This window comes from Nerophis ophidion, linkage group LG09, assembly GCF_033978795.1.
Source record: "Nerophis ophidion isolate RoL-2023_Sa linkage group LG09, RoL_Noph_v1.0, whole genome shotgun sequence".
NCBI lineage: Eukaryota > Metazoa > Chordata > Actinopteri > Syngnathiformes > Syngnathidae > Nerophis > Nerophis ophidion.
Genome location: NC_084619.1, coordinates 52,183,254 through 52,255,342, shown reverse-complemented (window position 1 = coordinate 52,255,342; position 72,089 = coordinate 52,183,254). Strand labels below are relative to the sequence as shown.

Sequence of the window (72,089 nt, the reverse complement as noted above, 5' to 3'; positions counted from 1 at the left end):
AATTTCGCAGTAAGTTGCGAAATCCCCAATGGTATGACAATGGTAAGTGAAAAGCCTGATTAAAAAGGTGTGTCTTTTGCCTTTACAAAAAAATAATTTGAGCACTCTCTGCAGTCCTAAGGTTCTCTGGCAAGCTGTTCCACAGGTGGGTCTTTGATCTGGTAGTTGGTAAAGCGAAAAGGCCAGTTCGAGAGGACTTCAGGATCCGCAAGGGTTGATACAGTAAAAGCAGGCCATTCAGACATTTACAAACTAATAATAGAACTTTAAAATCTATAAAGCTAAATAATAATCATTTAGCAAATGTAGCACAACGCACACACATTAACAACGGCAGAGAACTGACGAGGAAAGAGCAGACGGAGGGAGGGAAAGGGAATGGGGCGGTGTAGCGTCCCAGATGAGTTAGTGCTGCAAGGGATTTGTTCTGTTGTATTCATGTTGTGTTACGTGCGGATGTTCTTCCGAAATGTGTTTGTCCTTCTAGTTTGGTGTGGGTTAACAGTGTGGCGCATATTTGTCACAGTGTTAAAGTTGTTTATACGGCCACACTCAGTGTGACCTGTATGCCTGTTGACCAAGTATGCCTTGATTGACAATCAATCCACTACCTCTCTCTCTCTTGCTCTCAGTCTCTGCCCCTCCCTCACAAATGCTGCTGAATGTGCACACCTTCACAATTTGTTTTGTTTTTAACCCCTTCTTAACTCGGACGTACATTGAAAATACACGCAATCCTGACTCAAAATGCCGGACATTTGAGGCATTTAAAAACCCAACCCGGACAGCCCGGACAGTCCCGGAAAAGAGGACATGTTTGGGGAAAAGAGGACGTATGGTCAGTCTTCATATCCCCCCCAAAAAACGGCTTCATTGCAAATCATGGGCCGGTAGCAAATTTTGAGTAATGAGATATTGCCCTAAAAACTTTTGCCAATGAACAATATTATTGCCATTATTTTCATGGGACCAAATTAACCACTGATGCAATTATAATACCTAGTACTAATGCATGTACAAACCCCGTTTCCATATGAGTTGGGAAATTGTGTTAGATGTAAATATAAACAAAGTACAATGATTTGCAAATCCTTTCCAACCCATTTTAAATTGAATGCACTACAAAGACAAGATATTTGATGTTCAAACTCATAAACTTTATTCTTTTTTTGCAAATAATAATTAACTTAGAATTTCATGAATGCAACACGTGACAAAGTAGTTGAGAAAGGGAATGTTCACCACTGTGTTACATCACCTTTTCTTTTAACAACACTCAATAAACATTTGGGAACTGAGTAAACTAATTCTTGAAACTTTAAAAGTGGAATTATTTCCCATTTTTGTTTTATGTAGAGCTTCAGTCGTTCAACAGTCCGGAGTCTCCGCTGTTGTATTTTATGCTTCATAATGAGCCACACATTTTCGATGAGAGACAGGTCTGGACTGCAAGCGGGCCAGTAATGTACCCGCACTCTTTTTTTACGAAGCCACGCTGTTGTAACACTTGTCTTGCTGAAATAAGCAGGGGCGTCCATGATAACGTTGCTTGGATGCGACATACTGTATGTTGCTCCAAAACCTGTATGGACCTTTCAGCATTAATGGTGCCTTCACAGATGTGTAAGTTACCCATGCCTTGGGCACTAATACACCCAGATGCTGGCTTTTGAACTTTGCGTCTATAACAATCCGAATGGTTATTTTCCATGTCCTCTGTTTCCAAAAATAATTTAAAATGTGGACTCGTCAGACCACAAAACACCTTTCCACTTTGCATCAGTCCATCTTAGGTGAGCTCGGGCCCAGCCAACTCGGCGTTTCAGGATATTGTTGACAAATGGGTTAATTTTTCATAGTAGAGTTTTAAGTTGCACTTACAGATGTAGCGACCAACTGTAGTTACTGACAGTGGTTTTATGAAGTGTTCCTGAGCCCATGTGATGATATCCTTTACACACTGATGTCGGTTTTTGATGCAGTACCGCCTGAGGGATCAAAAGTCCGTAATATCATCGCTTACTTGCAGTGATTTTTCCAGATTCTCTGAATGTTTTGATGATTTTATGGACCGTAGATGGTAAAATCCCTAAATTCCTTGCAATAGCTCGTTGAGAAATAATGTTCTAAAACGGTTTGACAATTTGCTTACAAAGTGGTAAGCATCCTTGTTTGTGAATTACTTAGCATTTGTTGGAAGCTGCTTTTATACCCGATCATGGCACCCACCTGTTCCCAATTAGCCTGCACACCTGTGGGATGTTCCATATAAGTGTTAAAAGAGCGTTCCTCAACTTTATCAGTTTGTATTGCCACCTTTCCCAACTTCTTCGTCACGTGTTGCTGGCATCAAATTCTAAAGTTAATGATTATTTCCCCCCCAAAAAATGTTTATCAGTTTGAACATCAAATATGTTGTCTTTGTCGCATATTCAACTGAATATGGGTTGAAAATGATTTGCAAATCATTGTATTCCGTTTATATTTACATCTAACACAATTTCCCAACTCATATGGAAACGGGGTTTGTATATCGTTTCAAATGCAATATACTTGTATTTCTTGTGTATTTTAACATTGTAAATGAAATGAAAACGTTTAAATCTCCAAGTTGATACAAACAAATAAAAAATAATAAAATATACTTGGTTAGCAAAAGTTTGCACTTAAACAAAATATGTTAAGGAGGGCAAAAATACGTTAAGGAGGGGATGAGGGAGTGATATATATATATATATACATATATATATATATAGATGTGTACATCTATATATATATGCGTGTGTGTGTATATATATAGATGTATATATATATATATATATGTGTGTGTATATATATTTATATATATATATATATATATATATATATATATGTATAGATATATATATTCTCTTAATTGAATGTGTTTTTTTTATTTGTATGACTATTTACATTATAGATTGTCACTGAAGGCATCACTACTATGAATAAACACATGGGGATTTATGTACTTTACAAAAAAAGGTGAAATAACTGAAAACATGTTTTATAATCTAGTTTCTTCAAATTACCCAACCTTTGCTCTGATTACTGCTTTGCACACTCTTGGCATTCTCTCGATGAGCTTCAAGCACACCTGTGAAGTGAAAACCATTTCAGGTGACTACCTTTTGAAGCCCATCGAGAAAATGCCAAGTGTGCGCGACAAAGTAATCAGGGCAAAGGGTGGTTATTTTGAAGAAACTAAAATAAAAAACATGTCTTCATTTTTTCAAATTGTTTTGTTACGTACATAACTGATGCCTTCAGTGACAATTTACAATGTAAATAGTCATGAAAATAAAGAAAACACATTGAATGAGAAGGTGATGTGTATATATATATATATATATATATATATATATATATATATATATATATATATATATATATATATATATATTACAGGATAAGATATTGCACGCATAGAGCTAAAGAAAGACAAATCGCGGGCACGAAAAGTTGCGTACAAAGTGATTGCGTGAGTGGAAAATGAGTCCACACGTACGCAAAATTAGTAATCACGCACAAAGTGTGATCTTTTTTACACCCAAAAATTTTGGCACTGTTCTGACGCCTTACCCTCGCCTACTTTCTCAGTCATTTGTTCGTAAGTGTGCCACTTTGCACATACCCACCAAAAGTGCTAAATATCGACGCACAGACAGTGTCTGCAAAGACGTTCAGTCTTGATAAATCACATTGCGGGTGTAAATTATCGCATATACATCTCCTCCTCTCAGTGATGTAAATGTTCTGATAATGTCAATAAATGCTAACTCGCGTTTCAGTCCATGATGGCGCATTTTACTACAGAGCTGTGATTCTTTGGGCTAGGATTGGATTCTTGGGGGTAACGATTCAATTCAGAATTTATTCTAGATTTAAAACGATTGCTAAAAACACAGCACTCTGTTGTGTAGAAGCTCCATGACTAGTAGTTGTGCTGTAGGTTGCTGAAAACAGTAGAACCCTTGGTCATATAGAGGATCTCTTACTAGTGTTTTTGCCAAAGGTCCTAAAAACGCAAAGTGCTTTGTAATAGAGGATCTTTGACTAACATTTTTTAGGTCTTTAAAATCACAGAGGACGCCTGTTACACAGAGGATCTTTGACTAGTAATTGTAGTAGGTCCTAAAAACGCAGCACGCTCTGTCTTATACAGGACCTTTGACTAGTGTTTTTTAGATTGTTAAAATCACACAGGGCTCCTTTCATGGAGATAATCTTTGACTAGCATATTTACAGTAGGTTATCTTAAAACAGTAGAACCCTTGGTCTTATAGAAGATCTTCGGCTAGTGTTTTTGCCAGAGGTTCGAAAAACGCAGAGCACGCCGCCATATAGAAGATCTTTGACTTGTGTTCTTAAGATCCTTAATATCACACAGGGCTCCTGTCATATGGGGGATCTTTGACTAGGGTTTTTTTACATTCTTAAAATCCCACAGGGCTCTTTTAAGAATCTTCGACTAGTTTTTTTGCAGTAGGTCTCTGAAAACAATAGAACCCTTGGTCGTATAGAGGATCTTCGGCTAGTGTTTTTGCCAGAGGTCCTAAAAACGCAGAGCGCTCTGTTATATAGAAGATCTTTGATTAGTGTTCTTAAGATCCTTATAATCACACAGGGCTCCTGTCATTTAGAGGATCTTTGACTAGTGTTCTTTAGATCCTTAAAACCACACAGCACTCCTTTCATGGAGAGAATCTTTGACTAGTGTTTTTGCAGTAGGTCTCTGAAAACAGTACAATCCTTGGTCTAATAGAAGATCTTTGACTCATGATCTTAAGACCCTTAAAATCAGACAGGGCTCCGGTCATATAGAGGATCTTTGACTAGTGATTTTTAGATCCATGTAATCACACAGGGTCCTTTCATGGAGAGAACCTTTGACTAGCATTTTTGCAGTAGGTCTCTGATAACAGTAGAACCATTGGTCATATGGAGGATCTTCGGCTAGTGTTTTTGCCAGAGGTCCTAAAAATGCAGAGCACTCCATCATATAGAAGATCTTTGACTAGTGTTCTTAAGATCCTTAAAATCACACATGGCTCCTTTCATGGAGAGAACCTTTGACTAGCGTTTTTGCAGTTGGTCTCTGAAATCAATAGAACCATTGGTCATATAGAGGATCTTCGTCTAGTGTTTTTGCCAGATGTCCTAAAAACACAGAGTGATCCGTCATATAGAAGATCTTTGACTAGTGTTCTTAAGATCCTTAAAAATCAAACAGGGCTCCTGTCATATCGAGGATGTTTGACTAGTGTTCTTTAGATCCTTAAAATAACACAGGACTCATTTCATGGAGAGAACCTTTGACTAGCCCTTTTGCAGTAGGTCTCTGAAATCAGTAGAACCCTTGGTCATATAGAGGATCTTTGACTAGTGTTTTTTCTAGATCCTTAAAATCAATCAGGGCTCTTTTCACTTAGAGAATTTTTGACTTGCGTTTTTACATTAAGTCTCTGAAAACAGTAGAACACTTGGTCATATAGAGGATCTTCGGCTTGTGTTTTTGCCAGAGGTCCTTAAAACGCAAAGTTCTCCGTCATATAGAAGATCTTTGCCTAATGTTCTTAAGTTCCTTATAATCACACAGGGCTCCTGTCATGTAGAGGATCTTTGAGGAGTGTTCTTTACATCCTTAAAATCAGACATTGCTCTTTTCATGGAGATAATCTTTGACTAGCGTTTTTGCAATAGGTCTCTGGAAACAGTAGAAACCTTGGTCATATAGAGGATCTTCGGCTAATGTTTTTGCCAGAGGTCCTCTAAACGCAGAGCGCTCCGTCATACAGAAGATCTTTGAATAGTGTTCTTAAGATCCTTAAAAATCAAACAGGGCTCCTGTCATAGCGAGGATGTTTGACTAGTGTTCTTTAGTTCCTTAAAATCATACAAGGCTCCTATCATGGAGAGAATCTTTGACTAGCGTTTTTACATTAGGTCTCTGAAAACAGTAGAACCCTTGGTCATATAGAGGATCTTCGGCTTGAGTTTTTGCCAGAGGTCCTTAAAACGCAGAGTGCTCCTTCATATAGAAGATTTTTGATTAGTGTTCTCAAGATCTTTAAAATCACACAGGGCTCCTTTCATGGAGAGAATCTTTGACTAGTGTTTTTGCAGTAGGTCTCTGAAAACAGTAGAACCCTTGGTCATATAGAGGATCTTCAGCTAGAGTTTTTGCCAAAGGTCCTAAAAACATAGAGTGCTCCGTCATATAGAAGATATTGGACTGGTGTTCTTAAGATCCTTAAAAATCAAAGAGGGCTCCTGTCATATCGAGGATGTTTGACTAGTGTTCTTTAGATCCTTATAATCATACAGGACTCCTTTCATGGAGAGAACCTTTGACTAGCGTTTTTGCAATAGGTCTCTGAAATCAGTAAAACCATTGGTCATATAGAGGATCTTTGACTAGTGTTTTTTCTAGATCCTTAAAATCACACAGAGCTCCTTTCATGGAGAGAATCTTTGACTAGTGTTTTTGCAGTAGGTCTCTGAAAACAGCAGAACCCTTGGTCATTTTGAGGATTTTTGGCTAGTGTTTTTGCCGGAGGTCCTAAAAACGAAGAGCACTCTGTCATTTAGAAGATCTTTGACTAGTGTTCTTAAGATCCTTAAAATCACACAGGGCTCCTTTCATGGAGAGAATCTTTGACTAGTGTTTTTGCAGTAGGTCTCTGAAAACACTAGAACTATTGATCATTTAGAGAATCTTCGGCTAGAGTTTTTGCCAGAGGTCCTAAAAACACAGACCGCTCCATCATATATAAGATCTTTGACTAGTGTTCTTAAGATCCTTATAATCACATAGGGCTCCTGTCATTTAGAGGATCTTTGACTAGTGTTCTTTAGATCCTTAAAACCACATAGGGCTCCTGTCATTTAGAGGATCTTTGACTAGTGTTCTTTAGATCCTTAAAACCACACAGGGCTCCTTTCATGGAGATACTCTTTGACTATTCCAAGATATTCCAAGATGGCGGCGCCCAACAGGCTGCGACATGGCGGAGCTCCTGCTAAAGATGGAACATTTGGCAGAAATGCCAGACAATTCTACAAACTTTATGGCTGGCACATCGTGGTCACTCCGTGATCACGTACGACCGCCAGACACTTCTGGATGTGGACATATCGGGCCGTTTTGGACTGATAGACGCGTGCTTGTTCGACGTGCTAACTAGCATGGGAATATTTCGGCGGCTACATCCAGCAGCCTGTGAAGCAGCGGAGTCTAGTAGCAGCGGGGGCCGTCTACGGAGCAGACGCCAGCGGTGTGATCGGAAACGCGGAAGTCGAGCGGGGCTAAAAACAAAGCAGAAGGCTAATCCCCACAGAACACCACTTCCCTCCATCCTGCAGCCAGATTTAAATGGAAGATGTGAGACTACTGGTCTGGGTAAGGAGTCAGTTAAATTAGAACAAGTTTTTTCTGCTTTGAGTGTTTCAGAGTTGGACATGTGTTTTACTGAGGTGGCTAACTATGATGCGTGCAGTTTATCAAAGCAACAAACAAACAATCGGAAAATCCCCGTTACTGAGGTGGCTAACCATGATGCGTGCAGTTTATCAAAGCAACAAATAAACAACCGGAAAATTCCCGTCGTATCAATTCCTAGATATGGTCGTAATTATACTAAATGCACTGGGCATAATAAACACAACATTATTAATATTGCTACTACGGGTAATTTGATCAAAAAATCCCTAAAACAGCCCACTACCTATAATATAGGTTTTTTAAACATAAGATCATTGTCTCCCAAAACGTTGTTAGTTAATGATATTATCAGAGACAAAAATCTTAACGTCATCGGTCTCAGCGAAACCTGGCTTAAACCAAACGACTTTTTTGCGCTAAATGAGGCATGTCCTCCTAACTTTACACATGCGCATATTGCCCGTCCGCTTAAAAGGGGTGGGGGGGTCGCACTAATATACAACGAAAACTTTAACCTTAGTCCTAACATAAATGATAAATATAAATCGTTTGAGGTGCTTACTATGAAGTCTGTCACACCGCTCCCTCTACACATGGCTGTTATCTACCGCCCCCCAGGGCCCTATTTGGACTTTATCAATGAATTCTCAGAGTTCGTTGCTGATCTAGTGACACACGCCGATAATATAATCATAATGGGGGACTTTAATATCCATATGAATAGCCCATCGGACCCACCGTGCGTAGCGCTCCAGACTATAATTGATAGCTGTGGTCTCACACAAATAATAAATGAACCCACGCATCGCAACGGTAATACGATAGACCTAGTGCTCGTCAGGGGTATCACCGTTTCCAAAGTTACGATACTCCCGTATACTAAAGTATTGTCCGATCATTACCTTATAAAATTCGAGGTTCAGACGCATGTTCGTCAAACTAATAATAATAATAACTGCTATAGCAGCCGCAACATTAATACGGCCACAACAACAACTCTTGCTGACCTACTGCCCTCGGTAATGGCACCATTCCCAAAATATGTGGGCTCTATTGATAACCTCACTAACAACTTTGACGACGCCCTGCGCGAAACCATTGATAACATAGCACCGCTAAAGTTAAAAAAGACTCCAAAAAAGCGTACCCCGTGGTTTACAGAAGAAACTAGAGCTCAGAAATTATTATGCAGAAAGCTGGAACGCAAATGGCGCACGACTAAACTTGAGGTGCACCATCAAGCATGGAGTGATGGTTTAATAACTTATAAACGCATGCTTACCTTAGCTAAAGCTAAATATTACTCAAATCTCATCCACTGTAATAAAAACGATCCTAAATTTTTGTTTAGTACGGTAGCATCGCTAACCCAACAAGGGACCCCCTCCAGTAGCTCCACCCACTCAGCTGATGACTTTATGCAATTCTTTAGTAAGAAAATTGAAGTCATTAGAAAGGAGATTAAAGACAATGCGTCCCAGCTACAACGGGGTTCTATTAACACTGATACGATGGTATATACGGCGGATACTGCCCTCCAAAATAGTTTCTCTCGTTTTGAGGAAATAACATTAGAGGAATTGTTACAACGTGTAAATGGAATAAAACAAACAACATGTTTACTTGACCCTCTTCCTGGGAAACTGATCAAGGAGCTCTTTGTATTATTAGGTCCATCAGTGCTAAATATTATAAACTTATCACTTTCCTCGGGCACTGTTCCCCTAGCATTCAAAAAAGCGGTTATTCATCCTCTTCTTAAAAGACCTAACCTCGATCCTGACCTCATGGTAAACTACCGACCGGTGTGTCACCTTCCCTTTATTTCAAAAATCCTCGAAAAAATTGTTGCGGAGCAGTTAAATGAACACTTAGCGTCTAACAATCTATGTGAAACCTTTCAATCCGGTTTCAGGGCAAATCACTCCACGGAGACAGCCCTCGCAAAAATGACTAATGATCTATTGCTAACGATGGATTCTGATGCGTCATCTATGTTGCTGCTCCTCGATCTTAGCGCTGCTTTCGATACCGTCGATCATAATATTTTATTAGAACGTATGAAAACACGAATTGGTATGTCAGACTTAGCCCTGTCTTGGTTTAACTCTTATCTTACTGATAGGATGCAGTGTGTCTCCCATGACAATGTGACCTCGGACTACGTTAAGGTAACGTGTGGAGTTCCCCAGGGTTCGGTCCTTGGCCCTGCACTCTTCAGCACCTACATGCTGCCGCTAGGTGACATCATACGCAAATACGGTGTTAGCTTTCACTGTTTTGCTGATGACACCCAACTCTACATGCCCCTAAAGCTGACCAACACGCCGGATTGTAGTCAGCTGGAGGCGTGTCTTAATGAAATTAAACAATGGATGTCCGCTAACTTTTTGCAACTCAACGCCAAAAAAACGGAAATGCTGATTATTGGTCCTGCTAGACACCGAACTCTATTTAATAATACAACTTTAACATTTGACAACCAAACAATTAAACAAGGCGACACGGTAAAGAATCTGGGTATTATCTTCGACCCAACTCTCTCCTTTGAGGCACACATTAAAAGCGTTACTAAAACGGCCTTCTTTCATCTCCGTAATATCGCTAAAATTTGCTCCATTCTGTCCACTAAAGACGCTGAGATCATTATCCATGCGTTTGTTACGTCTCGCCTCGACTACTGTAACGTATTATTTTCGGGTCCCCCCATGTCTAGCATTAAAATATTACAGTTGGTACAAAATGCGGCTGCTAGACTTTTGACAAGAACAAGAAAGTTTGATCACATTACGCCTGTACTGGCTCACCTGCACTGGCTTCCTGTGCACTTAAGATGTGACTTTAAGGTTTTACTACTTACGTATAAAATACTACACGGTCTAGCTCCATCCTATCTTGCCGATTGTATTGTACCATATGTCCCGGCAAGAAATCTGCGTTCAAAGGACTCCGGCTTATTAGTGATTCCCAAAGCCCCAAAAAAGTTTGCGGGCTATAGAGCGTTTTCCGTTCGGGCTCCAGTACTCTGGAATGCCCTCCCGGTAACAGTTTGAGATGCCACCTCAGTAGAAGCATTTAAGTCTCACCTTAAAACTCATTTGTATACTCTAGCCTTTAAATAGACTCCCTTTTTAGACCAGTTGATCTGCCGTTTCTTTTCTTTTTCTTCTATGTCCCACTCTCCCTTGTGGAGGGGGTCCGGTCCGATCTGGTGGCCATGTACTGCTTGCCTATGTATCGGCTGGGGACATCTCTGCGCTGCTGATCCGCCTCCGCTTGGGATGGTTTCCTGCTGGCTCCGCTGTGAACGGGACTCTTGCTGCTGTGTTGGATCCGCTTTGGACTGGACTTTCGCGACTGTGTTGGATCCATTATGGATTAAACTTTCACAGTATCATGTTAGACCCGCTCGACATCCATTGCTTTCCTCCTCTCCAAGGTTCTCATAGTCATCATTGTCACCGACGTCCCACTGGGTGTGAGTTTTCCTTGCCCTTATGTGGGCCTACCGAGGATGTCGTAGTGGTTTGTGCAGCCCTTTGAGACACTAGTGATTTAGGGCTATATAAGTAAACATTGATTGATTAATTGATTGACTAGTGTTTTTGCAGTAGGTCTCTGAAAACAGTACAATTCTTGGTCATATATTAGATCTTCGGCTCATGTTTTTGCCAGAGGTCCTAAAAACGCAGTGCCCTCCGTCATATAGAAGATCTTTGACTAGTGTTCTTAAGATCCTTATAATCACACAGGGCTCCTGTCAATTAGAGGATCTTTGACTAGTGTTCTTTAGATCGTTATTATCACACCGGGCTCCTATCATGGAAATAATCTTTGACTAGCGATTTTGCAGTTGGTCCCTGAAAACAGTAGGACCCTTAGTCATATAGAAGATCTTCGGCTAGTGTTTTTGCCAGAGGTCCTAAAAACACAGAGCGCTACGTCATATAGAAGATATTTGACTCGTCTTCTTAAGACCCTTAAAATCAGACAGGGCTCCGGTCATATAGGATCTTTGACCAGTGTTTTTTTAGATCCTTATAATCACACACGGGCTCCTTTCATCGAGAGAACCTTTGACTAGCTTTTTTGCAGTAGGTCTCTGAAAACAGTAGAACCATTGGTCATATTGAGGATCTTCAGCTCGTGTTTTTGCCAGAGGTCGTAAAAACACAGAGCGCTCCGTCTAATAGACGATCTTTGACTAATGTTCTTAAGATCCTTAAAAACACACAGGACTCCTGTCATATAGAGGATCTTTGACTAGTGTTCTTTAGCCTCTTAAAATCACACAGGGCTCCTTTAATAATCTTTGAATAGTGTTTTTGCAGTAGGTTTTCTAAAAACAGTAGAACCTTTAGTCGTATAGAGGATCTTCGGTTAGTATTTTTGCCAGAGGTCCCAAAAAACGCAAAGCGCTCTGTAATATAGAGGATCTTTGACCAGCGTTTTTTAGATTCCTAAAATCATACAGGACTCATGTTACATAGAGGATCTTTGACTAATGTTTTTGCAATAGGTCCTAGAAATGCAGAACACCCTTTTATACATTTGATCTTTAACTAGAGTTATTTTTAGATGACTTAAAATCACATTAAGAGGTTTGTTGACTGGAAATGTATGCAGTAGGTCTCTGAAATGGAATGCTCAGTCATATAGAGGATGTTTGACTGGTGTTTTTGTCATCCCAGAGCGTGCTAACCTATAAATGATCTTTGTCTAAAGTTTTTTAGGTCCTTAACCCTTGTGTGGTGTTCGGGTCTGTGGGACCCGTTTCCATTTTTTTATTAAAAGAAAAATGATACAATTTATTAATTTTTCAAACTGAGACTCACTGACTTTGGCTCATTTTCCGTGAAGAACATATACCAGAATAAAAATTTAATGACTACATACCATACACCCCCCTACACATTTATATTACGTAAAAGATGTCCGGGTCCACTGGACCCGGAGCTAATAGAAGTGTGGAAATTTATGTTCTGTGTACTTCACACAACTACTCAACCACCTAGTAACATTTACCAGCCATGTAATGCACACTCAACAAAACAGAAAGGGACAAGGGGTAGCAAAAAGATGGATGGAACACCATCCTCCACACGATACCTCCGCTCCGGACAATCTAACCTCCTCCAACCTCCGAGGACAAAGCTATGAACAATGGGAGACCGGGTTTGCTGTTACGCCGCTTCCAGTCTGTGGAACGCTCTCCCTGACCACCCGAGGGGCACCACAGACTGTGGATGCTTTTAAAAAGGCTTAAAAATCCTTCTTTTTTTTAAATGACTAATACACGTGTGAAAATGTATGTTCTGTGTACCACACAAACACACACACACACACACACACACACACACACACACACACACACACACACACACACACACACACACACACACACACACACACACACACATCGACAGAGTGTTGGTACACAGAACATCAGAGGGTCAACTGTGCGAACAAATGAGAGCAGACAGTGTTGACAAACAGTGTTGCAACCTTGTGTGGAAACCACAGGTGCAGAAACACAAAAGAAGAATCCCTATGGGATACAGAAGCTGGCAGAGAAATTTTCCGTGCAACGTTCATATTGTAGTTACTCAGCCAGCGTTTGTGGGTCTGATGGACCCGTTGCATTTTGTGGATTTTAATGCCTCACAATCAAACACTTTTACGTTAAAATTCTGAACAGATGTTTATTAGGATTAGGTAAACATCTGTTCAGTATTTTAACGTAAAAGTGTTTGATTGTGAGGCAATTGTTACTCAGCCACAAACGCTGGCTGAGTAACAACAATATGAACATTACACAAGGGTTAACATTTGATTCATAATCAATAATTTCTTAGTAACATTGGGTGCCGGTTTTATTAGTTCATATTGTTGTTACTCAGCCAGCGTTTGTGGGTCTGCTGGACCCGTTGCATTTTGTGGCTTTTAATGCCTCACAATCAAACATTTTACGTTAAAATACTGAACAGATGTTTAGTAGGATCAGGTAAACATCTGTTCAGTATTTTAACGTAAAAGTGTTAAAAGCCACAAAGTGCAACGGGTTCATCAGACCCACAAAAGCTGGCTGAGTAACAATAATATGAACATTACACAAGGGTTAACATTTGATTCATAATCAATAATTTCTTAGTAACATTGAGTGCCGGTTTTATGGTTCACAGACAAACAGCTTTGTATTGCCGACTTATCTGTACAGACTTTATATGGGCATCAACAATTTGATTTGAAAATCCATCCATTTTCTACCGCTTATTCCCTTTTGGGGTCGCGGGGGGCGCTGGCGCCTATCTCAGCTACAATCGGGCGGATGGCAGGGTACACCCTGGACAAGTCGCCACCTCATCGCAGGGCCAACACAGATAGAAAGACAACATTCACACTCACATTCACACACTAGGGCCAATTTAGTGTTGCCAATCAACCTATCCCCAGGTGCATGTCTTTGGAAGTGGGAGGAAGCCGGAGTACCCGGAGGGAACCCACGCATTCACGGGGAGGACATGCAAACTCCACACAGAAAGATCCCAAGCCTGGATTTGAACCCAGGACTGCAGGACCTTCGTATTGTGAGGCAGACGCACTAACCCCTCTGCCACCGTGAAGCCCTGATTTGAAAATATATATATATATATTTAGTTTTTTAATTAATTAAAAATCGTTACAAATAAGAATCCCGATTCAATGGGATGGGAAATAGTTTATAGTTTCAACACCCCTACCTTTTACGCTCTTCACTTGTCCTGCGTTTATTTAGGCTTGAAAGGTCCAAAGTGCGGGGATGGCGCGTTTGCGTCTGTTCTGCATTCCTGTCAGCGGCTTCATCAGCAGCTTATTAGGGCCCAGGCCTCCCTTCCTTGTCCTCCCTTCCTGGTGTTTATGCCAGCCTCGGCCCTCCCGTCGCCACCCCGAGGCGAGCGCTCTCGTCTTTTAGCATAACAAGCGTGCGCCTTGCCGTCCGGGGTCCGTGGTCATTATTCAGCACCCTGCGGGCCGTGCATTCCCAAGTACCCTCCCCCCCGGGTCCCCCGGGCGTCCCGCAGGGCACTGTTGTGGGAACAGTTTTTCATTAAGGCGCTCATTTTGCACACACTGTGATTTGCATGTGTTCTTTTAAATAGTTTTTAAAAAGCCAGTCGCCCCCCCGACCTCCCACAACCCCCCTTGCATTAAACGCCGCCCCAGTAGAACTATTAAGTGCGGGGACAAGCGGCGGCTGTTTGTGCCATTTCAATTCCGGCGCGATGGGACGGCGCCACTTCGGCCCCCTTTGTGAACGCGCAGCCCGCTGCTTAGCATCGCATTTGCCATATTGCTTCTGCACAGCGTTTATGATTACTTACACACATTACACACAAACACGCCATCCCGCGCCAAAGCCACCCCCTCGCCCTGGTCCCAGACACATCAAGTGCGTACCTTTTCATGTCCAAATACTATCTATCTCCTTGGTGGAGCCTCATGGCATCTTTGAACACGTTTGTATCACCGTGACCCCTCTACAATACAACATTTCCTTGAAATCACAGAAGACTGCTGTTTAATACAGGATCTTTGATTCCTGTTTTGGCCATACGGCCTAAAAACGCAGAGCGCTCCGTCGTATAGTGGATCTTTGACTAGTGCTCTTAAGATATTTAAAAATCACACAGGACAGGGCTCCTGTCATATAGAGGATCTTTAAATAGTGTTTTTGCCACAGGTCCTTGGCCCTGCGATGAGGTGGTGACTTGTCCAGGGTGTACGAGGTCTTCCGCCCGATTATAGCTGAGATAGGCGCCAGCGGCCCCCGCGACCCCAAAAGGGAATAGGCGCTAGAAAATGGACGAATGGATGGGCCACAGGTCCTAAAAACAGAGAACACTCCGTTATATAAAGGATTTTTTTAGATCCTTAAAATCACAGAGAACTGCTGTTAAATAAAGGATCTTTCACTCGTGTTTTTGCCTTATGTCCTAAAAACGCAGAGCGCTCCATCATATAGAAGATATTTGACTAATATTTTCAAGATCCTTAAAATCACACAGGGCTCCTGTCATACACAGAATCTTTGACTAGTTTTTTTTTCAGAGGTCCTAAAAACACAGAGCACTCCGTTGTATTGAGGACCTTTGACAAGTGTTTTTGCCATAGGTCCTAAAAACGCAGAGCGCTTCGTCATATAGAGGATCTTTGACTAGTGTTCTTAAGATCCTTAAAAATCAGACAGGGCTCCTGTCATAGAGGAACTTTGACTAGTGTTTTTTAGATCCTTAAAATCACAGAGGAATCCTGTTTAATACAGAATCTTTGACTCATGTTTATGCCATATGTCCTAAAAACGCAGAGCGCTCCATCATATAGAAGATTTTTGACAAATATTCTCAAGATCCTTAAACTCACACACGGCTCCTGTCATATAGAGGATCTTTGACTCATATTCTTTGGATCTTTAAAATCACAAGGGCTCCTGTCATACACAGGATCTTTGAATTGTGTCTTTTTTCCAGAGGTCCTAAAAACGCAGAGCACTCTGTTGTATAGAGGACCTTTGACAAGTATTTTTGCCATAGGTCCTAAAAACGCAGAGCGCTTCGTCATATAGGGGATCTTTGACTAGTGTTTTTTAGATCCTTAAAATCACAGATAACTGCTGTTCAATACAAGATCTTTTACTCGTGTTTTTGCCATTTGTCCTGAAAACGCAGCGCGCTCCATCATATAGAAGATTTTGGACTAATATTCTCAAGATCCTTAAACTCACACACGGCTCCTGTTATATAGAGGATCTTTGACTCAAGTTCTTTGGATCTTTAAAATCACACAGGGCTCCTGTCATACACAGGATCTTTGACAAGTGTTTTTTCCAGAGGTCCTAAAAATGCAGAGCACTCCGTTGTATAGAGGACCTTTGACAAATGTTTTTGCCATAGGTCCTAAAAACGCAGAGTGCTTCGTCGTATAGAGGATCTTTGACTAGTGTTCTTAAGATCCTTAAAAATCACACTGGGCTCCTGTTCAATACGGGATCTTTTACTTGTGTTTTTGCCATATGTCCTGAAAACGCAGAGCGCTACATCATATAGAAGATTTTTGACTAATATTCTCAAGATCCTTAAGCTCACACACAGCTCCTGTCATATAGAGGATCTTTGACTCAAGTTCGTTGGATCTTTAAAATCACACAGGGCTCCTGTCATACACAGGATCTTTGACTAGTGTTTTTTCCAGAGGTCCTAAAAACGCAGAGCACTCCGTTGTATAGAGGACCTTTGACAACATTTTTTGCCATAGGTCCTAAAAACGCAGAGCGCTTCGTCATATAGAGGATCTTTTACTAATGTTCTTAAGATCCTTAAAAATCACACAGGGCTACTGCTCAATACAAGATCTTTTACTTGTGTTTTTTCCATATGTCCTGAAAATTTAGAGCGCTCCATCTTATAGAAGATTTTTGACTAATATTCTCAAGATCCTTAAACTCACACACGGCTCCTGTTATATAGAGGATCTTTGACTCATATTCTTTGGATCTTTAAAATCACACAGGGCTCCTATCATACACAGTATCTTTGAATTGTGTTTTTTTTCCAGAGGTCCTAAAAACGCAGAGCACTCTGTTGTATAGAGGACCTTTGACAAGTGTTTTTGCCATAGGTCCTAAAAATGCAGAGCGCTTCGTCATATAGAGGATCTTTGACTAGTGTTTTTTAGATCCTTAAAATCACAGAGAACTGCTGTTCAATACAAGATCTTTAACTCGTGTTTTTGCCATATGTCCTGAAAACAGAGCGCTCCATCATATAGAAGATTTTTGACTAATATTCTCAAGATCCTTAAACTCACACACGGCTCCTGTCATTTAGATGATCTTTGACTCAAGTTCTTTGGATCTTTAAAATCACACAGGGCTCCTGTAATACACAGGATCTTTGACAAGTGTTTTTTCCAGAGGTCCTAAAAATGCAGAGCACTCCGTTGTATAGAGGACCTTTGACAAATGTTTTTGCCATAGGTCCTAAAAACGCAGAGTGCTTCGTCGTATAGAGGATCTTTGACTAGTGTTCTTAAGATCCTTAAAAATCACACAGGGCTCCTGTTCAATACGGGATCTTTTACTTGTGTGTTTGCCATATGTCCTGAAAATTTAGAGCGCTCCATCTTATAGAAGATTTTTGACTAATATTCTCAAGATCCTTAAACTCACACACGGCTCCTGTCATATAGAGGATCTTTGACTCATATTCTTTGGATCTTTAAAATCACACAGGGCTCCTATCATACACAGTATCTTTGAATTGTGTTTTTTTTCCAGAGGTCCTAAAAACGCAGAGCACTCTGTTGTATAGAGGACCTTTGACAAGTGTTTTTGCCATAGGTCCTAAAAATGCAGAGCGCTTCGTCATATAGAGGATCTTTGACTAGTGTTTTTTAGATCCTTAAAATCACAGAGAACTGCTGTTCAATACAAGATCTTTAACTCGTGTTTTTGCCATATGTCCTGAAAACAGAGCGCTCCATCATATAGAAGATTTTTGACTAATATTCTCAAGATCCTTAAACTCACACACGGCTCCTGTCATTTAGATGATCTTTGACTCAAGTTCTTTGGATCTTTAAAATCACACAGGGCTCCTGTAATACACAGGATCTTTGACAAGTGTTTTTTCCAGAGGTCCTAAAAATGCAGAGCACTCCGTTGTATAGAGGACCTTTGACAAATGTTTTTGCCATAGGTCCTAAAAACGCAGAGCGCTTCGTCGTGTAGAGGATCTTTGACTAGTGTTCTTAAGATCCTTAAAAATCACACAGGGCTCCTGTTCAATACAGGATCTTTCACTTGTGTTTTTGCCATATGTCCTGAAAACGCAGAGATCATATAGAAGATTTTTTACTAATATTCTCAAGATCCTTAAACTCACACACGACTCCTGTCATATAGATGATCTTTGACTCAAGTTCTTTGGATCTTTAAAATCACACAGGGCTTCTGTCATACACAGGATCTTTGACTAGTGTTTTTTTTCCAGCGGTCCTAAACACACTGTATAGAGGACCTTTGACAAGTGTTTTTGCCAAATGTCCTAAAAACGCAGAGCACTTCATCAAATAAAGGATTTGACTAGGGTTCTTAAGATCTTTAAAAATCACAAAGGACAGGGCTCCTGTCATATAGAGGATCTTCGACTAGTGTTATTGCCACAGGTCCTAAAAACACAGAACACTCCGTCATATAGAGGATCTTTGACTAGTGTTTTTTAGATCCTTAAAATCACAGACAACTGCTGTTCAATACAAAATCTTTTACTCATGATTTTGCCATATGTCCTGAAAACGCAGAGCGCTCCATCATATAGAAGATTTTTGACTAATATTCTCAAGATCCTTAAACCCACACACGGCTCCTGTCATATAGAGGATCTTTGACTCGTGTTCTTTGGATCGTTAAAATCACTCAGGGCTCCTGTCATACACAGGATCTTTGAGTAGTGTTTTTTCCAGAGGTCCTAAAAACGCAGAGCACTCCGTTGTATAGAGGATCTTTGACTAGTGTTCTTAAGATCCTTAAAAATCACACAGGGCTCCTGTCATAGAGGATCTTTGACTCGTGTTCTTTGGACCTTTAAAATCACAAAGGGCTCCTGTCATACACAGGATCTTTGACTAGTTATTTTTCCAGAGGTCCTAAAAACACAGAGCACTCCGTTGTATAGAGGACCTTTGACAAGTGTTTTTGCCATAGGTCCTAAAAATTCAGAGCGCTTCGTTATATAGAAGATCTTTGACTAGTGTTCTTAAGATCCTTAAAAATCACACAGGGCTCCTGTGATAGAGGATCTTCGACTAGTGTTTTGTAGATCCTTAAAATCACAGAGGACTCATGTTTAATACAGAATCTTTGACTCTTGTTTTTGCCAAATGTCTTAAAAACGCAGAGAGCTCCGTCATATAGACTATCTTTGACAAGTGTTCTTACGATCCTTTTTATCACACAGGGCTCCTGTCATAGAGGATATTTGACTAGTGTGTTTTAGATCCTTAAAATCACAGACGACCGCTGTCAAATACAAGATCTTTGACTCGTGTTTTTGCTATTAGTCTTAAAAACGCAGTGCGCTCCTTCAAATAGAGAATATTTGACTAGTGTTCCAGAGAAACTTAACAAATCACACAGGGCTCCTGTCATAGAGGATCTTTGAGTAGTGTTATTTAGATCCTTAAAATCACAGAGGACTCCTGTTTAATACGGAATCTTTGACTTGTGTTTTTGCCATATGTCCTAAAAACGCAGAGAGCTCCGTCATATAGACTATCTTTGACAAGTGTTCTTAAGATCCTTATAATCACACAGGGCTCCTGTCATAGAGGATATTTGGAAATGTTTTTAGATCCTTAACGTCACAGAGGACTCCTGTTTAAAACAGGATCTATGACTGGTGTTTTTGCCAAATGTCCTAAAAATGCAGAGCGCTCCATCATGTAGAGGATCTTTGACTAGTGTTCTTGAGTTCCTTAAAAATCACACAGGGCTCCTGCCGTAATGAATATCTGACTAGTGTTTCTAGATCCTTAAAATCACAGAGGACTGCTGTCAAATACAGGATCTTTGACTCGTGTTTTTGCCATTAGTCTTAAAAACGCAGCGCACTCTGTCAAATAGAGGATATTTGACTAGTGTTCCTGAGAAGCTTTAAAAATCACACAGGGTTCCTGTCGTAGAGGATCTTTGAGCAGGGGTGTCGCCAGACATATTTCAGTGGGGCACATGCCCCACTGTTGATCTGCAGTGCCCCAGTAAAAATTTCACCAATAAAAAAAAAATACGCTTCAGAGTTTTAAGTCTACATAACATAGGCTTCCTCCCACTTCCAAAGACATGCACCTGGGGATAGGTTGATTGGCAACACTAAATTGGCCCTAGTGTGTGAATGTGAGTGTGAATGTTGTCTGTCTATCTGTTTTGGCCCTGCGATGAGGTGGCGACTTGTCCAGGGTGTACCCTGCCTTCCGCCCGATCGTAGCTGAGATAGGCGCCAGCGCCCCCCGCGACCCCGAAAGGGAATAAGCGGTAGGAAATGGATGGATGGATGGATAACATAGACAACAGCGCACATACTACTTAGTATGGTAATTGATTGCTACTGTATTCACTCCACTAACAATGAGCACATGGCTAATTAATATGGTGATTTATTCACGTGTGGGTCGAGACTTCGGTTGAGAGAGGGAGAGAGAGAGAGAGAGAGAGAGAGAGGGGCTGCGAATCACTGCGTGAGGTAGGTAACGTTAGCCAACAACAATTAGTAAATTACATTATTTTGATTTTGATTTGACTCAAACTGTAACTCCTAGATGGATATCAGAAAGTTATTCGCCCGCAGCAATGAAGAAGAAGCGAGGAATGAGAGATGTAAGTGAAGTCCTAGCTAGCTAGGCAACATCATTGTCTTAAGTTGATGCTAAGTTAGCTAATGTTATTCTTTGTATCAAGACAAACATATTCATTTGCTGTACGAGCTGTCGGGGGAATTTCCAATGAACATGAAACATAATGTTGGTTATTGTCTGCTGGTTCTGCATCAATGATGATTTGGAGTAAGCATGTGTGAGTTGAGTGCTTCTCAAATGGTTTATCTTCAGGAAGAAAAACATTTTTCCATATCACCAAGTCGTGAGCCAATTTTTAAATCATTCAAGTTTATTTCACAGAAAAATAGCACAGTAGAGTTGTCTTGTTAATCGGTGCGACTTTGACTAAAATAATCTTGTTTTGTCACCAGAAAAATGGCTACAGCTAAAGCATCTGGTTTTGTTTCCAGAAAAAATAGTTACATTTCTGTATCTGTTTTCAGAAAGATGGCTAAAAATATTGGGTTTTGTTGCCCCATTTAGATTTTTTAAAAATATATTTCCATGTCTGTCCTGAGTCCTCCAACTTGTTAGTCGGTTTGCCTTTTGCTAAAATACTCACTAATAGTCACAAGAAAAAAGGCTGAAATAATCTGGTTTTGTTGCCACAATTTGATTTTTTTCTCCCTAAACTTTTTTTTTTTCATGCACACATCTGACTGCGACTCACTGAAAATGACACACAATCCACTTTTATGTCACGACCCAGCAGTTGGGAACCACTGGTCAACTGTATAACAGTTACTGTAATATTTCCATGTCTGTCCAGAGTGATTGACCACTTTGCAAAAATGAAAAGGAGACGTTACAGTTTAGTTCTCAGAAAATGATTCCCTGAACATACACACAACAGTTGTTCATTTATTCTACTACTGTGGCTTTATTGTTTTGTGTATATTTTACAGTTTTGTGTATCTGAAATAGGATTAGCCACATTACCATAAATGGAAATTAAATAATATAAAAGAACCCAGAGATGTAGGGATGCTTTATTTTTTGTTTTACTTTTGTAGATGTTAAATTTGCAGATGATTACTGCAATATATATTTCAAAAAGAATGATTGCTCTTCCTTTTTGCTTTTACCAGTAGCAGTTAAGAAGTCTGGAGTAAAAAAGTGCACAAGTAGGTCAAATGCATTAGTTAATTTCAGGTGGTAAATCAAAGATCCATACAACATAATCTCATATAATTTCATAGTTTAAAGCACTATTTATGTATTTTTTATGATATATAAGTGCTAAAAATTTTTTTGCTTGCACGCTTTGCACGCTCACATGAATTATTTGTGCTCCAGGTGTGCCCCAGTACAGTATTAGGTCTAGTGACGCTACTGTCTTTGAGTAGTGTTTTTTAGATCCTTAAAATTTACAGAGGACTCATGTTTAATACAGAGTCTTTGACTTGTTATTGCCATATATCCTAAAAACTCAGAGAGCTCCGTCATATAACAGAGAGGATCTTTGACTTGTGTTCTTAAGATCCTTAAAAATCACACAGGGCTCCTGTCATAGAGAATTTTTGACTAGTGTTTTGGATCCTTAAAATCACAGAGGACTGATGTGTAATACAAGATCTTTGACTCGTGATTTTGCCATAGGTCTTAAAAACACAGAATCCTCCCTTAATCTTTGCCTAGTGTTCTTTAGATCCCTTAAAATCACACAGGGCTCCCTTCATCGAGAGAATCTTTGGCTAGTGTTTTTGGAGTAGGTCTCTGAAAACAGTAGAACCCTTGGTCATATAGAGGATCTTCGGCTAATGTTTTTGCCACGGGTCCCAAAATCGCAAAAGCGCTCTGTTGTCGTTGGCTAGTGTTTGCAGTAGGACCTAAAAACGCAGCACACTCTGTCATACAGAGGATCTTTGATTAGTGTTTTTTTAGACTCATAAAATCACACATGGCTCCTTTCACGGAGATAATCTTTGACTAGCGTTTTTGCAGTGGTCTCTGAAAACAGTAGAACCCTTGGTCATATAGAGGATCTTCAGCAAGTGTTTTTTGCCAGAGATCCCAAAAACGCAAAGTGCTCTGTGATATAGAGGATCTTTGACTAGTGTTTTTAGATTCCTAAAATCACACAGGACTCCTTTTACATGGAGGATCTTGGACTCACAGTTTTGCAGTAGGCCCTCGAAATGCAGAATACTCTTTTGTGCACAGGATCTTTGACTTGTGTCATTAAAATCACACAGGGCTCCTAATACGCAGAGGATCTTTGACGTTTTTGGAATAGGTCCCTGAAAACAGTGGGTGTTGCAGTGGGTCCTAAAAACGTAACACTCTGTCATATAGAGGCTCTTTGACAAATGTTTTGGAGTAGGTCTTGGGAAACAGTAGAACCCTTGGTCATTTACTTTGGGTAGTGTTTTTGCCAGAGGTCCTAAAAACGCAGAGTGCTCTGTCATAGAGGATCTTTGACAAAACTAAAAGGTCGAGAGCACTGGTTGTCATTTGGAATGGGGACCAAGTTTTATGTCCTCTACTTTGGCACTATTTCCACATTCACCCATTCACACACACACACACACACACACACACACACACACACACACACACACACACAAACACACACACACACACACACACACACACACACTGATGGCGGGAGCTGCCATGCAAGGCCCTAACCACGACCCATCAGGAGCAAGGGTGAAGTGTCTTGCTCAAGGACACAACGGACGCTACAAGGTTGGTAGAAGGTGGGGATCGAACCAGGAACCCTTAGGTTGCTGGCACGGCCTCTCTCCTAACCGTGCCACGCCGGTTGGGAGAGTGTAATGGGAAATAATGCAAATTATTCATGTTTTCATAATGAGGTTGTCTTCAAAGGTGTAGCGGTTGACCCACTAAGCTTCTTCAGCTACAACCTTTTTGTCAGATGCAAAAAAAAACCAACTTTCTATAATAATTCTGCCCACGTTAATCAACATTAAACTGCCTCAAATTGTTGCTCGGATTAAATAAAATGACGAAAATTTTCTTCTACATCTAAAAAGTGCAACATTAAACAGTTTCAAGTCAACTCATCATTCTTAATTTATCACAGCATTTGGGAAGCCTGTAGTTGATTTTTATTATGTAAATGTTATATTTTCATCAACATGTGATAGCAGGGACCCTGCCATTCAAAGCTTTTCTGTCCGTAAAACACACACACGCACGCACGCACGCACACACACACACACACACACACACACACACACACACACACACACACACACACACACACACACACACACACACACACACACACACACACACACACAAACAGCGTGCCCATTTATGTATCATTGTTTGCTGTGTTTGTGAAGGTTTGAGGTAGTTTGAACTGATATAATAAATAATAATAAGACATGAGAGAGACTTTGTTGGTCCTGGCGGTCCATCACGTGTCCCACATTAGAACACAGAAAAGCACTTCATGGATGGGCTGTCTTGGGACGCGTGGACAAGATATGTGCTGGCCTTTAAAGATGTAGGTCTACACACGCACACACACACACACACACACACACACACACACACACACACACACACACACACACACACACACACACACACACACACACACACACACTAACACACACACACGCGCGTCCTAGGAGAGAGGTCTCACTCTTCGACGTGGAGACTAGTCGCTGACAGCAGTCATGTCTCACAGTAAGAGACCCCCCATCCCTGAGAGACCCCTCCTTCTATCCAGTCGTCCCACACACACACACACACACACACGCACACACACACACACACACACACACACACACGCATACACACGCACACACACACACACACACACACACACACACACACAGTGGACACAAGCGTCTCTGCAGAAGAAGTCGCCCGGTCAAAACGTCCCCAAAGGTTGACGGCTGTTGTCAGGTCTTTGTTGAAGGCGGCCGTGTTTCCCCTGAACCCATCGCCTGCTTATCGATCCAGAGGCTGAGCGACATCACAGGAAAACACAGGAAGAGGCTGACTTTTAAAGGGGCCATCCTCTTTTCCAAATGCCAAACTCCGGCAGACTTGCTGCTGTCATTCGGGATGTCACCTGGCAACCCGCGGGCCTCATCCAGCCAATCCATCACTTCACAACCACCGGCAAAAACTAAACTAGGCAGTCGGTCCTACAAAAGAGCGCAGAGCTAATGTTAATAAACGATCATTCAGTAGCACTTTTGCTGTAGGTCCTTAACACCATGAGGCGCGCTGCAATATAGAGGATCTTTGACTGGAGTTTTTTTTTTCTTACAGTCAGTCTTTGAAAGCTTTAGTAGATGATCTTTGACTGGAGTTTTTGCCGAAAAGTCCTGAAATGCAGAACGCTCTGTCGTATAGAAGATCTTTGTCAGAGGACTCCTGTCACATAAGAGATCGTTGCCTACTATTTTTAGATATTTATATTTACAGAGTGCTGCTGTCATGGCGAGGATCTTTGACTGCCCTTTTTGCAGTAAGTCGTAAAAATACAGAGCGCTATGTCATTTAGAGCAGTGGTTTTCAAATGGGGGTATGCGTACCCCTGGGGGTACTTGAACGTATGCCAAGGGGTACGTAAGATTTTTTTTTTTTAATATTCTAAAAATAGCAACAATTCAAAAATCCTTTATAAATATAGTTTTTGAATAATACTTCAACAAAATATGAATGTAAGTTCATAAACTGTAAAAAGAAATGCAACAATGCAATATTCAGTGTTGACAGCTAGATTTTTTGTGGACATGTTCCATAAATATTGATGCTAAAGATTTATTTTTTTATGAAGAAATGCTTAGAATTAAGGTCATGAATCCAGATGGATCTCTATTACAATCCCCAAAGAGGGCACTTTAAGTACCCAGGCGGTATAGCTCTGGTGGCCGTGCCAGCAACTTGAGGGTTCCAGGTTCGATCCCCGCTTCTGCCATCCTAGTTAATGCTGTTGTGTCCTTAGGTAAGACACTTTACCCACCTGTTTCCTGTGCTACCCACAGTGGTTTAAATGTAACTTAGATAATGGGGGGTTGCCCACATATGCGGTCCTCTCCAAGGTTTCTCATAGTCACTGTCAACGAAGTCCCACTGCGGTGCGTTTTTCCTTGCCTTTATGTGGGCTCTGTACCGAGGATGTCGTTGTGGTTTGTGCAGCACTTTGAGACACTTGTGATTTAGGGTTATATAAATGAACATTGATAGATTGATTTCACAAGATAAAGTGCTTTGAGTCACTAGAGAAAAGCGCTATGTAAATATAATTTGCTTCACTTCACTCCTTCTATGTGTAGAAATCTGTATTTATAATTGAATCACTTGTTTATTTTTTAAATAGGTTTTTAGTTATTCTTATATCTTATTTTCCAAATAGTTCAAGAAAGACCACTACTAATGAGCAATATTTGACATAGTGCTGTATTTTACTTCTTTATCAGTTTTTTTCAACCAAAAATGCTCTGCTCTGATAAGGGGGATACTTGAATTAAAAAAAATGTTCACAGGGGGTACGTCACTGAAAAAAGGTTGAGAACCATTGATTTGGAGGATCTTTGGCTAACATTTTTAGGGCCCTAAAATCCCGGAGGACTCATGTCATATTAGAGATCTCTGCCCAGAGTTCTTTTAGATCCATAAAGGCCTACTGAAATGAGATGTTCTTATTCAAACGAGGATAGCAGGTCCATTCTATGTGTCATACTTGATCATTTCGCGATATAGCCATATTTTTGCTGAAAGGATTTAGTAGAGAACATCGGAGATAAAGTTCGCAACTTTTGGTCGCTAATAAAAAAGCCTTTATTTTTTTCTTTGTCATGAAAAAGGGACATTTTTGTCATGAAAAAGGGAGGTTTTTGTGGTTGGTGCACTAATTGTAAGTGTATATTGTGTTTTTTATGTTGATTTAATAAAAAAATAAAAAAACTATTTATTCATTTATTTATTTATTTATTTTTTAAATAAAAATGAATAAAAAATTCTTCTGCGGCCTGGTACCAATCGGGCCACAGCCCAGTACCGGGCCGCGGCCCGGTGGTTGGGCATCACTGATGTAGAGGATATTTGACCGGCATTTTTGCAGTTCTGAAAAAAGAGTCCTCTGTCACATACAGGATCTTTGACGGTCAGTAGAATACTTCTCTCAGAAAGAAAATCTTTGACCAGTGTTTTTTCAGTTGATTCGGAAAAATAAAGTGATCTGTTTTATAGAGAATCTTTGACGGCCTATCGGGCCTAAAAAAAACATGGGAATACTCATGTGATAAGGTTAGCGTTTTTGCAGTAGCTTGGAAAAAAACGAAGATCACTCTGGCATATTGAGGATCTTTGACTGGCCGTGGGTCCCTAAAAAAGCGGAGCGGAGCATAGCACGGATCGTGGAGGATCTTTGGTTTGTATTTTTGTCGGTTTATTTAAGGTTCTTAAAAACATGTGGCTAAATTCTAAGGCATGGCTGACTGTTGCATTGACTTTAAATACGAAATGTACAAAAATACAACAAGATGCAGGCGCTACAAGCTAAAGCAAACATGCCATAATAAAAGTTGCTATCATCAGCACGACGACAAAGACGGGTTTGATGATGAGACATCTACCCCCGAGGATGAAGACAAAAACACTTCCTTCCCTTTATCCCCACTTTGGATTCCAATGCCACGAAAAAGGTGTGTTGCTAATCTTTGCAAGAATGTCAGGTGTGTGTGTGTGTGTGTGTCTGTGAGAGAGTGAGCGTTGATTACACCCTCCTCCTCAACACAGAGAGCCGACATTTCTCAAGTGTGTGTAATTATGGTGAGCAGGCAGCCTCCTAAGCATCCTGTCAATCTGAATCAGATGGAAGACACACAAATTGTGCTACCAGTGTGCGCTTTTATGGCATATGTGTATGTGTGTGTGTGTGTGTGTGTGTGTGTGTGTGTGTGTGTGTGTGTGTAGGTGTACTGGTTCTGCATGTCTGCACAGATCAGGCCGGCGTCCTGCTCCACCTCTTGCACAATGGCCGGGTTTGGGTTTCACGCAGGCCGACTGACGCTCAGGCGCTAAACAGAGGCCACGCCGATTACCCTTTTAGTATCTGCCGGAGCTCAATTATGCGTTGAAACCGGGGATCTGGGCCCAAGGCCAGAGCTGTCAAGAAGGAGAATTCCAGTGAAGGGAACACAGCGGGGAGGTTTGTTCCGTTCCTCACCTGTCAGACGGCTCGGGCTCACCTGCGGGGCCAACGCCGTGGCGACGCGGCGAAGACGTGTGGCCGCGTTTCATTTCGCACGACGGGAAAAACAATGACTTTGTTCCGCCTGCGTTCATGCGGGTATGGTCTGCTGTGATTGAACAAGGGGTTGCTCAATGCCCATACTTGCCAACCTTGAGACCTCCGATTTCGGGAGGTCGGGAGTGGGGCGTGGTTGGGGGCGTGGTTAAGAGGGGATGAGTATATTTACTGTTAGATTCACCAAGTCAAGTATTTCATACATATATATATATATAAATAAAATAAATACTTGAATTTCTGTGTTCATTTATTTACACATTTACACACATATAACACTCATCTACTCATTGTTGAGTTGAGGGTTGAATTGTCCAGCCTTGTTTTTCTAGCTATATGCATGTATAGTAGATGGCAGTATTGTCCTGTTTAAGAGTGTCAAAACATTGCGGTTTACGGCAGACAAACTGCTTTACGGTAGACGAAAACGGACTGCTGTTGTTGTGTGTTGTTTTACCGCGCTGGGAGGACGTTAATGAAACTACCTAACAATAAACCCACATAAGAAACCCTGAACTCGCCCTCGACCATTCTACTGTTATAACGTCATTGGGCAGACACGTTCTTTATACACGTCACTCAGGTCCCCATGGAGCTGGATAGGGCGTGGCCTCCAGCTCCGCCTGAATTTCGGGAGATTTACAGGAGAAAATTTGTCCCGGGAGGTTTTTGGGAGAGGCGCTGAATTTCGTGAGTCTCCTGGAAAATCGGGGAAGGTTGGCAGGTATGGCATTGCCAAGGTGGAAAAACATGCAGAGGTCAACTGTGAGCTAGGAGAGCGCATCCTAAAATACCTAATATAACATGTGTCCGCCATGATTGTAGTCCATGTTGTCATGGTTTGCAGAGGGGAGATGACGGCAGACACCAGGGGGTAGCAAGGTCCAAATATTTGTTATATAAAAAAAAAAAATATATATATATATATATATATATATATATATACCATATATACCATATATATATATATATATATATATATACCGTATATATATACCGTATATATATATATATATATATATATATATATATATATATATATATATATATATACCATATATATATATATGCCATATATATATATATTCATATATATATACCATATATATATATATATATACCATATATATAATAATAATAATAATAATAATAATAAGACTAATAAAATAATGATTATATAAACTAGGGAAATGGAGTGTGAACGAGATCCAAGAGTTTGTACGGTGAAAAGCTATGTGCAGGATTTAACTGGAGGGTTTTATCGTAAATGTTGGAGGTGCGTGTTTAGAGGAGCGGTGCTGTCCGACAAGGGCAAGGCAGGCAGGGTTGTCCAGGGGCGGAAGCGGGGTCGAGAGGCAGGAGCGAGTCGTCGTAGTCCGGGGGCAAGCGAGGTGTCGAGAACCAAGAAGCACAAGGGAGGCAGGGAAGATCCAGGAGCACACGACACACAGCGTAACTCGGGGATGCAGACAGGGAACTGCGGGGTGAGGGAGGACACAACAATAAATGCAAGGAAAACACAGAGATCAGGACAGAGAGAGAGAGAGCATAAAGCTTGTGTCGGCATATGGTACAGAAGTACTATACTCTGGCGCCTGATGGCAAGTTGAACAGGCTTATGAAGGCAGTTCCTTCATACAGGCAGGTGTGCTGATTGCTGGTAAATGATTGCACCTGGTGGATGCTGCAGGGCGGAGGCGCGCACGGCGCGTCCGTGGTTGTACACGGCGATTGTTGTGTCTTGAGGTGCGAAGCCTTGACATACATAAAGCCAAAGACTATTAAGGCCACTTTGGTGCCTGTAAAAGTTTTCTTATGGTGACACAAAATATTTTTCCGCTAATACTATTTATAAATGTATGATTCCAGTCGTTACATTTCCACATTTGAACTGATACGGCGCCGATTTCAGTGTCTGGGAATTGACACTAATAATCAACAAGACCAAACTTTAGTACTTTTGTGTGTGTTTATGTGTTATAAGTACTGTAAAATGATTAATATTTTAAAATCAGATTAACATTATAGAATCTGGATTAATCATGATTAATCACAGGTGATTAATTTATTGTATAATTAAAATTTACTTGAGAGAATTTGTACATAAATGTAATTTTATTGTCAGAATGTCATCCAGGAACGTGTTTATTTGTTTATTAGATGTTATACATACACAGTCCAAAAATACAGTTAAACACGAAGCAAATGTTTCTTTTCCCTCTTCCCCAAACATGTAACCCACAGAAATGATATATAGAATTAAAATAAAAATAGTAAACTAGAAAAAGAAGTATGGACAAATATTGACATGATGGCACAGACAGCTGCACTCCTGAATGTCCCCAACAAGGCGCAGCAATACACAAAAGCGGACAAAAGGCTCATCAATTACCTACCTATTAATTACTTTTCAAAGGGGGTTAAATTTCCCATTTGAACTGATACGGCGCCAATTTCCAGCATCTAGGACTTGATACCAATACTCAACAGGACCACATTTCAGTACTTTTGTGTGTGTTTATGTGTTAATTAGAACTGTCAAATGATGACTCTTTTTTTAAATCAGATTAACATGATAGAAATTTGGATTAATCATGATTAATCACAGGCGATTACTTGCTTGTATAATTAACACTTTCTTGAAAAAAGTTGTACATAAATGTAATTTGATTGTTAGAATGTCATCCAGGAATTGTTTGTTTATTAGATTTTCTACCTATACAGTCCAAAAATACAATAAAACATGTGGCAACATTTTTTTTTCCCTGTCCCCCAAACAAGTAACCCACCAAAATGATCTACAGAATAAAAATAAAAATAATAAACTAGAAAAATACGTATGGACAAATATTGGCATGATGGCACAGACAGCTGCACTACCGAATGTCCCCAACTGTCATGATCCGCTGCTCGGTTCATGGCATATTCTGGTTTTGTACTGTTATGTATCACATGCTGTTAGTATTTTGTCTTCCTTAGTTCCTGGTGGCACTTCCTGTTTTGTTCCGTTTCCATAGTAACGCATTTGTGTCACCTGCCTTTTGTCTTTCACGCGCACCTGCCTTTTGATTATCCCTCTATTTAGGCCTGCCCTTGTTTGTCATTCATCCTCACAGTCTAATTTGATATTTCATGCAACAAGTGACGTCGCTATCCTCGTTTGTGGTAAAAGGGTATTTTTGTGTACTTTAGCTTCCACGCTATTCCCTCGTTTGTTTATTTCCTTAGCTCACATGCTAGCGTCTTTTGTTCTTTCTAGCTCACATGCTAGTTCTGTTGGTTTGTCTCTAGTGCCTTTGTGCAAGTATTTATGTTCTTAGTTTGTTCTGTAGTGCTAAATAAATCATCATTCTTACCTTCACGCTGTGTCCATTCCGTCTGCACCAACGAGAAAACGCAACCACATCACCACAATACCAACAAAACGTCACACCAACAAGGTGCAACAATACACAGAAGCGGACAAAAGGCCATCAATTACCTACCTATCAATTACTTTTCAAAAGGGGTTAAATTTCCCATTTATACTGATACAGCGCCGATTTTCAGTGTCTGGGACTTGATACCAATACTCAACAGGACCAGATTTCAGTACTTATGTGCGTGTTTATGTGTTAATTAGGGCTGTCAAAGATTATTCCTTTTAAATCAGATTAACATTATAGAATCTGGATTAATCATGATTAATCACAGGTGATTACTTGCTTGTATAATTAAAAGTTTCTTGAGAAAAGTTGTACATAAATGGAATTTTATTGTCAGAATGTCATCCAGGAACATGTTTATTTGCTTATTAGATTTTCTACATATACAGTCCAGAAATACAAATAAACACATGTCAAATGTTGTTTTTTTCCTCTCCCCCAAACAAGTAACCCACAAAAATGGTATGTCGAATTAAAATAAAGATAATAAACTAGAAAATATGTTGAATAGGTATGGGCAAATATTGACAAACAGCTGCTCTCTTGATTGTCCCCAACACAAAAGGCTCACAATAGAACTTCCAAACACGACGAGTTGAGTTTTTACCAAAAAGTTCTATTTTGGTTTCATCTGACCACATGACATTCTCCCAATCCTCTGCTGTATCATCCATGTATCCATTTTGGTATAAACTCAACTCGTCGTGTTTGGAGGAAGAAGAATACTGAGTTGCATCCCAAGAACACCACACCTACTGTGAAGCAGGGGGTGGAAACATCATGCTTTGGGGCTGTTTTTCTGCTAAGGAGACAGGACGATTGATCCGTGTTAAGGAAAGAATGAATGGGGCCATGTTTCGTGAGATTTTGAGCCAAAACCTCCTTCCATCAGTGAGAGCTTTGAATGGTTGACCAAATACTTATTTTCCACCATAATTTACAAATAAATTCTTTAAAATTCCTACAATGTGAATTCCTGGATTTTTTTTTCACATTCTGTCTCTCACATTTAAAGTGTACCTATGATGAAAATTACAGACCTCTGTCATCATTTTAAGTGGGAGAACTTGCACAATCGGTGGCTGACTAAATACTTTTTTGCCCCACTATATATATATATATATATATATATATATATATATATATATATATTCTGTATATATGTATATGTATATATATATATATATATATATATATATATATATATATATATATATATACAGTATATAATACAATAAATGTAATGCCAAGCGTATATCATTATGTCAAGATAATGGCACTAGCATTTACTTAATTTAAGAAAAGTCTTCAGATATTGAGCAAAAAGGTCTTATATTTGTTTTTTCTATCAAGAAAAGTGCACTTGTTATTAGTGAGAATATACTTATTTTAAAGTATTTTTGGGTTCATTGAGGTTAGCTAATTGAACTTTTTTGGAAAGTCTTGACAAGTCAAATTTTCTTGTTCTATTGGCAGATAATTTTTCTTAGTTTAAGTAAAATACCCGTCATTTTTGTATTTTTTTTCTTCTTGTCATTGAACACCGACTTTTCGTAGTAAATAGCTGTGGAGAGGCGGAGCCTACGGGCCGACAGCGGGATAGGACAAATCATGGTCCTACCCAAGATGGTGGCCAGGAGGCGGAGTATGCAGCTGAATGGAGAGGCGGGGCGCGCCAGGAGTGCCGCTGCAGCGATCCGAGCCAGGTGCATAATTCGCACACCTGCTCTCAATCTGTGCATCTTCTCCTGCTGTATAAAAGGGGAGAAGGAGGAGCAATCGGGGCAGAAGACGGAGGAGAAACAGCAACAGATGACGACGAGAGAGACCAGACCAGAGATAAGCCCGCGAGGAAGACGCAGTCACCGATGACTGAAAGGCGAGCCGAGACGAGCAGCAAAGGAGGTCGCGCTGGAAATCGGCGCGACCGACTGGAACACAAGAATGTTTATTGAAACAATAAACAAGAGTCAAACCTACTACAATGCATCTTGCATCGATGGTCCATGTAACCCGCATGATGACGGCTGAAGACCTGTCACAATATCCAATCAGAGATGTCGAGGGTGGATTAAGATCAGAGGTCAAAGTGACCCACATTCCCAATCACGCCCCTCAATCATGTAGCTGAGGTCAAAGGTCAGAGTGTAAAGTTAGCGACGGGCCCACTTCAGGCTGTTGACTGCTCTGGAGTAAAGACGCTTATTGTTTTCCTGGGAAGCGATGCAATCGGAAACCCTCTAATAAATGTGAGTTTGTGTTTTGCCCTTTTGTAGCTGCGGGCCGCGTGATGTTTCACGTGTTCAACATATTCACGGCGGAAATCCTGGCGGCCTCGCTCGCTGCAAATTAAACAGCGGCGGCTGCGGGCTGAGCGGCGCCGGCAGATAGAGTCGGCAAATTACATTGTCAATTCAAATCCCGCCGCTAATGCATCTCATTGAGTCCCGTGTCGCCGTCGTGCCGCATGCTCACTTATCTGTGCGGCCGGCGGAGGGCGGCCGCCATGTTTGCGCTGCCAGGTGAGTGCGAGGAAAGAGAGGAGGCCTGACGGTACGAGACCTGAAAAATTAATCTTTGCTGCACGGGCAGAGCGATGTCACTTTAATTACGGCGAGCGCCCCAGCCTCGGCGCCAACGTGGGCTCTTTCTGGCGTGGATTGAAACATGGCTACACACACACACACACACACACACACACACACACACACACACACACACACACACACACTCACACTCACACTGAGAAGTGCTGCACGTAAATAAACGCACTCGCCCGGCCGCCCTCCTCCTCCTCCTCCTCCTCCTCCTCTTCTCTGGAGGTTCCTCGCCCTCCAAACTATTTGAAAATCAATTATCTCAACAAAGCAGCTGCAAGGAGTGGCCGCCACTTACTCCTGAAGTGAACAACTTATTTGAAATTCATGATTGTGCGCAGCACTTCCTGTTCCTGCCTCCCCGCCACACTCTCTGGCGTCCCCTCCCGTATGAAAGCGACCACCAGGCTCGGACCAATCACAAGTCACTCTACCCGCCTGCCGTCATGCAATTTTAAGCAGCTCGGGGCCATGACTGTGGAGACACACACACACACACACACACACACACACGCACACACACACACACACACACACACACACACACACACACACACACACACACACACACACACACACACACACACAGACACACAGACACACACATGCATATAGTCACACGCTACACTTGATTGGCTCCCCTTATTTATTTATCACATGCAAATGAGACACAGAGATGTCTCTCTCTGGCTCCTACATGCATGAATATGCAAAGAGCGCATAAAGGAGGACAATATTGACACATAAACAGCCGCGCTAAGTTGACGTCTACTGTAGGTAGTCAACACGGTAAAATGAATAGTGAGAATAGTGTATATACTTTATAAACATACACTGTGTGAAGATGTATTACTATAAGAAATACATGAGAATTTAAGTTGGGCACATTTTCCAGTTATGTTATTATCAATGATAAAAATAAAAATAAAATCAAAAACGCATTGTGAATGTCATAGTAAGATGTTTATTATTATGTTTGCAGATTTGCAAATCAGGCATTTGAATGTTGGACTCCTCCATTTTCTACCGCTTATTCCCTTTTTTTTGGGGGGGGGGGGAATCGCGGGGGGCGCTGGCGCCTACCTCAGCTACAATCGTGCGGAAGGTGGCGTAGACCCAGGACAAGTCGCCACCACAGATAGACAGACAACATTCACACTCACATTCACACACTAGGGCCAATTTAGTGTTGCCAATCAACCTATCCCCGGGTGCATGTCTTTGGAGGTGGGAGGAAGCCGGAGTACCCGGAGGGAACCCACGCAGTCACGGGGAGAACATGGAAACTCCACACAGAAAGGTCCCGAGGCCTGGGATTGAACCCAGGACTGCAGGACCTTCGTATTGTGAGGCAGACACACTAACCCCTCTTCCACCGTGAAGCCCTTCGAATGTTTGAATGTTTAAAATGAAATATTGTTGTTGTGTTATGCAATCATTATTGTTAAGTTACTGTATGCAAACAAAGAATTTACCACCCATCCATCCATTTCTACCGCTTATACCCGTTGGGGTTGCGGGGGGCGCTGGTGCCTATCTCAGCTACGATCGGGCGGAATGAGGTTTACACCCTGGACACCCAATTAAATACAATTAAATACAATTAAATTGAATTGAATAAAATACATTTAAATAAATTCAAGTAAGTAAAATTAAAAAATATACATTAAATAAATTAAATAAAATAGGTTGATTGGCAACAACTAAATTGGCCCTAGTGTGTGAATGTTGTCTGTCTATCTGTGTTGGCCCTGCGATGAGGTGGCGACTTGTCCAGGGTGTACGCCGCCTTCCGCCCGATTGTAGCTGAGATAGGCACCAGCGCCCCCCCGACCTCAAAGGGAATAAGCGGTAGAAAATGGATGGATGGTTGGATGGATGGATGAATAAAATAAATTTAAATAGATAAAATTAGATAAAATTTAAAAAATATATAAAATAAATGAAATAATACAGGTTGATTGGCAACAACTAAATTGGCCCTAGTGTGTGAATGTGAGTGTGAATGTTGTCTGTCTATCTGTGTTGGCCCTGCGATGAGGTGGCGACTTGTCCAGGGTGTACACCACCTTCCACCCGATTGTAGCTGAGATAGGCACCAGCGCCCCCTGCGACCCCAAAGGGAATAAGCGGTAAAAAATGGATGGATGGATGTTATCATCAATGATTAAAAAAAAATCACAAATGCGTTGTGAATGTCAAAGTAAGATGTTTATTATTACGTTTGCAAGTTTGTAAATCAGGGATTTGAATGTTTGAAATGAAATATTGTTGTTGTATTATGCAATCATTATTGTTTAGTTACTGTATGGAAACAAAAAATTGACCACCCAATTAAATACAGTTCAATTAAATTAAATCAAATTGAATTGAATTGAATTGAATAAAATTAAAAAATATACAAAAAATAAATTAAATAAAATGGGCGACTTGTCCAGGGTGTACCCCGCCTTTCACCCGATTGTAGCTGAGATAGAGACCAGCGCCCCATGCGACCCCAAAGGGAATAAGCGGTAGAAAATGGATGGATGGATGGATGAATAAAACAAATTTAAATAAATTAAAGTAAATTAAATAAATAAAAATATATAGAATAAATTCAATAAAATAGGATGATTGGCAACAACTAAATTGGCCCTAGTGTGTGAATGTGTGTCTGTGAATGTTGTCTGTCAATATGTGTTAGCCCTGCGATGAGGTGGCGACTTGTCTAGGGTGTACGCCGCCTTCCGCCCGATTGTAGCTGAGATAGGCGCCAGCGCCCCCCGCGACCCCAAAGGGAATAAGCGGTAGAAAATTGATGGATGGATGGATGGATGGATGAATAAAATACATTTAAATAAATTAAAGTAAATAAAATAAAATAACATGTATAAAATAAATTAACCTTCCCGGTAAGGTTTATTCAGGTGTACTGGAGAGGAGGCTTCGCCGGATAGTCGAACCTCGGATTCAGGAGGAACAGTGTGGTTTTCGTCCTGGTCGTGGAACTGTGGACCAGCTCTATACTCTCGGCAGGGTTCTTGAGGGTGCATGGGAGTTTGCCCAACCAGTCTACATGTGCTTTGTGGACTTGGAGAAGGCATTCGACCGTGTCCCTCGGGAAGTCCTGTGGGGAGTGCTCAGAGAGTATGGGGTATCGGAATGTCTTATTGTGGCAGTCCGCTCCCTGTATGATCAGTGTCAGAGCTTGGTCTGCATTGCTGGCAGTAAGTCGGACACGTTTCCAGTGAGGGTTGGACTCCGCCAAGGCTGTCCTTTGTCACCGATTCTGTTCATAACTTTTATGGACAGAATTTCTAGGCGCAGCCAAGGCGTTGAGGGGTTCCGGTTTGGTGGCCACGGGATTAGGTCTCTGCTTTTTGCAGATGATGTAGTCCTGATGGCTTCATCTGGCCGGGATCTTCAGCTCTCACTGGATCGGTTCGCAGCCGAGTGTGAAGCGACCGGAATGAGAATCAGCACCTCCAAGTCCGAGTCCATGGTTCTTGCCCGGAAAAGGGTGGAGTGCCATCTCCGGGTTGGGGAGGAGACCCTGCCCCAAGTGGAGGAGTTCAAGTACCTAGGCGTCTTGTTCACGAGTGGGGGAAAAGTGGATCGTGAGATCGACAGGCGGATCGGTGGGGCGTCTTCAGTAATGCGGACGTTGTATCGATCCGTTGTGGTGAAGAAGGGGCTCTTGCTAAAGATGGAACATTTGGCAGAAATACCGGACAATTCCACAAACTTTATGGCTGGCTCACATCGTGGTCACTCCGTGATCACGTACGACCGCCAGACACTTCTGGATGTGGACATATCGGGCCGTTTTGGACTGATAGACGCGTGCGTGCTAAACATGCTAACTAGCATGGGAATACGTCGGCGGCTACATCCAGCGGCCTGTGAAGCAGCGGAGTCTAGTAGCAGCGAGGGCCGTCTACGGAGCAGACGCCAGCGGTGTGATCGGAAACGCGGATGCCGAGCGGGGCTAAAAACAAAGCAGAAGGCTAATCCCCACAGAACACCACTTTCCTCCATCCCGAAGACGGATTTAGATGGAAAATGCGAGACTACTGGTCTGGGTAAGGAGTCAGTTAAATTAGAACAAGTTTTTTCTGCTTTGAGTGTTTCAGAGTTGGACATTTGTTTTACTGAGGTGGCTAACCATGATGCGTGCAGTTTATCAAAGCAACAAACAAACAATCGGAAAATCCCCGTTACTGAGGTGTCTAACCATGATGCGTGCAGTTTATCAAAGCAACAAACAAACAATCGGAAAATCCCCGTTACTGAGGTGGCTAACCATGATGCGTGCAGTTTATCAAAGCAACAAACAAACAATCGGAAAATTCCTGTCGTATCAATTCCTAGATATGGTCGTAACTATACTAAATGCACTGGGCATAATAAACACAACATTATTAATATTGCTACTATGGATAATTTGATCAAAAACTCCCTAAAACAGCCCACTACCTATAATATAGGTTTTTTAAACATAAGATCATTGTCTCCTAAAACGTTGTTAGTTAATGATATTATCAGAGACAACAATCTTAACGTCATCGGTCTCAGCGAAACCTGGCTTAAACCAAACGACTTTTTTGCGCTAAATGAGGCATGTCCTCCTAACTTTACACATGCGCATATTGCCCGTCCGCTTAAAAGGGGTGGGGGGGTCGCACTAATATACAACGAAAACTTTAACCTTAGTCCTAACATAAATAATAAATATTAATCGTTTGAGGTGCTTACTATGAGGTCTGTCACACCACTGCCTCTACACCTGGCTGTTATCTACCGCCCCCCAGGGCCCTATTCGGACTTTATCAATGAATTCTCAGAGTTCGTTGCTGATCTAGTGACACACGCCGATAATATAATCATAATGGGGGACTTTAATATCCATATGAATACCCCATCGGACCCACCGTGCGTAGCGCTCCAGACTGTAATTGATAGCTGTGGTCTCACACAAATAATAAATGAACCCACGCATCGCAACGGTAATACGATAGACCGAGTGCTTGTCAGGGGCATCACTGTTTCCAAAGTTACGATACTCCCGTATACTAAAGTATTGTCCGATCATTACCTTATAAAATTTGAGGTTCAGACGCATGTTCGTCAAACTAATAATAATAATAACTGCTATAGCAGCCGCAACATTAATACAGCCACAACGACAACTCTTGCTGACCTACTGCCCTCGGTAATGGCACAATTCCCAAAGTATGTGGGCTCTATTGATAACCTCACTAACAACTTTAACGACGCCCTGCGCGAAACCATTGATAACATAGCACCGCTAAAGTTAAAAAAGGCTCCGAAAAAGCGCACCCCGTGGTTTACAGAAGAAACTAGAGGTCAGAAATTATTATGTAGAAAGCTGGAACGCAAATGGCGCACGACTAAACTTGAGGTGCACCATCAAACATGGAGTGATGGTTTAATAACTTATAAACGCATGCTTACCTTAGCTAAAGCTAAATATTACTCAAATCTCATCCACCGTAGTAAAAACGATCCTAAATTTTGTTTAGTACGGTAGCATCGCTAACCCAACAAGGGACTCCTTCCAGTAGCTCAACCCACTCAGCTGATGACTTTATGCAATTCTTTAGTAAGAAAATTGAAGTCATTAGAAAGGAGATTAAAGACAATGCGTCCCAGCTACAACGGGGTTCTATTAACACTGATACGATGGTATATACGGCGGATACTGCCCTCCAAAATAGTTTCTCTCGTTTTGAGGAAATAACATTAGAGGAATTGTTACAACGTGTAAATGGAATAAAACAGACAACATGTTTACTTGACCCTCTTCCTGGGAAACTGATCAAGGAGCTCTTTGTATTATTAGGTCCATCAGTGCTAAATATTATAAACGTATCACTCTCCTCGGGCACTGTTCCCCTAGCATTCAAAAAAGCGGTTATTCATCCTCTTCTTAAAAGACCTAACCTCGATCCTGACCTCATGGTAAATTACCGACCGGTGTCTCACCTTCCCTTTATTTCAAAAATCCTTGAAAAAATTGTTGCGGAGCAGTTAAATGAACACTTAGCGTCTAACAATCTATGTGAAACCTTTCAATCCGGTTTCAGGGCAAATCACTCCACGGAGACAGCCCTCGCAAAAATGACTAATGATCTATTGCTAACGATGGATTCTGATGCGTCATCTATGTTGCTGCTCCTCGATCTTAGCGCTGCTTTCGATACCGTCGATCATAATATTTTATTAGAACGTATCAAAACACGAATTGTTATGTCAGACTTAGCCCTGTCTTGGTTTAACTCTTATCTTACTGATAGGATGCAGTGTGTCTCCCATAACAATGTGACCTCGGTCTACGTTAAGGTAACGTGTGGAGTTCCCCAGGGTTCGGTCCTTGGCCCTGCACTCTTCAGCATCTACATGCTGCCGCTAGGTGACATCATACGCAAATACGGTATTAGCTTTCACTGTTATGCTGATGACACCCAACTCTACATGCCCCTAAAGCTGACCAACACGCCGGATTGTAGTCAGCTGGAGGCGTGTCTTAATGAAATTAAACAATGGATGTCCGCTAACTTTTTGCAACTCAACGCCAAAAAAACGGAAATGCTGATTATCGGTCCTGCTAGACACCGAACTCTATTTAATAATACAACTCTAACATTTGACAACCAAACAATTATACAAGGCGACACGGTAAAGAATCTGGGTATTATCTTCGATCCAACTCTCTCCTTTGAGGCACACATTAGCGTTACTAAAACGGCCTTCTTTCATCTCCGTAACATCGCTAAAATTCGCTCCATTCCGTCCACTAAAGACGCTGAGATCATTATCCATGCGTTTGTTACGTCTCGCCTCGACTACTGTAACGTATTATTTTCGGGTCTCCCCATGTCTAGCATTGAAAGATTACAGTTGGTACAAAATGCGGCTGCTAGACTTTTGACAAGAACAAGAAAGTTTGATCATATTACGCCTGTACTGGCTCACCTGCACTGGCTTCCTGTGCACTTAAGATGTGACTTTAAGGTTTTACTACTTACGTATAAAATACTACACGGTCTAGCTCCATCTTATCTTGCCGATTGTATTGTACCATATGTCCCGGCAAGAAATCTGCGTTCAAAGGACTACGGCTTATTAGTGATTCCCAAAGCCCAAAAAAAGTCTGCGGGCTATAGAGCATTTTCCGTTCGGGCTCCAGTACTCTGGAATACCCTCCCGGTAACAGTTTGCGATGCCACCTCAGTAGAAGCATTTAAGTCTCACCTTAAAACTCATTTGTATACTCTAGCCTTTAAATATACATCCTTTTTAGACCAGTTGATCTGCCGTTTCTTTTCTTTTTCTTCTATGTCCCACTCTCCCGTGTGGAGGGGGTCCGGTCCGATCCGGTGGCCATGTACTGCTCGCCTGTGTATCGGCTGGGGACATCTCTGCGCTGCTGGTGCGCCTCCGCTTGGGATGGTTTCCTGCTGGCTGCGCTGTGAACGGGACTCTCGCTGCTGTGTCTTGGATCCTCTTTGGACTGGACTCTCGCGACTGTGTTGTATCCATTGTGGATTGAACTTTCACAGTATCATGTTAGACCCGCTCGACATCCATTGCTTTCCTCCTCTCTAAGGTTCTCATAGTCATCATTGTCACCGATGTCCCACTGGGTGTGAGTTTTCCTTGCCCTTATGTGGGCCTACCGAGGATGTCGTGGTGGTCTGTGCAGCCCTTTGAGACACTAGTGATTTAGGGCTATATAAGTAAATATTGATTGATTGATTGATTGATCATCACTATGATTGAATTTACCGGTCGATCTACGTTCCCATCCTCACCTATGGTCATGAGCTTTGGGTCATGACCGAAAGGATAAGATCACGGGTACAAGCGGCCGAAATGAGTTTCCTCCGCCGTGTGGCGGGGCTCTCCCTTAGAGATAGGGTGAGAAGCTCTGCCATCCGGGAGGAGCTCAACGTAAAGCCGCTGCTCCTCCACATCGAGAGGAGCCAGATGAAGTGGTTCGGGCATCTGGTCAGGATGCCACCCGAACGCCTCCCTAGGGATGTGTTTAGGGCACGTCCAGCTGGTAGGAGGCCACGGGGAAGACCCAGGACACGTTGGGAAGACTATGTCTCCCGGCTGGCCTGGGAACGCCTCGGGATCCCCCGGGAAGAGCTAGACGAAGTGGCTGGAGATAGGGAAGTCTGGGCTTCCCTGCTTAGGCTGCTGCCCCCGCGACCCGACCTCGGATAAGCGGAAGATGATGGATGGATGGATGGAAAATAAATTAAATAAAATAGGTTGATTGGCAACAACTAAATTGGCCCTAGTGTGTGAATGTGTGTGTGAATGTTGTCTGTCTATCTGTGTTGGCCCTGCGATGAGATGGCGACTTGTCCAGGGTGTATTCCGCCTTCCGCCCGATTGTAGCTGAGATAGGCGCCAGCGCCCCCCGTCACCCCAAAAGGGAATAAGCAGTAGGAAATGGATGGATGGATATAAAATAAATTAAATGAAATAGGTTGATTGGCAACACTAAATTGGCCCTAGTGTGTGAATGTGTGTGTGAATGTTGTCTGTCAATATGTGTTGGCCCTGCGATGAGGTGGCGACTTGTCCAGGGTGTACTCCGCCTTCTGCCTGATTGTAGCTGAGATAGGCACCAGCGCCCCCCGCCACCCCAAAGGAAATAAGCGGTAGAAAATGGATGGATGGATGGATGAATAAAATAAATTTAAATAAATGATAAATGGGTTGTACTTGTATAGCGCTTTTCTACCTTCAAGGTACTCAAAGCGCTTTGACATTACTTCCACATTTACCCATTCACACACACATTCACACACTGATGGAGGGAGCTGCCATCCAAGGCGCCAACCAGCACCCATCAGGAGCAAGGGTGAAGTGTCTTGCTCAGGACACAACGGACGTGACGAGGTTGGTACTAGGTGGGAATTGAACCAGGGACACTCGGGTTGCGCACGGCCAATCTCCCACTGCGCCACGCCGTCCCTTAAATCAATTAAAGTAAATAAAAAAAAAAACACATATATAAAATAAATAAAATAAAATAGGTTGATTGGGAACAACTAAATAGGCCCTAGTATGTGAATGTGTGTGAATGTTGTCTGTCTATCTGTGTTGGCCCTGCACCCCAAAAAAGGACAAGCGGTAGAAAAATGGATGGATGGAAATGTAATTTAATTCAAATATATCTCCAAAGACATGCACCTGGGGATAGGTTGATTGGCAACACTAAATTGGCCCTAGTGTGTGAATGTGAGTGTGAATGTTGTCTGTCTATCTGTGTTGGCCCTGTGATGAGGTGGCGACTTGTCCAGGGTGTACCCGGCTTCCGCCCGATTGTAGCTGAGATAGGCACCAGCGTCCCCCGCGACCCCGTAAGGGAGAAAGCGGTAGAAAATGGATGGATGGATATATTAAAGTGAATTACAATTAAACAAAGTAAATTTAATTTAATTTAATTTATTTAATTTAATGAATTAAATTACATTGAAATAAATCTAAGTAAATTAAATGGAATTAAATGTAATTATTTACATACAATTAAATTGAATTAAACTGAATTAAATAACAATAAATTAAAGTAAATAAAATAAAATGTTATATAAAATAAATAAATACAATACAATGCAATTAAATTGAATTAAATTCACGTGAATTTAAATAATTAAGTTAAATAAAATAAAATTACTTTTTATTATTGTTTATTTAAAATTATAATTTTGAATGTGCACTAAAAAAAATAAATAAATAAATAAATAAATATATATATATATATATATATATATATATATATATATATATATATATATATATATATATATATCTTCTACAGACAGCTCAATAATTTACTGTAAATGTATGGTGTTTTTCTTCACACCCAAATACTGTATGTTGAAAAACAGTACCTGTGTTTTTTTACAGCAAAATTCCGGTGACTGCTGCTCCGAGGTTCTTTTTACCATAAATTCTACTGTCGTTACTTTAAAGGTACAATTGTGTTAATGAAAATAGGGTCATTTTTACAGTGAACGTTTTTTTTAAAGATCACCTGCTTGTGCCACAGTTTCCAAGATTTGTTATTTATTATATTGAATCAAATATAATTTTAAGGTATTTTCTTTTGAATGCACAAAGTAAAATGCCAGAATGAACAAATGAATACAAATAAGATCTGTGTGCTGATGCAAAACAAACAAAATCTGGACATCAGCCTCTAGGGCAACAAAGTGTCCTCTAATCCAGCAGGTCTCTAAACTGGTAAAGCGGTGTATTTTGCAACGTACATTTCCCCCCTACTTTGTACCGTGGATGAAATAATCTGAGGCTTGAATGGAAACAAATCCTTTGCAGCCGGGCTCAGAAATCTGACGGAAAGCCCTTCCAGAAATGTCGGCTGTGTTTTTGCACCAGATTAATGCCTCAAAGATTACAACAATATAGTGTTTGTGCGGCCACATGACTCCGGTAACAACAGCAGACGTTTCAAGTAATGTCACTTTTAACTCCAAGGCGCTTTAGGCCATGATTGCACGCGAGCAAAGCTTTTTTTGTTTGGAAAACATATTTTTCTCCAAAGATGGCAGAGTGAAAGTTCTATGGACAGCAATTGTGTTTTAAAATAAAGCTATGTCCACAGTAAAAACCAGTACACATGAATCATTTCAGAAAAGGGCCTATGACACAAAAAAAATCTAAATATTACATCAAAATAAATGTAATTAAAATTGAAAACATAAATATATTTTGCAATAATTTTGTAGTTTACAACAATTACATTTAAAAAAATAAATAAACCTAAAAAAACAGTGGATTTGTGGCAGAAAAAGTCTCACTAGCACTAACTATGGATAATAAAACTAAGCAGACTTGCACATGTTTTCCAACTGGGCTTTTATTTGGTTTGTTTACTGGCATTATTCTTACATTCTATTTTCACGACAGCATCAATCACTTTTATTTTATTTTATTTTTGTTCTATTCATAGTCATTTCCTATTCATCAATCCTAATTAAAACCTACTCTATTTATATATCCTATTCCATTTCAATTAGTACAGAGCATCCAGAAGGTATTCACAGAGCTTTACTTTTTTCCATATTTTGTTATGTTACAACCTTATTATACATAATTATACATTTGTATCCTCAAAATTCTACACACAATACCCCATTATAACTATGTTAATTATTTTTTTTAAATTTTGCAAATGTATTATGAATACAAATATTTGAAGAAATCACATGTACTTAGGTATTCACAGACTTTGCTAGAAATTACAGCCTCAAGTCTTTCTAAATGCCACAAGCTCGGCACACCTATCTTTGGGCATTTTTGCCCATTCCACTTTGCTCAGCAAAGCAGCACCTCTGAAGCTCAGGTTGGATGGGACGCGTTGGTTTTCATTCAGGATGTCTCTTTACATTCATCTTTCCCTCTATCCTTACGAGCCTCCTAGCTTGTGCCGCTGACAAACATCCCCACAGCATGATGCTGCCACCACCATGCTTCACTAAAGAGATGGTATTGGCGGTGCCTGTTTTCCCCAAATTTGAGGCCTGGCATTCACACCAAAAAGTTCAATCTTTGTCAAATCAGACCAAAGAATTTTGTTTCTCATGGTCTGAGAGTCTTTCAGGTGCATTTTGGCAAACGTATTTCTCGGAAAAAACACTCTAATGACCACAATTGTTTTAAGGTTTAGTCTGCGGGCTATAGAGCGTTTTCCGTTCGGGCTCCAGTACTCTGGAATGCCCTCCCGGTAACAGTTCGAGATGCTACCTCAGTAGAAGCATTTAAGTCTCACCTTAAAACTCATCTGTATACTCTAGCCTTTAAATATACCTCCTCTTTAGACCAGTTGATCTGCCGCTTCTTTTCTTTTTTCTCCTATGTCCCCCCCGCCCTTGAGTCGAGACCCAGGATGGACCGCTCGTCGGGACCCAGGATGGACCGCTCGCCTGTGTATCGGTTGGGGACATCTCTACGCTGCTGATCCGCCTCCGCTTGAGATGGTTTCCTGTGGACGGGACTCTCGCTGCTGTCTTGGATCCGCTTGAACTGAACTCTCGCGGCTGTGTTGGAGCCACTATGGATTGAACTTTCACAGTAACATGTTAGACCCGCTCGACATCCATTGCTTTCGGTCCCCTAGAGGGAGGGGGGGTTGCCCACATCTCATATTTCCAAGATGGCGGCGCGCATGGACGCGACGTCTCAGGCTCTCCCCTTAGGTGCATTGTTTTTATTGTTTTCATATAGTTTGTTACTAGCCCAGTCAGCAACTTGCTGGGCGAAGGTTATGTACAGCCCTCTATCTTTTTTTACTATTTATACTACCATATTGTATATGCACCTTAGGAGGAGCTGCTCCAATTTCGTTGTTCTTTGAACCTGTTCATTGCAATAATCCCAATAAAACTCTATTCTCTATTCTATTCTATTCTATCTGAGGTCCTCTCCAAGGTTTCTCATAGTCAGCATTGTCACTGGCGTCCCACTGGATGTGAATTCTCCCTGCCCACTGGGTGTAAGTTTTCCTTGCCCTTTTGTGGGTTCTTCCGAGGATGTTGTAGTCGTAATGATTTGTGCAGTCCTTTGAGACATTTGTGATTTGCGGCTATATAAATAAACATTGATTGATTGGTTGATTGGAGGTTTTTATCTTTAAACCACAACACTAAATTGGCCCCAGTGTGTGAACGTGAGCGTGAATGTTGTCCGTCTATATGTGTTGACCCAGTGATGAGGTGGCGACTTGTCCAGGGTATACCCCGCCTACCGCCCGAATGCAGCTGAGATAGGCTCCAGCGACCCCCCTGCGACCTCCAAAGGGGCAAGCGGTATGAAAATGGATGTATGGACATTTGCAAAATAAAAATAAAAAAATATATATATTTTCACATTATCATTGTGGGGTATTGTTTTTAGAATTTTGAGGACAAAAAAGAATTTATTCCATTTTGGAATAAGGCAGTAACGTAGCCAAATGCGGAAAAATGAAGCACTGTGAATACTTTTTGGATGCACCGTATATACATACTATCGTTCTTGTGGTACTAATTGGGTTAAATCTGGTGCTGGTGGAGGCTCTGTATGCCCTCCTTGTCATGACGAGGACTTGGGTGTGGTTTGTTTTCCCGTGGTGCAAAGCAATGTGACCGAGAAAGAGCATGGATCATGGGCATGGATAACTTAGGTGTGTAGGAGGTGATGTCGCCAGGCTGACTGCCTGGCAACTACAGGCTTAAATAGTGCTGTGGTGCTTGAAAACAGGTGCATGAGTCCAAATGAATCAGGTGCGTGAGTCGTGAGGGCAGGTGAACTGATTGGTAGGCATGGAAACAAAACAATGGAGTGAAAAAACAGGAACTAATGGAGTATTGAAGTAATCTAACAACTTAACAGAACATGATCACAAAGACATGACACTCCAAACAAAACCTGACAGTACAAAGATAATAATTCTGAATTTTATGTATGAACGTATACAGTAGAATCACCTTAGTAGATCAATTTCGATCTAGCAGGGTTGCCAGATGATGGTCATACTTACATTAGCCTGGCTTTGCACTCTACTGCCTTTGTATGGTGGCTGCCCATGGCTTCATTGATATGATGAACATTGATTATGACCTGTCTACTACAGACTAGATACTATTTCTCTTGGTGTTGAAAACAGGGCCTGTGTTGCTTGCCGCGTGTGGATAATGGCATTGAGGTTGGGAAAATAGATTCTTCCAAATTGGCTCAGATCTAAATAAATATGTCAATCATTCCAATTCTTTGCTGGGTCTCAAAACATGTCCTATTGTGTAGGGGAATGACATGTAAGTAAGGATTTATGGGCCTCATATGAAGCCATTGTGGAGTCTCTATGTGAGCACGGCCCCATATATGAATATGGCAAAAAGGTATGAAATTTAAAGCCAAGAGTAGAAAAAGCTCCATGCAGAGGTCCCAAATGCTTTAAAAAAACCGACAACAAAAATTGGCATAAAAATTGCACCGATGCCGGATTTAAAGGCCTACTGAAACCCACTACTACCGACCACGCAGTCTGATAGTTTATATATCAATGATGGAATATTAATTTTGAAACACATGCCAATACAGCTTTTTTAGTTTACTAAATTACAATTTTAAATTTCCCGTAAGTTTTCGTCCAGGAAACGTCGTGTAATGATGACGTGTACGCAAGACGTCACACGTTTTTAGGAAGTATGAGCGCTACGCACACACACAGCTAAAAGTCGTCTGCTTTAACGGCATAATTACACAGTATTTTAGAGATATGTGTTGCTGAATATTTTGCAATTTGTTAAATTAATATTGGAGAAGTCAAAGTAGAAAGATGGAGTTTGGAAGCTTTAGCCTTTAGCCACACAAACACACGGTGATTCCTTGTTTAAAATTCCCGGAGGTGAAAATTTACTATGGATCAAAGCGCGGTCAAGCAAACATGAATCCAGACCAAATGTCAACCAGCAGGTTTCGGTGAGAAAATTGTGGTTAAAAAGTCGCTTCTTACTGGAGAAAAGCTGAGCTTGGGCCGTCCATGAAGCTGCCGTCGACTCCCTTGAGACATTGGCGTCAGGACACCCGTGTACGTACACCTATTAAACTCACTAAAACACTAGCAACACAATAGAAAGATAAGGGATTTCCCAGAATTATCCTAGTAAATGTGTTTAAAGACATCGGAATCCGTCCCAATGAAATCGCGTTTTTTTTTAACTCTTTTTTTTTTTTTTTTTTCTAGTCCGTCGCTATCAATATCCCCAAACACAAATCTTTCATCCTCGCTCAAATTAATGCGGAAATTGTCGTTTTCTCGGTCCGAATAGCACTTTTTGCTGGAGGCTCCCATTAAAAACAATGTGAATATATGAGGAGCCCCCACACTTGCGACGTCCTTTTCTGCGACTTCCGGTAGAGGCAGGGTTTTTCTCTTAACACCGACAGTTGCGAACTTTATCGTGGATGTTCTCTACTAAATCCTTTCAGCAAAAATATGGCAATATCGCGAAATGATCAAGTATGACACATAGAATGGACCTGCTATCCCCGTTTAAATAAGAAAATCTCATTTCAGTAGGCCTTTAAATATGCACTTCACTATATACTAGGGTTGTCCCGATACCAATCGTTTGGTACCGGTACCAGAATGTATTTCGATACTTTTCTAAATAAAGGGGAACCACACAAAATGGCATTGTTGGCTTTATTTTAACAAAAATTCTTATGGTATATTGAACATATGTTTGTTATTGCAAATTTCTCCTTAAATAAAATAGTGAAAATACGAGACAACCTTTCTTTTAGTAGTAAGTAAACAAACAAATGCTCCTAATTTGACTGCTGACATATGTAGTAACAAATTGTGTCATTTTCCATTCTATTATTTTGTCAAAATTAGAGGGAAAAGCAGTAGAAAATTAATTATTATTGTACTTGTTCATTTACTGTTAATATTGGCTTATTTTCCGTCTTAACATGTTCTATCTACACTTCTGTTAAAATGTAATATTCACTTATTCTTCTACTGTTTGGATGCTTTACATTAGTTTTGGATGATATCACAAATTTGGGTATCAATCCACAGAATCATACATCGGTCATAATTTAAGCCCTCATGTGTTCAGGGACGTATATCCTGAGTTTGTAAACATAATATAAATACAATTAAAAAAATTAAAAAAAAGACTCTGTGATGCTAAAAATATCCATGTAATCATAGTAGTATCGACTAGATACGCTCTTGTACTTGGTATCATTACAGTGGATGTCAGATGTAGATCCACCCATGGTGTTTGTTTACATTGTGAAACGCCAGCTTGTTAACGGTAACGCTGGTGAGCTATTGTATCGTTTAGCTATTCCTCGTCCTGCAGGAATGATACTTGTGACAAACGTGATTTATTTGTCTCCATGGAGACAAGGATTAATAATTTAGAACTAGCTAAAACACTGCAGACTGCGGCTGAACGTTAGCCGCTAGCTAGCTAACCACGTTTTATATACCTCTTCCTGAGGGCGTTTCAGTGTTATAACGTCACCTTAATTGTTCGTTTGTCTGTCTGCTTGCAAGTACTCTGTGAGTGTGCGCTGCCAAACATGCTCCTCTGCTCGTACAACCAGCAATGTTATGACGTGACTACAGTGTGCCGTGATGCCCTTTAAAAAAACAAAAAAGGTAGGGGACCGCTACTTTTTACAGGCGGTATAGTATCGAATATGATTAATTAGTATCGCGGTACTTTACTAGTACCGGTATACCGTGCAACCCTGCTATATACTAAAACAACATTACGAGACACAGAACACTAATCACAGGTAAAAAGCAGATCTGAAAAGGTGAGTTTTGAGAAGGCTTTTGAAGGTCTGAAGGTCTGAGCCAGGGGTAGGGAACCTATGGCTCTAGAGCCAGACGTGGCTCTTTTGATGACTGCAGCTGACTCTCAGATAAATCTTAGCTGACATTGCTTAACACGATAAGTAATCAAAAATTCCGCTGGTAATCACAGTGTCAAAAATAACATTCAATATATAAAACATTCTCATGCATTTTAATCCATCCATCTGGTTTCTACCGTACCTGTTCAAGAAGTCGCATTATTGGTAAGAAGTATTTTATTTATTGTTGGTTAGCTTCAGAATAATGTTATTAAAAAGAAAAAGAGACTTATTATAGTCTGAAAATGTTGGTCTTACTTAAAAATGTACGCATATAGTTGTATTCGGTCTTAAAAAAATATTATATGGCTCTCACGGAAATACTTTAAAATATTTGGCTTGTATGGCTCTCTCAGCCAAAAAGGTTCCCGACACCTGGTCTGAGTAGTCACGGATGGGTTTGGGGAGAGAGTAAAAATATATATACTGGTATATATCTTTAAATTCATACACTGATTTTTTTTTTTTTCTAACAATACAATTTTAAACGTATGTTTTTAGGCCATTTCCATGAAACCAGAAGAAGCTTTTCTAACCTGTAACTGGCTGTTTCGTTATAATTATTATACCAAATAATACATTACAAGATGTTGTTGTTGAATCAAGAATCAATTCTTAATATATAATACAATACAATATAGAACATATATATATATATATATATATATATATATATATATATATATATATATATAAACAGTTAGAATAACAATCTACATTTGATGTTATTAATTTACTCAACTGTAACCCAAACACAGACGTGAAGCTCTTCCTCTCTACAACCTACAATCCGAGATTTCCATAATGTCCCCATTTTTTGCTACATTTCTGCTCACTATTTTCCAGTTTGTGGCCTTCACAGTAACTGAACGGCATCGCAATTCCCCATGCCACGGAATGGGCTGAGGGTCGTAAAGAAGTCAGGACGCATGCGCGTTATTCGCGAGTCCAAAAAACGTGCGCATTCAAAGGAACTTATTGTTAGCAGGTTATTATCAAATTAAATTTGACAGGCCCCAATACATATATACAGGTCACTGTGGTTAGTAGCCAGAAGTTACTGCCTCGTTTAGTAATTTTATATATATATATATATATATATATATATATATATATATATATATATGCAATTAAAGTTCTTTGAATACTTAAATAAACGATTACTAAACGAGGCGGTAGATTCTGGCTACCGAACACAGTAACCTGCCGCAATGATTGACATGTCGACCGACAGCCAGCCCGAGACTTCATGAATGTCTTACAGTCGGAGACCGAACCCAAAATAAAAGTCAGCCAGAGTGCAGTGGAATAATGCACACTTGCGACACTTTTATTTCTGTCACCTGTGGTCATTGACTTCTGCCGTCGTCCTCCCACAAGTCATACGAGAACAATGTTTGCGTGGCGTCCAGGATCATAACAGAGTGTGACAAGGCTGTCATGTATGTAGCATGGTGCGTCCTCAGCTCAGAGACAGTCGGCGTCATGCTCGGACGTCTCGCCACCAGCTGGACTCTCACCCTCTCTGCTCTTCTGTCACACTCGATCTTTCTCGCTTTAGTTTCCCTCTTTCTACCAACCCCACGCTCACTCTTTCCATGCCCCTCGACACAACGTAGTGTGTGTTAAACGCACACGTTGTCAAAAGCAAGAGGACAATCGCCACAAAGGTTATTTACATCCAGGCAAAGTAAAGTTAGCCAACTAAAAATGTTATAACTACCGTATTTTTCGGACCATAGGGCACACTATTCAGGTCTTTTTTCATACCAAAGGCGCACTGGATTATAAGGTGCATTAAAGGGGTCTGTGGAGGGAGGTGTGGCCAGTGCTGCTTGCAGGAGCGAAAGTCACCGCCTCTGTCAATGGTACTGAGGACAGAGTGCCCATCAGATGGGGGCGTGGCAGTGCTGACGGCGATATACAACTGAACAGGCGATTAGATCTCCCAGGTGGTACTAGTTATCTAGTCATCTGTTGTCTTTAACAGCAAGCGACCGGGAACAGGAGTGGAGAGAGAATACGGAGGTGACTGAAAAGTCACATCCTGCTGGAGAAAACTTTGATAAAATCTATGTAGATTAAAACCTGGTTAAAAACTACACGCTTGGCTCCTTTGCCGTGTGAAAGAGTGGAATTGCTTCCACAGGGTCATATTATGTATTTTTTTTCTGAAATTAAAATGTTTCCTTGTGGTCTATATAACATGTGATGGTGGTTCATTGTTCAAAATGTTGCATAGATGATGTTTTTTACGGATCATCTTCGAGTCGCTTTCTGCGGTCGCTTCAGGAGGCGCCGGTTTGTGGGCGATCTCATTTACGTGGCTCACCTTCGACAGCGTCTTCTCCCCGTCATCTTTGTTGTAGCGGTGTAGCGTGCAAGGACGGGAGCGGAAGAAGTATCAAGAGATGGAGCTAACTGTTTCAAAGACATTCAGACTTGACTTCAATTAAAAACGGAGCAGAAAATACTTTTTGGGAAATTTGCCTATAATTCACAACATTTATGAGGGACAAGAACACAGGTTTTTCTTTTTTTATGCATTCTAACTTGTGAATAAAAGTCTGCTTACAATACAGCCAATCGAAGCCATGACTTCATTGTGTCTATTGCGTTTAAGCCGACCATAAAACCCAAATAATTAACCATCCAAAAAGCGTCAACAATTCTACAGTTACATTTCGTGATCTGACTATTAACTATTAGCAACATTGTCATTATAAGCGCTAAAGTTAAGGACCTGCAGCATTTTTGGCGCATTGATCAGAGAAAGGCAACTTCCTTATGCTGCTACACTGACATCAGCTGGTGAGCTGCGTTCTTGCCTTGGAGCTCATGAAAGTTAACTCTTGATTATCCTCACCTGGATAGTAAAATGTGGACATAAACTGAGAAGTTGGTAGTGGGTGTACCTGACCCCAAAGACTGGCAACTACAGGCTTGAATAGTGGTGTGGTGCTTGAAAACAGGTGCGTGAGTTCAAATGAATCAGGTGCGTGAGTTGTGAGGACAGGTGAACTAATTGGTAGTGAAAAAACTAATGGAGTCTTGAAGCAATCCAACACAACTAAACAAAACATGATCACAAACACATGACAGATAGATAGATAGATAGATAGATAGATAGATAGATAGATAGATAGATAGATAGATAGATAGATAGATAGATAGATAGATAGATAGATAGATAGATAGATAGATGGATAGAGATAGATAGATAGATAGATAGATAGATAGATAGATAGATAGATAGATAGATAGATAGATAGATAGATAGATAGATAGATGGATAGATAGATAGATAGATAGATAGATAGATAGATAGATAGATAGATAGATAGATAGATAGATAGATAGATAGATAGATGGATAGACAGATGGATAGATAGTACTTCATTGATTCATTCAGGAGAGTTCCATCAGGAATATTCAAATTCCAGCAGCAGTGTAAAGAATTTAAATCGAATTTAAAAAGTAAAAAGTAAATCATGGGGGTATAAATGGAAACGAAATAGAAACATATTACAATAAGAATAAAAATGAAAAGCAACAATGAGAATAAAAATATAACAGTAAAATAAGAATATAACAAGAGAAACTAGGCAGTGGTGACCATGTTATGAAAACATATTGCACTATTATTATTTTGCATGAAAAAGTATTGCACTGTTATTTTTTTGCAATTACTGTCACTATTTAACATTTGCTTGCAATAGTTTTTTAGTTTTTTCTCTCTGGCACTCATCGAGGGTGGACGCTCCCCTTTCCTTTCCCTTATCTTTCCTGCTTGCTTCTTTGTTTTGTCTTGTTTTAACTTTCTTGTTGCCTCTTTTTGCACTGCTCTCCAAATCTAAACATCGGAACTATTTAACTGGCCTCAACAAAATTGACAAGATCTTGGGTTTGGGGGAACCTGCTGTCGTGACGAAGCGGTTGTTGCTGGACACACGACGGACTCTTGGGAGAAGAAGGAGGGCCGTGTGCCTGGCGACTCTTTTCTGTCGAGGACGTGAAGATATCCACCTATTCGGAATTATGACAACAGGACATCTGCTGATTGGAGTAAGCGTTGCTCTGGTTTGTCGACAAATTGGAAGTTGCTGGCAGTCTTCAAAGTACCCAAAGCTGCAACAAATGATTGGAGGATGCGGGAAGAACTGTGGATTACATCGGATTGTCTACCTCGCAGGTTTTGAGGACCAGTCATAGACAATTTTAGAGTGAAAAAGCAAATTTTATTTTCACTCGCATACAAATCATTTTAACTTGGATTTTTTCCCTGGCTTCAAGACTCTCCCAAAGATCACCGCAACCGAAGACATAACAAACTACCTTTTTGTCTCTCATGGACACACACCTGTTGTTGTGAACTTTGGACTAGCGACGGCAAATACATCAAGGCCGCGGAACAGAGACACACTATGGGCTTATACACACACACACACACACACACACACACACACACACACACACACACATCCACAAAAAAAATATATGCCACACATACACCCTCCTGTCCCGCAATCCGACGCCCTCGACGCAATCCCGTAGGGGTGATGAATGGATGGTCAGCGCCTGAGAGCTGCGGCCTACCACCATGACCTTGAACTACCTTCCCTCTGTTGCTAGATATCTCGAGATGTATGTTGTAATATGTATATGTGCTTTGCTATGGAGGTTTTTTCTCACTCCGAACTGGGCCCCCTTAGGAGCCCAGTCTGGATTGTATTTTTTTACTCATCCATCCCCAGCGTTTACCTTTTTCCCATCTTTTACGGGGCGCCTTATGGCGACCCATCAGCGTTCTTGTTCTGTAACCCTGTACACCAGGCGTGTCAAACTCAAATACAGAGTGGGCCAAAATTTTAAACGGAACAAAGCCGCCGGCCAAGGTTGAACAAATGAACCTTTTAATAGGGACCCAAACAAGTTTTGCATTAAATATTGAACAAGCAAGCCTTATATAACTTTAGTGACATGCAAAATCCAGTTTCAAATAATAATAATAATAATAAAAAAATATCAATGGCATATCAAATAAAATTTAAATAAGAATGTTATGCCTTTTTTTCTATTTGCAATCTTCTGAGGTAAATATAATTTTTTTTCCACAGGCTAATAATAAATTTGAAAATAAAATAACAATAATGAATGAACCAAACATTCAAGCCTTGAAGTAGCAAGAGAAAATGCATGAATAAAACGTTAATTATTGGTCAGTTTGCTGGAAGTTTCCCAGAAGAGTTGCAAGGGTTTCTGGGTAATTGTTCTGTTTCGGATGTTCACCCGAAATGTTTTTGTCATTCTTGTTTGGTGTGGGTTCACAGTGTGGCGCATATTTGTAACAGTGCTAAAGTTGTTTATACGGCCACCCTCAGTGTGACCTTTATGGCTGTTGACCAAGAATGCCTTGCATTCGCTTGTGTGTGTGTGTGTGTGTGTGTGTGTGTGTGTGTGTGTGTGTGTGTGTGTGTGTGTGTAAAAGCCACAAATATTATGCGACACGCTGGTAGTATGGAGGAAAAGCGGACCTGACGACAGGTTGTAGAGAACGCTAAAGGCAGTGCCTTAAATGCACGCCCCCAATATGGTTGTCCAGGTGGAAATCGGTAGAAATTCGGGAGAATGGTTGCCCCTGGAGATTTTCGGGAGGGGCACTGAACTTCGCGAGTCCACCAGGAAAATTAGGAGGGTTGGCAAGTATGAGTATTAGCGGTGAATGCGGTGTTACATTGGCACCGACGCTGTACAACACCGGCGGGCCAGCTCTAATGCTAAATTGATTTTGCCTCAAGGGCCAAATTAAATTACAAATTAAATTGACACCCATGCTGTACACTGTTTGTTTGTCTAATCTTAAACAGGTTTGTGCTGAAAACAAAGTTTCGTTGTACTTGTTGCAATGACAATAAAGACCTACCTACCTACCATAGTTAACTGTCTACTGTATGTCCACCGAGGGACTAAAAATAAAGTATCAGTCAGCGAGGAATGACTTTTGTGATCAGCATTGAAAGGGAATCATCGGAAATGGTAAAGCTTGTACTTGTCTGTCACTCGGCGGTCTATCGATCAGCGCAATTCTTGCAAAACCTACACAATACTTGGACAGTCTTTACATAAGTTCTAATAATGGTTATATTCAGTTCCCGGTGTATATTCTGTAAATTGTGTGCAGTAAACCTTTGATCTGCCGCCTCTTTTGTGCTCTGCCTCCCTCTCCTGCATGGAGAGGTTATTAGGTGAACACAGATGACCCGCTAGCTGTTCAAAGTTAGGACCCGGGGTGGACCACTCCTCTGTGCATCACTTGGGGGCGTCCCCTGCTGGCCCCACCATGGACTGGACTCTTACACTATTAACTAGATCCACTCGACGTCCATTGCACCGGCTGTGGTCCCCTCTGAGGTTTCTCATTGTATCCCACTTGGGTTGAGTTTTTATTGCCCTGATGTAGGATCTTTGCCAAGGATGTCATTATGGCTTGTGCAGCCCTTTGAGACACTTGTGATTAGGGACTATGTAAATAAACTTTGATTGATCGATTTTGAATGCTTTCGTCACTTCTTCAAACAGTGTAGCCTGTCCAATCGTTGCAGTCCTTTCATTTTTCTCGTGTTATTTCGAGCAGTCCCAGTGTTGAGTGCTCTATTTAAAAAAAAAAAAAAGAGCCGGGCAAGATTTCTATGGATTTGGAGTAAAGTCCATCACAAGATGGCCGAGGCGGCTGTGTTTTACAATCATTTTGCTACAAACCCCGTTTCCATATGAGTTGGGAAATTGTGTTAGATGTAAAAATAAATGAAATACAATGATTTGCAAATAATTTTCAACCCATATTCAGTTGAATATTCTACAAAGACAACATATTTGATGTTCAAACTGTCATGTCTTGTGATCATGTTTTGTTTTGTTATGTTCTGTTTTGCTTAAGACTCCATTGTTTCCTGTTTTTGCACTTCCTTGTTTGCCTTGTTACCATGCCATCCAATTAGTTTTCACCTTGTCCCCATGTCACGCACCTGTGTTCACTAATCACCACAGTATTATTTAAGCCACAGTTGCAAGGTAGTCAGCCTGGCGACATCACCATCCATCACCCTCGACAAACCCATGATATATATGTGACCCTTTTCTCGGTCACAGTAAGTGTTTTTTTTTTTAGTTGTTCATAGTTCTGCCATTGTGCAAGTTTTAGTTTATGTCCATAGTTTTGCCTTAGCACAAGTTTTGTTTTCTCAGCCAAGTTTTTGTAACTCCTTGTGAGCGCCTTTTGTTTGTTTCCTTTTTTGAGTGTTAAAATTAAATAATGTTTGTACCTTCGACCGTTGTCCGATCAAGTCACTTTGTACCTCGGGAAAACAAACCACACCACAGTCCACGCCTTGACGCAAACTGATAAACATTCAAAAAATTTTTTTGCAAATAATCAATAACTTTAGAATTTGATGCCAGCAACACGTGACAAAGAAGTTGAGAAAGGTGGAAATAAATACTGATAAAGTTGAGGAATGCTCATCAACCAACACTTATTTGGAACATCCACAGGTGTGCAGTCTAATTGGGAACAGATGGCTGCCATGATTGGGTATAAAAACAGCCCAGACTGGGAAAGCATTTAAGTCTCACCTTAAAACTCATGTGTATACTCTAGCCTTTATATAGACCTCCTTTTTAGACCAGTTGATCTGCCGCTTCTTTTCTTTTTCTCCTCTGTCCCCCCTCTCTTGTGGAGGGGGTCCGGTCCGATGACCATGGATGGAGTACTGGCTGTCCAGAGTCGAGACCCAGGATGGACCGCTCGTCAGGACCCAGGATGGACCGCTCGCCTGTGTATCGGTTGGGGACATCTCTACGCTGCTGATCCGGCTCCGCTTGGGATGGTTTCCTGTGGACGGGACTCTCGCTGCTGTCTTGGATCCGCTTTGAACTGAACTCTTGCGGCTGTGTTGGAGGCACTATGGATTGAACTTTCACAGTATCATGTTAGACCCGCTCGACATCCATTGCTTTCGGTCCCCTAGAGGGGGGGTTGCCCACATTTGAGGTCCTCTCCAAGGTTCTCATAGTCATCATTGTCACTGGCGTCCCACTGGGTGTGAGTTTTCCTTGCCCTTATGTGGGTTTTTCCGGGGATGTCGTAGTCGTAGTGGTTTGTACAGTCCTTTGAGACATTTGTGATTTAGGGCTGTATAAATAAACATTGATTGATTGATTGAAATAATTCCACATTCAAAGCTTCAAAAATTAGTGTTCTCAGTTCCCAAACGTTTATTGAGTGTTGTTAAAAGAAAAGGTGATGTAACACAGTGGTGAACATGCCCTTTCCCAACTACTGTGGCACGTGTTGCAGCCATGAAATTCTAAGTTAATTATTATTTGCAAAAAAAAAATAAGTTTGTGAGTTTGAACATCAAATATGTTGTCTTTGTATTGTGTTCAACTGAATATGGGTTGAAAAGTATTTGCAAATAATTGTATTCCCTATATATTTATATCTAACACAATTTCCCAACTCATATGCCTCCCACAACTCAAAATCAACCCTTTTCAAAATTTCAAGGATTGTTGCTCCATCGATTTACTATTGACTTTAAATCCAACAGCTGAGGTCTCACTGAGACATTAGCAACTAGTCAGATTACTATTGCGTGTCAAAGCATGGTTTCTATTTATGTTGACTGCAACACAACCTGTGATTACCAAAGCACTTAACAGTCAAAACAGCAATTGGAACCACTACTACTACCGTGTATGTTGACACACACATACACACACACAAAAACACACACACCTAGTGCATGTTAGGCTGCAGGCAGCCTGCGGCAGGAAATCGGTCAGCCGAGCCATCAGCGTGAAAACGGGGTCAAATTGGCCACTCAACTGGGGCTTAATCTTGCAGTCATTCCTAAAAACCCGCCTGCTACTCAGCTGCTCCATGCTGGAACCCGTATAAAAAAAAATAAAAAAAATAAAAAAAGTTGTAATGAGCACACAAATCAAGGCCATGCATGTGTGTGCATGTTGTGTACAAGCACGTCGAAGCCTCTGTTTCCTCGCTCTGCTGGCGTTTGTTTGCATGCTGCAATCAATGCCAAAACCATTACGGCACTGGCTCGAAGTAGAGCAGCCCCCCATTTTAGCAATTTGGCAGAGGCGGCGGCCCGCATATGGAATTATTTGATCAATGGCGTTGTGGCTTGATAGAGAGGAGTAAATTATATGATCAATGCTCGCGTTTGCGCTCACTTTGTCGAGGGGCTGTGTGCGATCCCTCACTGTGCTGTTGTGTTGTTCGGGGGGAATAAAAGGGCCTCGCTTCCTTCCCCGGGCTGTTTGTGTGTTTGCGGCCGGCCCGCCGCGGACGTTAATACGCTCGCTCTTTTGAGAGGTGGAAGCGGACCGGGCTATCAAATGGCAGGGATTAAAATAGAATGAGGCGGGAGTCGGAGAGACGAGCTAAATTATTGATGCGTATCATAATGCCTGTGAAGACGCAACACAAGCATCTTTCCTGGCAATTCACCTCCACCACCACACTCGTTATTACCATTTGATGATGGTTTTTGTACGGCCGTGACATATTTGTACTACCGGCAGTATTATTGTCAATGCAGTACAAAGGGCAGAAAATAAAATAAGAAAAGATAAAAATAATAAAACTAATATGTTTTGGTTACATTTAATACTATTCATGTATTTTTCATACGAGGATTGTACGGTATGCCGGTATTAGTATAGCACCGCGATACTAATGAGTCATATTCGGTAGTACACCGCCTCAGCATTCATTCACACCCCACACATTCATCAAAGGTTTTAAAGGGGAACATTATCACCAGACCAATGTAAACGTCAATATATACCTTGATGTTGCAGAAAAAAGACCATATGTTTTTTTAACCGATTTTCGAACTCTAAAAGGGTGAATTTGGCGATTGAAACGCCTTTCAATTGTTCGCTGTCGGAGCGATGACCTTTCACCCGTGACGTTACAACGGGAAGCAATCCGCCATTTTCTCAAACACATTATACACACAAGTCAAATCAGCTCTGTTATTTTCCGTTTTTTTCGACTGTTTTCCTTACCTTGGAGACATCATGCCTCGTCGGTGTGTTGTCGGAGGGTGTAACAACACGATCAGGGATGTATTCAAGTTGACTTACGTGGAGTGTGCATCGATTAGCACGGCATGCTAATCGATGCTGACATGCTATTTAGGCTAGCTGTATGTACATATTGCATCGTTATGCCTCATTTGTAGCTATATTTGCATCCAGCCTTTCCTTCCACCCACATTTAAAGCCAAACAAACACATACCAATTGACGGATTCAAGTACACCAGTGGTCAAAAGATGCGAAAGTCCCTCGTTTGTTCTGCACATTTTACCGACGACAGCAATGCTATGACAGATGACACTGAGATGTGTGGATATCCTGCGACACTCAAAGCAGATGCATTTCTAACGATAAAGTCAACAAAATCACAAAGGTGAGTTTTGTTAATGTTATTGTGCTAATTAAACATATTTGGTCACGGCATGACTGCCAGCTAATCGACGCTAACATGCTATTTAGGTCAGCTGTATGTACATTTGTAGCTATATTTGCATCCAGCCTTTCCCTCCACCCACATTTAATGCCAAACAAACACTTACCAATCGACGGATTTAAGTTGCTCCAGTGGTCAAAAGATGCAATCGTTGGTTAGAAGGCGTTCGCCGAATAGCTTCAATTACTATTCGCTCAATAGCTTCAGTTTCTTCTTCAATTTTGTTTTCGCTATCTGCCTCCAAACTCCAACCGTTTGTTTGTAGTGGCGTCATTATGTGACATCACAGGAAAATGGACGGGTGGATTTTCAGATAACAAAAATCAGGCACTTTAAAACCTTTTTTCGGGATACTCCATGATGGGTAAAATTTTGAAAAAAACTTTGAAAAATAAAATAAACCACTGGGATCTGATTTTTATTGGTTTTAACCCTTTTGAAATTGTGATAATGTTACCCTTTAATAAACCTTCTAAACTGCAGTTCTGCCCTGGTGTTGCCTCCTTCCCTTTGTCTAGTACATAACAGTACAATCTGGCCAAAAACATGGCGGAACCAGGCGACACCAGAGAGGCCCAGTCTTGATTACCAGGACCTCTAACTTGTCCATTCTGGGTGCTGTTGTTAACGAGCACCAAGGGCTTTTTTCCGCTCGAGGGCAACTTGGAGAGAGGTTTTTTCAGACTTCACTCTCGGCTGGATTGCCTTATGCCATAACCCTGCAGTTTACCTCCCCAGTTTGAAGACCAGAGCATTGCAGTCTGGAACGAGAGCCCAAGATAGCTAGTCCTAGACCCTTTGAGGGAGATTTCGAGCTGTGTAGCAGTGTTCTTGTACAGTGCGATCTGATTTTTCAACACCAGCCCTCACGCTATTCAGTTGCAGGAGAAACACGGTTCGAGTCCACGTCGAGACATATACGGTACTTTATGGTACTCTGGCGGTATCTAATGTTTGATGGGGTCAAATTACACCCTGAGTTGGTTTTGCATGTATTTCCAGGGGAAATGCGTGAATTCATTTGGCTTTAATGGAAAAATCATTACAAAATAACAGGTTACGGCATATCAAACAATGGCCATTATAGAAGGGGGACAATGGGGAACTCCAATGAAAACTCACTTGATAGCTTGTGCTAAAATCAAGTTGGCCAAGGACGGACAGTGCAAATTTTGAGAGATTTCATCCCGCTAACCTTTGAAATGAACATTCTGTTGCACGATGTCATCTTAAAGACAATAAAATGATCGCAGGTCTCCCCAAAGGTTATTTGGGCTAAAGCTATCCATTATTTTAGTAATCTAGCGATTATTAGCTAGATTACTAAACTATACAATGCCTCAATGCATATTTTAGGGAATTTCGGGATTTTTTCTGCTAGTCATAACATTCGTTATTATATTTTTTTCTAATAAATGCAAATAATCAAAATAGAAATTGCTGTTCCAATACGTGTGCTTTGATACAAATACATGAAATAAAAAAATCCCCTTTGTTTGAAGCGACATACTTTGGATCACAACGCCCTTAGCAATTTATATAATTCAAATTGGAAATTTTTACTTATCAAATGAATGGACTAAAACGATTAATCGTTGCAATCCTAATCCTAATATGTAATTCTATCACATACATTTTTTTTATAATTTCATGTTAATGTTTGATTTTACTGTATTAATGTATAATTGCTTATCATAATGACCTACAATTTCTATTTTCCTTGACGATCATAGCTTTATGTTTACAATTTGTATCGAAATTAATTTATCAAATTTTAGACTATTACTTAATATGTACATATATATATATATATATTTATATATATATATATATATATATATATATATATATATATATATATATATATATACAGTATATATACATATATATATATATATATATATATATATATATATATATATATATATATATGTGTGTGTGTGTGTGTGTGTGTGTGTTTCGCAGGATTCCTGCCCTTCAGATATAAAAAAAATTATTTATATATACATATATATATATATATATATATATATATATATATATATATATATATATATATATATATATATATACATGTTTCACAGGTTTCCCTGTTCTTCAGATTTTTTAACTGTACAAATACATACATATATATATATGTATATATATATATATATATATATATATACATATATATATACGTATATATATATATATATATATATATATATATATATGCATATATATATATGTATATATATATATATATATATATATATGTATATATATATATATATATATATATATATATATATATATATATATATATATATATATATATATATATATATGTATATATATATATATATATGTTTCACAGGTTTCGCTGCTCTTCAGATTTTTTAAATATATAAATACATACATATATATATATGTTTTTATTATTATTATTTTATTTTTTTTTATTATATGAAGTATATTTTATTTTATTTTATTTTGAATTAATTCTCATTGTGTTGCATATTTTCCTTGATTCACATATCACAGCATTAAGCATTCGAACCATTCCATTAATTACTTTAACAAACATAAGGTACTGTTTTATATTATTTTATTTTAAATTCAAGGTGGGCAATGCATAATAATTCAATGATGCAGACAATGATGCTTTTCATGGCAATTCACCTCCTCAAATCGCCATGCCGACCGGTTTGCATAGATTATGCAACTCGCATACCATTTTTTAAATTGTTTGTTGTGTGCAGGGCGACGTTCAGAAGTGACCTCCAAAGAGACACCTCCGTCCTCAGTGCGTGTTTGTCTCTGCGGATGAGATCACTACCCGGGCTGTCATGGCCGACATGACTGTGTGCATTCAGGCTTGAGTGTGAGTGGCACACATCGGTGGCCCGGCAATACCTGGCGCTCTTCATTGCCGGCTCGTTGTCGTGTTTGCGTCGCCGGGAAAGGGAGAGACGGGCTGATAGCTCGGCTTTGAGCCTGATTTGTTTTTACCCCCACTTCTCCTGTCACACGGTAAAAGTTGAAACGTCGGGCGAATGATAAGAAAGCGACACGAGGAGGAGGAGGCAGGATAGGGGGAGGCGGCAGCGGCGGCGGCGACACAAAGAAGAGGCTGTCACACTCACTTAGACGCTGAAATATTAAAGTGAGCAGTCAGGTTGTAATTTTCCTGAGAAAGCCGAGGGGAGCGGAGGATAAGTGAAGCGAGAGGGAGGTAGGAGGGAGGAAAGGTATCACCGCTGATCTCTCTTTCCTCTCCTCTCGGAGGAGACATTTTTAATACGCCGACTTTAATTAGCTCGGCCTTGTACAGCCCGTCTCACTCGGCTCCTCGTCGTCTTTGCATGACATTAATTATTGAGGAGAGGACGGTCACAAGGATCTATCTGCACTTTCATTTCCACTTCGTTTTGGATGCCAACATCTGTCCTTCCGATACCGTACTATAGGAGAGTAACAGCATATTTCTATATATGCACACTTCCCATGAAAAGTGACGGACAGGAAGTGTTTACAATCGCATGTGGACTCTGACGTGCAGTCATCATGCAGCTCCTGGCGCACTCGGCTCCCTAAGATAGTGTTTTCTTATCTGGTTCCTCCGTGCTCAGCCACATATGTTTTTACAAAACCCAAAACCAGTAAAGTTGGCACTTTGTGTAAATGGTAAGTAAAAACAGAATACAATGATATGCAAATCATTTTCAACCTATATTTAATTAAATAGACTGCAAAGACAATATACTTAACGTTCAAACTGAAAAACGTTGTTATTTTTTGCAAATATTATCTCATTTGGAAATTGATGCCTGCAACATGTTTCAAAATAAGCTGGCACAAGTGGCAAAAAATCTCATCAAACACTTATTTGAACCTGCTAATTGAGAACACGTGGGTGCCATTTAAATTGCTTAGTCATTCACAAACAGGGATGTGGCGAGGGTCACCACTTTGTGAACAAATGCGTGAGCAAATTGTCAAATAGTTTAAGAGCAACATTTCTCAACGAGCTATTGCAAGGAATTTAGGGATTTCACCATCTACGGTCCGTAAGTCATCAGAAGGTTCAGAGAAACTGGAGAAATAGAATGAATGGATCCCTGGATCCTTCAGGCAATACTGCATCAAAAACTGACACCAGTGTGTAAAGGATATCACCACATGGGCTCAAGTCAAGTCAATTTTATTTATATAGCACGTTTACAACAACTTTTAACTTCAGGAACACTTCAGAAAACCACTGTCAGTAACTACAGTTGGTCGCTACATCTGTAAGTACAAGTTGAAAGTCTAGTATGCAAAGCAAATGCCAATCATCAACAACACCCAGAAACACTGCCGGCTTCGCTGGGCCTGAGCTCATCTAAGATGGACTGATGCAAGGTGAAAAAGTGTTCTGTGGTCTGAGAAGACCACATTTGAAATTGTTTTTGGAAATTGCGGACCTTGTGTCCTCCAGAACAAAGAGGAAAATAACCATCCGGATTGTTATACGCGCAAAGTTCAAAGGCCAGCCAGAATGGGAAAGAATTCCACTTGAAAAGCTTCAAAAATTGGTGTCCTCAATTCCCAAACGTTTACTGAGTGTTGTTCAAAGGAAAGGCCATGTGACACAGTAGTAAAATTGCCCCTGTGCCAACTTTTTTGCAATGTGGTGCTGCCATTAAATTCTAAGTTAATGATTATTTGCAAAACCAAGTAAGTTTCTCAGTTTGAACATTAAATATCTTGTCTTTGCAGTCACTTCAATTGAATATAAGTTGAAAAGGATTTGCAAATCCTTGTATTCTGTTTTTATTTACGGTTTACACATCATGCCAACTTCACTGGTTTTGGGTTTTGCACATGTAGCACTGTCCAAAGTGATTTTGATTTTCAGTTAGGTAAACTATTGCTGTCAAGAAAACACAACAAATTATCCTTTGCGACTAAATCATAACAGATATGACAACTTCAACTACAAAAAAGTGCTGAAATCCCATATCAATGAATTCAGTTAACTTCAGAACGTAAGTCAAGGTGGTCCTTTCAACTAAAATGTGATAAAATAGGTTGAACTAACATCTTTGTTAATTCTATTAAGTAATATTTTCCAGTGGACATTACATGATACAGAAACTTGAGTCAAATACATGTTAATGGATGTACGAGGTGTATAATGTGATGCGCTTTGGGTATCATCTCAGGTATAGTAAAGCACTATATAAATAGAGACCAACTATGACTGATTAATTGAGAAGTTTATTGACATCTTAAAGAATTGAATCCATGCAATGCTTTAAAAAGGCAACTGGATGGCACAAAAAGCCAAAAGGCTTGTTTCCATTGTGGTCCATCAAATACCCATCACATTCGATAGATTCAATAATAAAATATATATAACCTGTAACATGTATATAATAAGTTATATACATATACACATTTATTAATTATGTACAAATACACAGTATACATGTCAGGTGATTTGAAAAACAATAGATAAAAAATGTAAAGAGGGGTGTATATATATATATATATACACCCCTCTTTACATTTTTTATCTATATATACATATTTATATATATATATATATATATATATATATATATATATATATATATATATATATATATATACATATATATCCATATCCATCCATCCATTTTCTACCGTTTATTCCCTTTTGGGGTCGCGGGGGGCACTGGCGCCTATTTCAGCTACAATCGGGCGGAAGGCGGTGTACACCCTGGACAAGTCGCCACCTCATCGCAGGGCCAACACAGATAGAAAGAGAACATTCACACTCACATTCACACACTAGGGCCAATTTAGTGTTGCCAATCAACCTATCCCCAGGTGCATATCTTTGGAGGTGGAAGGAAGCCGGAGTACCCGGAGGGAACCCACGCATTCACGGGGAGAAAAGAAAATGCAAACTGCACACAGAAAGCTCCCGAGCCTGGGATTGAACCCAGGACTGCAGGACCTTCGTTTTGTGAGGCACAGTGACGCCCCATATATATATATATATATATATATATATATATATATATATATATATGTATATATATATATACATACACACACACACTATGTACATGTTGACTCCAAGAGTGTGCAAAACAGAATAAGAAAATATATATACACGATAACCAAATTATAAACCTGTTTGATGCTACGAAGAGATGTTGGGGATACATTTTGGTTCAGATCAGGTAGAGTTTGAGCTAAGCCATGATTGAATGGCAGTTTTAAAATCTAGTAGGGAAGTTGGAATTTGAAGGTCTGTTGGTAGTGCATGCCACTGTGTGGTGTCAAAATAGTAAAATGCATTTTTTTCCCATGAGCGTCTTGAATTTGGGGGGGACGAGGTCTGAGGAACTGCCTCTGTGAGCATCACTTACTCTGGTGAAATAGTTTTACAGGTACCCTGGGACCGTTTCTCTGAGTATTTTGAATACCAGGCACGTTGCCATTTTGTGTACGCTTTCCTCAAATCCAAGCGATCCTAATTAGGTAAAGCGGGCTTGAGATAGGTGAGTCCTGTATTGGGTATTGAGCAGGAGTCTCACCAGCTTGTTTCGGGAAGTTTGCAATTTCGTTTTTGTTGGCTCGGGGATACTGAAGAACCTTTAGGTGTAGACATAGTCAAAATGACACTGTATGAGGGCACCCGCAAGGGTCTTAAGTGTAACCCTGTTGATAAACTCAGAAATCCTGCCCAAAAATCTAGTTTTATTATTGAAGTTGGTGATTGCTTTTAATGCCATTTTTTCACCCGACAGAGTGTTTTCAAAAATACTGTACAATGTAGGTCATGGGTGTCAAACTCTGGCCCGCGGGCCAAATATGGCCCGCCGTGTAATTTCATTTGGCCCTTGAGGTAATGTCAAATTAACATTCGAGCTGGCCCGCCAGGATTATACAGCGGCAGTGCCGCTGTAACACCGCATTCACCACTTTTATTTATACTTGCCAACCCTCCTAATTTTCCCGGCAGACTCCAGATGTTCAGTGCCCTTCCCGAAAATCTCCCGGGGCAACCATTCTACCGAATTTCTCCCCGGACAACAATATTGCGGTCGGGCCTTAAAGGCACTGCCTTTAGCGTTCTCAACAACCTGTCGTTACGTCCGCTTTTCCTCCATACATACAACGTGCCGGCCAAGTCACATAACATATGCGACTTGTACACACACACATACACAAGTGAATGCAAGGCATATTTGATCAACAGCCATACAGGTCACACTGAGGGTGGCCGTATAAACAACTTTAACACTATTACAAATATGCGCCCCACTGTGAAGCCACACCAAACAAGAATGACAAACACAATTCGGGAGAACAACCGCACCGAAACACGACATGAACACAACAGAACAAATACCCAGAAACCCTTGCAGCACTAACTCTTCCGGGACGCTACAATATCCACCCCCGCTACCACCCAACCCCGCCACCACCCAACCCCGACCACCGCATTATTTTATTTTCAAATTTATGAGCTAGTGCAAATAGAAAAGAGGCATTACATTTTTTATTTAAATTTTATTTCTGTGATGTTTTTTCTTTTGTTTTTTGAAAGTTGATTTTGCACTATTAGGTTATATAAGCGTTGTTTAAGCAAATCGGTGTAACAAACTGAGCAATAATTAACGTTTTATTCATTCACTTTCTATTGCTACTTCAAGGCTTGAATGTTTGAGTCATTCCTTATTGTTATTTTACTTTCAAATTTATCATTGGCCTGTGGAAAAAGTTTATTTTGATATTTACTTCAGAAGGCTGCAAATAGAAAAGAGGCATTCAATTTTCATTGAAAATGCCATTGATATTTTTTAAATATTGTTATTATTATTTGAAACTCAATTTTGCATGTCACTATAAAGTTATATAAGCCTTGCTTGTTCAATATTTAATGCAAAATTTGTTTGGGTCCCTATTAAAAGGTTAATTTGTTCAACCTTGGCCCGCGGCTTTGATCAGTTTTAAATTTTGGCCTATTCTGTATTTGAGTTTGACACCCCTGCTGTAGGTAAATGACTTTGTCTTTGCTGGTGATTTATGGTATCACCTGCTTTAATCGTAAAGCCCGGGGATTTACCTAGGTTGTGCTTGGACCCAAATAGGATGGACTCTGTTTTACCCAGGTGTAGTGACAGTTTGTTATTGGAAAGTTAGAGACAGAGATTTGATTTACAGATGTAGGAATTTGACAAAATAAATTCAGCCAACTTTCACAGTTATCTCATAAACCGACATCACATTGAAACCTATGGGTTAGGAATGCGATGGCATTTCAAGTTCGTATGTGAGTCAGGGCAAGTGGCTAAAAACTTTTGGCAATATAGTGTATGTTAGGGTTATTTATGTCAATACATAATAATTAAAAGTAGAGTTTCTGCAGCTCTGTATGTGCTTTTGACTTCCCACATTCTATGCCCGTGCAGGTTTTTCACAGTCCCTGCGAGTGTGTGAGAGAGCGAGGGGGTGTGTATGCGTGTCATACTGTGCTTCACGTACCAATTTGAGCAGCTGAAGATGATGTTGGAGGACACTGCATGTTGTTGCTAAGTAAGGCCTGGAAGACACAATCACAATGTTTAGACTACCTGTTTAGGTCCCATATTTGTCACACCTTTGGTTCATGTTTTGTTTTGGTCATGCTATGTTTAGTTTTTTGGACATTTAGTTCTGTTTTGTATGTCCTTGTTTGTCTTGTTACCATGCCAACTGATTTAGTTTTCATCTGTCATGTCTGATCATGAGTTTTGTATGGCCATACTACCCTGAGCATCCTCAATCTCATCTGTTCTCAAAACTAAGCAGTGTCTGGCCTGGTGAGTACTTGGATGGGAGACTGCCTAGGAATACTAGGTGCTTTTGACCTTTGGACTCTAAGTTATTTTTTTTTTCACTCCCTGTTTTGTTACCATGACGACCAATCAGTTCACCTGTCTTGTCTCACACCTGTTTTCACTTATCATGTTCATTATTTAAGCCACAGTTACCAGGTAGTCAGTCTGGCAACATCACCTCCTTCACGACCTCGATTATCTGCTTCATGCCTTGCTATGCTGTTCATTTTGTCCACGTAGGTCTTTGTTATCCATGCCATGGCACAAGTGTTTTGTTTTATTGAGGCCAAAGGTGAAGATGGTCATGATGATTTTGAAGATGAGCGCCAGGCACAGCTGCCACATGGCGGCGTAGACGCCGGGCCCAGCGGGCCGGTTGGGGTTTTCTGAAAAGGCTTTGGTACTGACAGAGCTATGAGGACTCCAGCGGGCTGCAGTCAGTGAATAGCTCCTTGATCAGCTCGCTGGTGTTCTGGCGGGTATACGGGTTCGGGAAAGCCATGACGTGTGGTACTGTAATCGCCTCCACCAAGATCACCTCCAAAACCGGATACTTACCAAATCGGGTGGACTTCCGCCTCCTACACCAAGCGACGTTGGCCCGGATAAAGAAGGCGCCCCACAGGCCCCCAAAAACCCCTAGAAGGACGAAGGGGATGACCTCAAACTGGGACCATGGCGTGTGGTACTCCACGTAAAACAGCACCAGCCGGCTGTTTTCAAAAGGGTTGACGGAGCGCAGGACAAAGGCAGCCGCCAGGGCGGCGAAAAAGGAATGCCACAGTGTCTTCAGAGGGTAGTAGTAGCTGATCCCCTCCAGGCTGAAGAGAACGCCACCAATTGGCGGTCCAAACGCCACAAACACTCCTGCTGCCGACGCAGCAGAGAGAACCTCTCGCTTCTTGGCCTCGTTTTTGCTTCACTTTGGGAAGAGGCAGGAGAAGATATTGCCGCAGCAGCACACCACATGGACCAGTGGACCCTCCTTGCGCAGACTGAGATCCGATGCCACAGTAATACCAAAGTGATGGTCTTTATCATCAGGGTCCACTTGCCCAGATAGCCTCTGATGATGAAGCCACTCAGGATGGTCTTGATCTCTGGGATCCCTGAGCTGCAAGCGTACGGCGCAAACACCTTGACCAGACACACGGCGAGGAAGGCAAAGGACAGCGCCCAGTAGATGTACATGAAGTAGTTCATGATGTACAAGCCTGGATCCTCGGCCTGGCCCAGGATGAGTTTGGCCCAACTCTTCCTTATATATGCAAAGGTGGTCTCGTCAGACCTCCAGCGGCACTGCTCGTGGTTGAACCACATGGCACTCAGGCACACGCCCTCCTTCAGGTCGTTCATCCAGTCGGCGGCAATGTCGATCAGACCGGCTAAACTCCCATGCTGACTCCTTCTTTTTACTGGTGATCTTTCGGTGGCTCTCCGCTCGGCCGCATCCTACGCCTCTTTGCCGCCATCTTGGGACGGGCTCCAGCGTGGCCCGCCCGGCTGCTCGTTCGCCGGCTGCGCTTCTCCGCACACATTTTATTTATAATGGCAAACCATAAAATATGCATCATTTCCGAAAAAGTGTTGCAAAGTGGAATACTTTATAAGGTAATTACAGCCTTTAATAAATAAATAAGTCATCCATTATTATTTTTGGAACTGACAGTTTTTCCAAAAACTCACACTATCCCTTCCAAGCGACGACAAATGGTCACGCTCCAAAAGGTGTAACAAGTAAGTCATACATATATATATACATACATTAATTGAATTAAATCGAATTGAATTGAATCATATTTATATAGCGCTTTTCTCTAGTGACTCATATATATATGAGTCATATATATATATATATATATATATATATATATATATATATATATATATCAAGTATAGCTCAGTTGGTGGAGTATATATATATATATATATATATATATATATATATATATATATGGAAAATATTTCTTTCTTCTAAAATTTATTTGGTGCAGCTTATATTCCGGAAAATACGTCAGTGTAGTTACTGGATGGAGACGTATTGGAGGCCTCCGTAGGGGCCAAAGCATGCTCACTGGCCCGGACAAAGTGAGA

General features: G+C 40.8%; 1 pseudogene; it reads right to left on the bottom strand.

The window, feature by feature from the left end:
* Positions 1-45,542: 45,542 nt before the first annotated feature.
* Positions 45,543-71,384, bottom strand: LOC133558725 (H(+)/Cl(-) exchange transporter 3-like; annotated as a pseudogene).
* Positions 71,385-72,089: the final 705 nt, after the last annotated feature.